The following is a 53100-nucleotide window of genomic DNA, read 5'->3' on the forward strand; positions in this document are numbered from 1 at the left end:
AAGTTAAGTTAGCCGAACCGCACACGAATCAATTTCTTGTAATATTATGATGCCATAATACTTATTTGTATAAATTTTAATTTGTAATACTATTTACGTATACAGGTGGAGGCACTAAAGACGTCCCATGGTACCAATTCTTCAAACTGTGATCCTGAATAATTTTTAAATGTCTATAAGAAATATAACAAAAATTGTAGATTTTAACATGCGAGGTCTAGGATCACTGATTTTAGAATCAGTACTCTGAGCACTGACGTAAAACAAACGTTTATCTCTGTAATTATAATAGATATACATTTTTTTTTACCTTTTGGAAACTTCCTTGTGTTTGCATTTAATGAGTTCTTATAATAAAAATTGATATTTTTCATAGTTACAGAAACGAACGAATTTTTGTTCTAACTTTGGAACGTCTTACCGGGAAGATGCATACCAGCATTACAAAACAGTTCCATCTGAAATCTTGGTATTTGAAAACAATGTTATTTGAAAATTTCTTTATTTTATCCAAAAGGTACTTCTCTAAGGATTAGAAAGCCGTTACCAAAATTAAAATCCGTCTTCAAATAACGTTGATTTTTGAAAACTAAAATTTATAATGCAGTCGCTTTGTAATATCGGAGCAAACATGGCTCGGTATGTCGGCCCGTAAACACCTTTAGTCCAGTAAAATTAGGCAAAAAAAGTGAAAAATATCTACAAAAAATGCTTAATTGGATATTATTTGAGGGTTCTAAAGGATATGCTCTTGACTTTAGCTCTAGAGAATTAAAATCCGTAAATTTCGAACACCTAAGAGCCCTAAGGGGTGTGTTACGACGGTCATCTGAAAAGCGAGGGTAACTTAAAGAAATGGAAACATCTGAACTAATATTGACCGCAGAACATTCTTATTTTTTGGTTTTGTATGAAAAAGTATGCACTACAATTATATTGTTTGAAGCATTTTTTTGTAACTTTCTTATACTAAAAAATAATTAAACAAGAAAATAAAGTTGGTAGTAGTTTTGTTTTCTCCTTGTATCTTTTCCCTTGTTAGTTCGAATGTAAATAAATCCAAATAAGTTTCGTAGGGTACTAAATTCTTTACAATTTTTGCAATTCAAATATTTACATATGTCAACTATTGTTCACAGATAGACACATCAATAATATACTCTAAATCATAATAATATCGCTAATTATTAAGATGTCTATCTTTTAATAATAATTAATATACGTAAAATCTTCAATTATGAATACATTGTAGAGAATTTAATACTCTACAATACTATTGAAACTTTTTTTTATTCAAACCAACAAGGGAAAAGGTAATCAAAAAAACAAAGCTACCTCCAAATTTATTTAACTTTCTCTTTAATAACTTTGTATTATACAAAAGTTACAAAGAAATGCTTCAAGCAAAAATTGTAGTGCACAATTTTCTCTACAAAACTGATAAAAAATAGAATGCTTTACAGTCAATATTAGCAGAGGTATTTCCATTCTTTAAATTTAACCCTTTTTTTAGATGAGGGGCATAGTACACAGAGTTCAAACTTTACGGATTACAATTCTCTAGGACATATCTTTTAGAACTCAAAAATAAAATTCATTAAGGTATTTTATATAGGAATTTCTTCTAATTTGACTGGATTACCTGAATTTCATTGATTTTGCTTCTATATAAAATCAGAAATAGAGAGACCCTATTGACTAAAATACCTCGATTGTCAATTATTCGGAAACAGAATCAATGAAAATACACAATAGGAAGTTAATTTTATGTATGGTTTAGCTAATTTCACTCTGTACTGTAAAATGAAAATTGTTATACTACATTATACCTTAGCCACACACGAATTAATTTCCCACTGTGTACTACTATAATAGTATAGCCATATACAAATATACAATACGCAAAAGAATTTCTCATTATTTACGTTTGGGCTATTTAGGCGCAGAATGCTTGTTAATAAGGGAATGGCAGAGAACCGTTCGTAAGTGTTTCACAATTTCTGTAACAACGCGATCCAAGGCAGAGAAAATGTAATCCATACGGAACATAGCGATCCCTATCGCTTTACGGATTACATTTTATTTGCGTTGGATTACGCTCGTTACGGAAATCGTATGCGCTTACGGAGATTTCTCTGCCATCTCCTTTATCATTATTCGCTCCGTATATTTGAACACAAATATAATGAACTGAGAATATGTAAATGTATACGTATATATACGAAAAAAATCTAGCCGAAATAATAAGGGTGAGATTCACCAAGCCCGGCTTGGGGCTAGCCGGGCTAAACTCATACAGCTCATGTAACGGAAACTATACTACTTTAGCCCGAAAGTATTCCATATTAGCCCGGCTAGCCCTCAAGCCGGACTTGGTGAACCTCACCCTAAAAGATGGCTTCAGATTACGCTGATAGTATGCATATGCACTATACTATACATTCTTACTTCTGGTTTGTATTTAAACGCACGGAGCGAATACTGTACAGTGTGACTTATTTTAAATTTGCGTTCAATATCTCAAAAACTAATCACTTTATAAATAAATGCTTTAAAGAACAAGTTGATGGTTTATTACTACCATTTTAAGAAAAGCTTTACTTAAATCATGATAATTGATCATTCACGGATATAAATCGGTTTAAAAATTGGGACGGCCAAACTTGCTGTGTAAGTTACACGGTAGTGCTCGGCGGTATAGACATGTCATTATCTACTTTTATATATACTTGCGGTCGAGACACTACCCTGTCTCATGATATTAGGTAGAGGGGATATTAGTTCAATATGTACTATTCACTTCACTTTAGTTTTTCAATTAAAGTTCATAAAGATCATATACATTTTTTTTACGCGTCTATGTTTTATTGTATATTCTTTAAGTGACTTTAAAAATTTTCCAAAGTACCATATTGATATAACATCGAAATAAGAAATGAGCAGTCTCGGTAAAAACACTTACATAATCTTAATGTGACCTTTAATTTACTGCTCAAGGTCAAACTGATAGGACCAACCTATATCCTCTTCTAAGTCTGGATATCTCATCTCTAGTTCAAACCGCAGTTAAATTCAAAGTTGTTATAATTCGCGTAACATGAGCTATAGTACATTGATCCAAATTGCGCTTGAACCAGAGATGAGACACTGGGCTTAAGTTTTTATACTTACTCCAAACATTTTTTTATACATAATTATTTTTTAAGATATTTAATTGCAATAGTTAATATGAGACACTTCATGTAAGAAATTTATACAAGTAAAACGCTCACATTACTATACTGTACAAAAATTATACTAAAAAATTGAAGTATCATTAGCTAATAATTTTTTGATCTCCCAGTAAATTAGCTCCATAGGAGCGATACTAATTCCTTATGAGTATAATCACGTAGATTCTGTTGGGCTAATGAAAAGTGATGTCAAGGCAAAAACTAAAAATACTAATCCTCCAATGATAGTCACTATAAACAGAAAAAGAATAATAATTAAATATCTAAAATACTTAATATAAATTATATGATATAAATGCTGACTTGTACCAGTTCGAACAGAAATCCTCTGAGCAATAATTCTTCCACCTAATACAGCTAAGCCTGTACAAAATGAATGCCCTAAAATTCCTCCTATTATTACTCCATAAACATCCTAAAAAAGAATTTGCTTAGATATAATAAGCACTCAATAGAATCTACATGGAATTATCTAATTTACCTCACGAGCAGCAAGAATAATTGTGGTGAGCTGAGAGCGGTCCCCCCATTCAGCAAGAAAGGTGAGAGTAAAAGCTTGAAGATATATTCTCGACAGTAACCAGAATACACTTGTTTTTGTTGATTTTCTGATGACTCCAGTTTCAGGATCCTGGACAAGAGTGCTTACAACCTCCTTTTCATACTAAAAATGATATTGTTTATGTAATAATTGTCTCTAAAATTTCAAGAATAATTCAAAATAAATAATTTTAAGATATACTTAAAGTGTTTCATATTTAGGAAATCTATAAAAGAAAAGTATTAGCATACACATGCTGCTTATTAAATACCTCATCATCACGTTTTCTCAAATCTGTTTGTACCTCCTCCAGTTCTTCCTGAGCTTCTGCATTTGACATATAATAGCCATCCCTTAACATTTTTAATCCGAATAAAGCAAATAAAGCTGTTGATATGTAATACGTATAAGCTCGTGGTATAATGGTAGCTGCATAGCCAAATATTACTAAAATATGACAGTAAATTTTATTTAAAAAATTAATATGTGTGAATATTAAAACAAATTATTTTTATCACGTACCTGAAAGTATGGTCATGAGTGCTAATGCGCTAATAGCTCCAGTAAATACTGTAAGACGAGAATGTTTCATTGCCATAATTGCTGCAATGAAGAATGTTTTATCTCCTATTTCTGACACAACAATCACAGATAAAGAGGCAACAAAGGCATGCACAAAACCTAAATCATCTTTGGGTTGTTGCGAAGTTAACTCCATACTTCTCTGAAAGTATTAAAATCACAAGCTTTGAATTTACTTATCAATCCTTTAACGTTTGAAGTAACTAAGGTACTTACTATTGAGGTAACAGATAATTGAATTCTCTCATTTTCTTGTGGTTCATTTTCAGCGTTCACCAGCGATAAAAGGAAACAAAACCATGTTATCAATAATATGAAATTTTTAGATATAACGCTAAAGTAATTATTTTGCTCCATTGTGAATTTTATTCGTTGTGTACATATCACAACCTCGAAATTTCGGCACGTTTTACTCTTATCATTTATATTTTACCAGCTTTGTTTAAGTTTCTATCATACAAGATTACTAGGCCAATGACTGAACAATGCTTAAACGAAGTGTTGTTGATCAATCATAATTAATAATTATTGTAAGCAACCTTTCCGGAGTCTGATATATTAACCTTAAATATTTATACGAAATACTTAAATAATTTTTAATATTCAGAGAGCGAGTCTGAGCGAAATCGGTTTATTAAGTGTATTACAAGATTAATTTAGGCGCTCATATTTATGACGTTATAATCTCAGTTAAGATAATGGAATGCGATTAAAACAATTTTCTATGAGATGACGTTAGCATTCAGAGATTTTATATCTCCTTAAATCCATCAGCTAATTCCATTGATCCCAATTCCAACCCAATCCTATTGACTTGACTACAGGCGGTTGGCTGAGTTGGCTCACTTGGACTTTATGGTTGACTTGACTTGAATCACGGGTACGGCTCACGTGGCTCACCGCGCTTACTGCGCGCGGGTTGGGGTTGCGTTGCGCCCATTTGCACTGTTGGCAGTGATGTTAGTGATATCATAATTAACGCTTTTGTAGCTAAAACGCAATTATGTATCCTATGTAGATGACGTATGTGTATGTATGTACCTACAGGCTACAGTTAATATACCCTCCCTCTCCCCCCCCCCCCCCACTCTATTCAGCTTTTTTACTGTAAAAGCGCGAATTCTGGCATCACTGGTCACAGTCGTCACAGATGGATAAGTAGCCCCCACCTTATTCAACAATAGTCCCTTTAACCTATTTATTTTTCACCGATCTCTCCTTTACCAACTCATTTCCTTGCTTAAAAAGTAAGATGAAAAAGTTGCTTTTCAATTGAAAGGATATCTAGGCTAGAGAATAATAGTAAATACAACATAAAAACAAATTCGAATTAATCGGGCAAGGTTATAGAGTGAATATGTAAAGTTTAAATTTCACATGTAGTATATTAGGTTTTAATATACAGTATTTATTTTTTACAATTTATATGAAATGTATTTAAGAGGAAACGTAGGAGCTCGATATAATTTTTTTAAAAAGCTGTCATTTACGTCAATCGTTACACGAAACAGAAAAAATGGTATTAATTTATAATAATTAAACGAAATATGCGGCGAGTTGAGCCATCTTATCCTTAGGGGGACGAGGTTTTCCACGGCTTCGACCTTTCGTATTTCCTCGTCCTCGAGCTGCTACTGGTTTTGAGGCTACTGCCCGATGTTTTTCTACAAGAGGTACAAAAGCTGGTGTACAGAATACACAACCAGTCATGTCAGTTGCTTCATTAGGCAGCTTGCTTTTATCCTAAAAGTGGAAATTTTTTTGATACAATACTATTAAAGAATTATCTACAGATAAAAAATAAACTGTAATTATTTTTGCAATTCTCACAGAAGATAAAAGGATAAAAATTACCTGCTTATATTCTACAGCGACTAACTGAGCACCGCATTCGCAGACCTCGGTATCGACAGTTACCTTATGAGCATTTTCAAAGAAATGAATAATAACATCGCATCGGTTACATCCTAGTTTCCATTTTGGTGCTGCGGACGCATCGAGTACAAGAATTCCCGTATCACACTCCAAACAGCTACAAACTCCATTTGAATTCAATCCATGGGGACAAGTTGGATGTGTACAAGAGTTACAACCATTTATTCCTCTCTTCATATCCCTGAAAGGGGGATTGTTAAAACAATAAGGGCAAAAGGTATAGCTTTTTCCTTTGGCTCCCGTTGACCAGGATAATAGTTCAAAGTCATCTAATGGACACTTCAATTCCTTATATATTCGAATATTTCCATTTTGGGGCAGATTATAAGTTTCATTACAATGGGCACAGTGCAGCCTTGAAGGTTTCGTTTGAATGTACTTCATATATCTACGGCATTTGCCACACCTACATTATAAATAAATATTTTATTTTACATAATTTAATACTTAACCATATATTATGCAAACTTTTACCTAGAATGTGCTTTTCCAGAAGCTGACAGTAATGAGAAAGAAACTTCGAACAACTGATCCATAGCCTCTATATTTTGTACAAAATAATGAAATTTTTGTTTAAAAATTTCTACAGTATGTTTTAAAACAGCATGGAAATCTGCTTGTCCGAGAGCGATTAAATTCAATTGCTCTTCTACAGCTGATCTCATAGTTGGCAAAACTAGTTCAGGGTCTATCTGAAATAATTTTTATAGTCTAGTTAAAATATTTGTTAGATAATTTAAAAATAAACGTTATCTATACTTACTTTCTGATACCCGTGTACTAAAACAATACCGAGCGAAGTTGGTACAAGTTTTCTTCCTGAAGCAACAATTACATAATTTCTTAAACAAATATTATTTATGTGTACTGGAATCGAAGCATCTGTTCCAATTCCATGTTTTTCCATAAGTGAGATTAATTCAGCTTCCGTTAAATAATCTGGCGGTTGAGTGTAACATTCAATCAGTTTTGCCTAAAATTATTAAAATATAATTAAAATCAAAACATATAATAGATTAATGCAAATAATCATTCGATTAAACGTTTTACATGATTATTACTTCTTGTATATTAACTTTTTCCCCTATTGTAAATTTAGGAAGATTATCATTAGCTCCAAGTGCTTGCCAAGTAAGAATACTGGTATATCCAGGATCTAACAATGAGTGACCAACTGTGGTAAAAGTTTCCATTCCTACTTCAAATTTAATAGTGGTACTTAAATACCTGCAGTCACGCGCCAGCTATAATTAAATGCTTTTTAAATCTACTATTTTCCTTAAATTTATACATATAGGAGATTTAACGCAAAATCGGACACTATTTACGTTTGTCTCTTAGATTTTTTACTTTTTTTTTCTAAAAATTGATATCTCTTGAATGATGTAGAGAAAATATTTTAGAAGCAAATCTTCACCAGTACAAAAAAGAAACAAACGTTTTAAAAAATCCGAGATGCAAAAGCTACATACTGTTCGATCTAGCGTGGAATGCCCCATATATATATATATTATGTAACTGGTAAAAAATCTTTTTCTCACTGTAGCAATAAAATGCCTTGTAATATAATCATATATTTTCCATGAATCTCCATCTAACGAATTTCTCGAAGCAGTCTTCATAGGAGTAATGGGAGGATGATCCCCTGCATCATGGCCCTTTTTTGGTCGATTAATGCCATTACTTAAAATTTTACAAACTTCATCACCCCAATCACAACTACTTTTTTGCTGTTGTAACGTTGCTCTAAATAGGAAATTACAGGACAATTTAAAAGAAAATATTATGATATAGAAATATAATATGAAAAATATAGCTTACAGCAAATCAAAATTTTCAGGGTAAGAAGTAGTTTCAGTTCTAGGATAACTTATATATCCTTGAGTATAAAGTCGTTCAGCAATTTGCATTGCATGATGTGGACTAATTCCTAAACCAGAACTGGCAACCCTCATTAATTCTACTGTATTTAAAGCAATTGGTCTAGATTTAGTTTTTTCTGTGCTTTGAATAGTTGAAACACTGGATATTAAGAAAAAAATATTCAGAAAATAAGTTTTGAGCATTACAGCTTAATATAACTAGTCTTAGATTTACTTACAATGCATGATCATGCTCCTTAACATTATTTAGGAAAATGTTGGCAATTTCTTTATCAAAAGATCTGACTCGATTCCAATTTAAAGATAGATCCTGACCCTCAGGGTTTTTAACTGTGAGCTAAAAATAGTTTAATGCTACGATTAAATAATGATTTAACTTAATTAAAAATTAGATGTAAGATTAATAAAAAACAATACTTGTAAGACCCAATAAGGATCAGGTTTGAAAGTTTGAATTTCATCATGTCTTTGTACACAAAAGCCTAAAGTTGGAGTTTGGCAAGGTCCATATGATATAAGAGATACATCTAAATCACCATATTTACCCTGTAATATAAGTTTTTTGAAAAAATAAAAATATAAACTATATTTAAGACTTGGATATTTTCCAAATTTACCTGGAAGAATTTTGTTTGAAATCTTGTAAAAGCACACCCAATTCTTAAATCAAGTTCTTGACGAGCATCAACACTTTTAGCTTCATTTTCATTTGGTCTTGCGAGATTTAACATAGCATATTTTATGTCCTTTTCTGTAATAGCAGAAAATCGTGCCCTCCAAATATCCTAAAAAAAAATTTATCAGCAAGTCTAAATAATATGAAATATATGTCAATAGAAAAATATTACATTTGGATGTAGTAATTTGTTATAATTCATCCCTTGCTGCACACATTGTATAACTTCAAAACAAATGTTTTCACCTTCTTTATCGCAATCAAGCCATAAAACTAATGCATCGCAATGAGCTCCTTCCTTAGCAAGAAAGTATGGTATTTTGAGCTTGGGTGCAGCTTCTTTTTTTTCTGTCTGGCATGAAAACAGTTCTGCCTAAAATAAAAATTTTCCAAATGCATAAAATTAGAATGGAAAATTTCTATTGCACACATTAATTATTCCAATCTTACAGGATCCACTTTATCCCAATTATTGTATTTCCCTATGAAATCTAGAGTCATTACATGTCCACAAACGGATGTCATAGCAAAATTTACACTCTCAGACCTAAATTGCCCAGTCCACTCATGCACAGAGCAAGAACCATTTAATCCTTAAAAATTATAAATATTATTTATCAACATCCATAGAATAATACATAGGAAAGTTTTTCAAATTAAAATAGATATATCAAAATTTGACAATCAAAGCCAGGTTTACCTTTTCTAGAGGAGCATCTACCATTACTTAAAATATTAGCAAGAGACGCAGCCAAAGAGGGCTTCTCTGCTACCATTAATACTTTTTTCATTTTTGTACGATTTATTATTAAATATTTTAAATCTTCAATAGAAATCTACATATTATTCAAAATTCTTTTTCGTTCGATCAAGATAATCGGAGTAATCGGCGGCGATTGTTGGCACACACGGCTTATCCCGCTTATCCTGCTTCCTGCTGATTTTAACATTTCGACAAACGGTGATAAAGTGGTCGGTCCGGTCGGTCACTGTGATCAGAAGAACCTGTGTTCCTGTTGTACAACTTCCTGTTGCTGTTCTAGTAAGGCAAGTGCGGCACAACTACCGATAGGGGTCGGTAGTATGTATATACGCAGATTGCAGACAATGGGTTTGTGTTTTCACTGCACTATCGAACTGGTGCAATTAGTTGAAAAGACAAAAACATATACATATGTTTTTCTCCGCTCTAACTTATTGCACTAGTGCAGTAATACAGCGAAAAAGAACAGACCTAATTTCTGCGGTTTGATTTATCCGACCTGAAGTTATCGTTTTTCTGCGAAAATAGTTTTCTGCGATCTGCGTACCGACCCCGATAGGGCGACATTGCCGACAGTCGACATTGGTGCACAGTGCTGCTACTTGGTGGCAGTGCTGGCGCCTGGCGGACTGCAGTATCGGACTTTTCCTACTTTAACGTTCAATATGTATAACCTACTTTAAAAGGGAGTTTGTTTTTCGTCTAATTAGGACAGTTTCCTATTTTTGGCAAAGGTAAATTGTATGTATTACAGCAATATAATAATTGCAAAAATAACAAAGATAATTAGAAATTCTTCTATCGGTAAGTTTGAATCAGGTATTTTATTAAAAAAAATTAATAGATTGATACAGTTTCTAAAAGTTACCCTTTTAGGAGAGTATGTATAGAGGCATGTTTTCTGAAAATCCCGCCAAAATTAATCATTACATGATTAGTAGCGGTCTGTGAAAATTTGTATTAATATATTAGAAAGAAAAAGACATAACATCCGAAATCTTAATAGAAGAAAAATATTACACGTTTTTTCGTTTTACATATAATAAGAGATGGTCCTGTATCGATCGCTCTGACGTATTTCGCAAATTGACGCAATATGCTGTCATCTCCCCTTCCTCCGTAATGAATAGTAGTATGTACGTATGTACTAGTAGTGTCTCAGGTGTCCCTAGTAATGAGAGTCAAGAATAACAATCTAAAAACAAAATCCTATTAAAAAAAAGAATAGATTTTTTTTCAGGCAAGTTTGAGCCTGTTGCAAAAGCTTCTAGAACATTTGGGTTTATCTAGAACACAGCTGATCTATACAACGCCGCCAAAATTCGGTTTAACGCATTGAAACGGATTAAAATTTTTTTTTTTTTAACGACAATCGTCAGTGTGCCATTATTGGCATTTAATATGGCTTCATTTGGCAGAATTCATGGCAGAACCAATCATGATCTTGTACAACATTTAAAAAGTAAATAATAATTTATCATTACTAATAAAATAAATAGTTTTATATTGATCATTTCGGTTAAGCCTTTTTTTAATTATTAACTTGTTTCAGATGCACATATTATTAAGTCTGACAGAGTTTATCAAGCAATGATATCGGTAGACAGAGGAAAATATACTCATCCCAATCATGCGTACATAGACACACCTCAGGGCATTGGCTATGGAGCTACAATCAGTGCACCACACATGGTAATCATTTTTTCATTAGTAATAAACTAAATATTAATATTATTTTTAAATTTATTTTTTTTGGCAAATATGGATTAGACTAGGGGTTGGAAATTTGTATACATTTCAATTGTTTACTATAATCACTAATAAAGCTTTCCTGTTAGTGACTATAATACATAGCTGATAAGTGCAAGTATTTCTGAGCCTTAGATTAAACAATAAGGTTTATATTTTTTATTTAAAAAAAGTGGCATTTATAAATAAATTGATTAAAATACTAAAAGATTAAAAAATTAATTAAATGAGAAATACAAATGGAAAACGCATAGAAATTATTTAGCACGCCCATGCCTTGGAATTACTGGAGGATAAGCTGCATAGTGGAGCTAAGGCGCTAGATGTTGGTTCTGGATCTGGTTATTTAACAGCTTGCATGGCAAAGATGCTTGGACAAGATGGACTAGTAGTTGGCATTGAGCATATTCCTGAATTACAAGCTATAGCAACAGAAAATATCCAGCATGATAATCCTGAACTTCTTCGAAGTGGCAGAATTGAATTAATTGGTAATTATTAACTTTAGTTACACAAAATAATTGAATTATAATTTAGTACTCATTAATTTATTGTTACTTGTTAATTTTCAGTAGGGGATGGCAGATTAGGCTATCCAAAAAGAGCCCCTTATGATGCTATTCATGTTGGAGCAGCTGCTAAGGAAATACCTCAAGAAGTAACGTTTCCCCTTAATCTAATATAACTAACATATTTTTGTGAATTAATATTTATAATTTATTTTACAGCTAATACAGCAACTTGCTCCTGGAGGGCGTTTAATTATTCCAGTAGGTCGAGAATGTGCCGACCAAACGTTGATTCAGTTGGACAAGACAATGAATGGACAGGTGCAACAGAAGTCTTTAATGGGAGTGGTTTTTGTACCTCTAACAGATAAAGAGCGACAATATCGATCATGAGATTCATGCAGGCTCCAATAGGCGAGCCTTTCTTTTACTGAAAATTTGTTTCAGTGGTCAATATTTAATTAGCTATTTAATTCAAATATATTTATACTTGGCTTTATTTAAATCTTAGATGACTATTGATAAATTAATTATGATGTATGTGTAAAATTAATTAACTGTATTTTTGCGTTAAAATCAAACGTTTTTCATAACTGCTGTGTAACTTGTTTTGGAAAAATAAAATTATTATCAAGAGTTTCAGAGATTTAATATACATGCTCATAAAATTAATTAAGTCGTCAATATTTCAATCTTTGGCATACAACAAATGCAAAATGTGTATGTATGTGTATGCTTTAAGATGTATGTAGTTTAATATACAAATTCATTTTAGCATTTCTTCAAACATTGTTTAAATTAGTGAACTAATTGGAATTATATTTTTAATTTCACCTTTTATTTTCTATATCTTATGCAATTCAAATTGAAATTATGTATTTAATTTATCAATATATAAAATAAAAAATCTATTACAATAAATAAAAAAAAAGCTTTAAAAATTATGTCATTACTAAAATAGTAGTGCCATTTACAAGTTAAATAGCTTTAACCATAAACAGACTACATGTAGCACCAGCAATCAATCCCATTCCTAAGAATGCTCCCATCATTGATGAAGCAATTTCTTTTTCTTGAGGGTCAACAACCCTAAAAAACAATAATTATAAAGCCAATTATAAGCCAGCCATAAACGCTAGAACGGTGAGTGCAATGGATATTGGGCTAATAGATATAAATTAAAACAAAACAAAAATCGTGACCGTCGCCAATGCTGTGTAGTGGAAAAGCATACTATTTAAAATATACTTCTTAATTTTAAGTATTTTAACGACTTATAAGTGCACCGACACCCATAGCCTCCACAGTTCAGACGCCTATGAAGTTAATATAAAGCGTTACTTACATTGGAGCTAAAATGAAAGTAATATTGCACAAATAGCCGTTAGATACTGCAAATGCAATTGTAATCAAGATATAATATATATCATGATATATGTAAACTGGCAGGTGATGTCTTGGTTGTGCATTGCAGAATAGAAGAGCTGGTATAAAAAGTACTCTTAATGCACTTAAAAATATTACTAACCATGGTTTTCCTTTTGGCTATAAAAAATTTATTAATTGTATTGTTAAAATAATGTATTGTCTCACTAAGTTAGCTAATATAACTAACTTACTTTTTGAAAAATTCCACATAATACACGTCCAGCATAATCTCCTATACTGAATATTAAATATGTGACAACAGGTACAAAATAAATATCTGAAAACAAAATTTTCCTAAATATTTCTTACTATATAATATTTTTGCTTTATCAATAATACTAACCATTCCACGCATGACCTTTGCCTTTATTTTCGCTTTCAACCAAAACAGTAATAGCAGGATATACAGTAAGTGTTATAAAAAATACTAAAAAGATGCTAAATCCATAGTGCCAAATTCTTTGGACTATACGCGTATAAGACAACGCGTGCGGTTGAGCAAAATTCACATCATCGTAGCTGGACAAATCAGTTTCTAATCTTACTGGCTCCTTCTCTAACATATGATGTTTGAAAAATTCCTAAAAAATAATATTACATGCAGCATCTCAAATTGTAATTATTGTACCGTTCGATACAAGAGTCTATGTATTAGTATAATCCTTATTATCATTAGCATAAGTGACTTATCATATATCACAAGCCATATGGTGGCTATTTTTATTAATTCTAAAGAACATTTGTTTGACATGAATTAAAACTATGGAAAATTTGTATAAATACTTTCTTTAAATTTACCGATTTTTCTAACAGAATGTATGCTATTAGAGAAATTATAAGAACAAAATCTCCCACAATAAAATAGATTAAGCCGGAAAGCACAGGACTGGCACCTATCCAAAGAGAACAAATTTCTGTTAGAGCTGTAAAAATGCCACCTAAAGCTTGTCCACTTGACATTCCAGTAATATACTTTGGAGCAAAACATCCCATGATGCCCATTAGGCTACCTCCAAACATTGCACTAGCAGCTAAAAAAAACAATTTTTTATTTTCCATTAAATGTAATAATTTGTTGTATTTGGTCTTACCATTTACAATAGCTACAGTTGATAATGTAAAAATTAAAAACTGACTTTGACCTATAAAAATAAATTAGTTATTTCTCAAGTATTAATAAAGGTTAAAACACAAACTTACATTTGTCAGTATCTATTTTTACAAAGGCAGTTGTTATAATAAAAAATATTAGTATGATACACTGTGATCCTACCATTCTGGTCCTTAAAGATACTCTAGAAATTTAAATTTTGATAAAAACTGTTACATTCGTTTTTGATTAAGACATTACTAATTGAAATCACTTACTTTTTACTAATAAACGCATTAATAATTAAGAACATTGTGTTTGGCAGTGCACTAGCAACATTTAAATAAGAGGTAAAACTAACTTGCAATTCTGTTTTTCTCTCTACATTATCAATATGAGTATAATTTGCAGGATTTGTTGTATTTTCATGAATTTCTCTAAATTTGTACATCCAGTACTAAAAGGGAAACTACATTAAAAATTGTTTAAAATAAAATTTCAAAAATTAATATATTTATAACACATACATCATCTGCAGTTATAAAGAAGCTCCATGGGATTAAAGTATTTATGCCCAACAAGTAAAAAACTATTAATGCAGCATTATATCTAAAATCATGAAAGTACAAAAGTAATAAAAATGAATAGAAAAATTACAGTTGAGCAAGATTACCTGTCTCTTGGTACTGGAGGCTTTAAAAAAGGCTTTTTATCTGGTACTGTTACATTTGTATTATCAAATTCTGTTTCTGTATCATCCTCGGATTCACTATCACTTGTTTTAGATAATAAAGGTCTTCTATTGATTGAGTAATCCATTGTGAAATTTTGCGACTTCTAAAATTAAAAAATTAAAATATAAATTATATGTTATTAAGGAGATTTTATATTCACATAATTATGACACCAAATAATTTAAACAACATGTTCTTAACATAGCTTACATAAACTGTTTAAAAGATGCAAAATAAAAAGTTTTCTTGAACACAAAGCTTATATTTTATCACACCTATATGTATAAGAAATAACATGTCTAACCATGTCAATAGCACTGTAGTTAAGACCAACAACAAAACTCTTATAATAAAAATGAGCATATCCAGTGAATCACTTCTTCTGCCAGACCAAAGCTGTATTTGAATTGCCATGTGATTCTTTAAATGCTGGATATAATAACTGAATAACAGATAATACCCAGCATGTGCTTTAACAAAGCCTTTTAGTTGTATTGGTTTGGTAATACATATAATACTGTATATACTTACCTAGCTAGCAACGCTGAAACAGCTGAAACATCATGTTTAATCACGACGTTATATCCATATTTTGTACTCGAATTATTACTTTTGGTGATCAGATCAATGATCAGATTATGTGGAAACATAAAATGAAGACATTCAAACACCATGTCAAAATGATCGAAAACTCATATCGTGACATTTGTATGTACTCATGAATAGCCGTGAAGTTGTGAAACAGTTGGGCTATATGTTCAAATAATGTTCAATAGTTCGATATTTGATGTTATATTGTACAAAAAATATGAGTTCATAAGTTTGTTCGTTTATAATTACATTTTATACTGTATATGTAAGTATAGCTAGAGTATATACATATGAATACATACTCATATATACTCTACAATCTAAAGGTCTACATTACTCTACATTGTCTACAATGTGTATAATATATAATAGACAACATTTTCAAAACTTTTTGTCTGTCATTTGTTTCTTCTCTTCAAAGGAAGTGTGAAAATGCAAAAATTATAGAAAAGCAGATAAGAAATAAACAAAAAGCATATGAAAATGGCATACAGCTTGAATTGATTTAAACACTATATAGTTTACGTGACACGTATTATACCACGTTGAGTGTAAAAAAAATAAATGAATGGACCACGTGTTATATGACAGGAGGTTATGATGATAACAAAACATATATGTATGTATGTACGTATTTATGTAAGCTAGTTTATCTGTCTCTCTCACCAACTAACTACTGTCACTGTAGTGCATTGTAGTATTCACACGGTCTACACTAGTCCACACTGTCCACTGACATGATCGATGATTCGCTATTAAGTGTTAAATCGCTCCATAGAGTACAGACTATAGCTGAGCATATACATATGTAGATGTAATGAAAACATGTAACTCCATAAAAATTAGAGTTATCGATATTTTACATAGAGCCTTTCTGCGAACACAAATAATAGTAGAATGATTCGGAAGGTTCCTACTTAAAATTTTAAGCCTATTTTTTGGAAAGTTTATCTGCCGGACCCTATATTTATTATTCTAAGCTCCCAAATTCACCTGAAAAAAATGTATATAAATTAAACCTTAAATTATTCTTATAAAAGATTTGCTTCTTAAAAAATAATTAAAATACATAACTGTCAGAAATTGCCGTCAATATGACCATGTCATACATACGTTAATTTATTTGAAAGTTCTTTCCTATTATATTATTATCGATCATGCACATAGCATAATTTTTTCTTTCAATGTCTATATTTTATAGAGAATATATACAGTGTAAGTTAATAGCAAGCCATCTATAAATTTAAATTCAATTGTATTATATGTAATGAATTAAATAAATTTATGTAAGAAAGTACCTAGATTTTTGTTTTTATAGAGATGTTTTTTAAATTTTTGAAATATCCCGGTGAGGGACGGTGGGCACGGTTACGGTATAGGTAGTAAGATTAGTAAGTGAACAGTTGCGCTATCTGCAATATCTGCATGCTGCTAATGCGTGCAAATTGCAATATGTATGAATTTATTGCTGTTGCTAAAGAATTGGATCGGATCGGACTGAGTTGAGTGTGTAAAGCACTTTAATTTAAATTTAACACTTTTAAGCTAAATGAAAAACCACAGTTTGTTAGCTTAATATTTTCATAGAAAAATGTCTGTTTATGCAAATTGTTTTGTTCCAATTGAATATGCTTTACAAATGACCGATGATGTGTCAATGTTATATAATGACATTAAATTACTACAGATGCTACGCGCAAAGAATAAATTATTTGTTGACGATAAGGATATTATCAGTGCTTGAAGCCCAGGAGAAGCTCAGTTTATCTCAGATTCTCATAAAAAGGTTTGTAATATTTCTGACGTTCTTTCTTCTTTATTTCTTAACCTTAAATTATAGTAGTTTAGTCTTCTATTCCATAATTTGGTGTATGAAAGCAACGTAAAACCTTAATTATCATAGTTTTTACATAATAATCTTAGTAAAGGTAAAAATAATCGTATGTACATATATCAATAAAATTGAGTTTCCTTAAATTTACAATTGTACTGTAGAGTTATTTGTGGTAACGTCAAAGGAAAAAAATTATGGAGAACAAACATTGGAAGGTTTTGGTAACAGGGGGTGCTGGTTATATTGGCTCTCATACTGTATTGGAACTTATGCAGACAGGGTTTAAGGTGGTGGTTATAGACAACAATGTTAATGCTTATAAAGGTGAGAGTACTACTAAAATATATGATAACATTTTTTAAAGAAATTTTATATATTTTATATTGTAAATAATTTTACTTTACAGTTTTTAAAGCCGATAAACCAGAATCGCTTTTAAGAGTAGAGAAATTGGTCAACCAATCTGTTACGTTTAAAGAATGTGATATTACTCAAATAGATGAATTAAGAATTTTATTTAAAGAGGTAATTAACTGCTTAATATATATAACATTTCTCTTTAAAAGCTGATGTTTATAATTAATTTTATGGAGTCTTTGTAATCTTTTTTACAGCATATTTTTGATTGTGTTGTTCATTTTGCTGCTCTAAAAGCAGTTGGGGAATCATGCAAGATACCTTTAGAATATTACAAAATAAATGTTGGTGGTACAGTGAATTTATTAGAAGTAATGAAAGAAAATGGGATAAAGAGATTTATTTATTCTAGTAGTGCTACTGTATATGGAGTTCCAGAAAAATTGCCATTTATTGAAAGTATGAAAACAGGCAACTGTACTAATCCTTATGGAAAAACCAAATATATGGTTGAAGAAATTTTGAAAGACCTATGTCTTTCTGATAAGGTTTGTGATAGTTTCTTGATGTCATTTACTACAAAGAGATGCAATAATTAAATATTGTTCCACCATAGACATGGTCTGTCATTTCACTAAGATACTTTAATCCTGTTGGAGCACATCCTTCTGGACAAATTGGAGAAGATCCCAATGACATTCCAAATAATTTAATGCCATTTATTGCTCAAGTGTGCGTTGGAAAAAGAGAACTATTGTATGTTTATGGTAATGACTATGATACACCAGATGGTACAGGTATGAAAGATGTTGCAACTTTTTCTTTAAACTGTATTAGCTTGTAAAAAAAAAACAAAAATATTTCAGGGATAAGAGACTATATTCATATCATGGATTTAGCATGTGGCCACTCAAAAGCTATTACATATCAACAAACTAAACATTTAAGTGGATTTCAAGCAATAAATTTGGGAACAGGGAAAGGCTATTCAGTCTTAGATGTAATTCAAGCATTTGAAAAAGCTTCGAAAAAAAAAATACAGTACAACATTGTCGCACGTAGAGAAGGGGATATAGCGTCTAGCTACGCGGATCCTAGCTTTGCTAATAAAGAATTAAATTGGTTTGCTACAAAAACTTTAGATGATATGTGTATGTTTTATTGCTATAATAGACTATTTATCAAATTCAATAAATGAAGTACAATAAATTTTAATGATATTTATAGGTACTGATTCCTGGAGATGGCAACAAAATAATCCTAATGGTTATAAGCCTGTTAATTAATTTTAATGCTATACAAAAATTGCGTATTGCAGTAAATCAAGCCAAGGTGGTGTATAGTTACCAAAGTTATAACCAAAGCGCAAATAAACTTATGTGCATACCCTGAAAATATCTATGTATTAACAAAGTTTTATATGTTCCTTAATCCATTAAAAATGGATCATAATATTAAATGAATTTTTTATGGTACTGCATCATAAGCTAGATGATATGTTGTAATAAAAAAATATAATTAAATGTATTTTATAATATATATGTAAATTGTAGTCTATATAGCAGGGATACTTATAAATACATACTGTGCTATATGTACAATAAGTATTGTGCCATATACTTCAACCTGAAAATTTTATTATCTCATGATTTAATTAAAATAAAATATTATTATAATGTGAAGAAACTATTTTTAAACTCTTATTTCGCACATTACATGCATTGATCAATCAGAAGATTATACCTATTGTGCTCTTGCGGCTGATTTATGGCATTTCAAATTAGTATAACAATTTTTTTTAAACTTAATAAATCAATAATCGTTTATATTGCAAATGGAAGAAGCAATAAAAAGAAAATTGTTCAACGGTACAAAATTGGAGCGCATTACGCTTATATCGTCGAGTCAATGAACCACCTTGACTAATCTCCTAACTAGTTTTTAACGGTAAAAATTAGGTCGACTACGATGATTCCTCTATAGTCTTGAGAAAACTGATCCAGATTTTGTTTTAAACATGACTAGATAAAAAGAAAAACAATGATCAAAGAATATTTAGTTTAGGGCCCATTGTTAGGTAAAAATTGCAGTTCTTCCAGGCTCATTTCGCAGAGTCATTCAACGACCTTGACTGATTTCCTGACTGATCTTGAGTGGGAAAATGTAATATTAGGTGTTTATTGGTAGGTGGTTCGATCTGTATTTTTTCAATGGTAAAAAATGGGATTTGTCGAGCAATTGTGGGAAAAAGTATGCTGGTATCGGGGATGCGAGGAACATCGGTCGCCGGACTCTCGATTGGGCTCTGGGAGTCGTCAGTGAAAGGAAAGAGCCGGTCTAGAAACTCGCTTATTCCAACAAGCCCGAAGCAACAAGAGCCAGCAACCGAGCAGTCCCACTACGGACACCCGGTGTTCGGGACATTCTCCTCGCCCGTAGGTGGTGCTGCTGGCTTGTTAGTAGTGGTAACTGCCAGCTCCCATGCTCCACAACTTCTTGGAATCCCCGTTATGTCGGGTCCCTGGAGAAGGGCACGGTACACACCTCTACGGACATTTCTCTCTTCTAACCATACACACTCCATCCATCGGACGTTTTAAACCTCTCGCGTCTTCTCCTTCAAAATCCCATCCAAAACAAACTAATCCTTTTCCCCCTTTTATTCCCTTTGTCTTTGTCATTCATCCATATTGTTTTAACATCTTCGGTGCATTCATAAAAATACTTCATGCACGATAATATAACTGACAAATTAAGCACTACCGGTTTTTCGTCCCGCATTCCTTGCTTAGAAACTCATCGTGTGATTTCGTCAAGAAGTTTTTTCATCAGTTGCAACATCATCGAAATCTTGCAATTTTGAAGAGCAGTCGTGTGCAGGAATTTTGTATCTGTTTTTACTATCTATTATCTCGAGAAACCAGTTGGAATATAAATTGTTTGCATTGAAAGAAAAGAAAGTGTAGATAGTTGTGACATTTTTAATTGGTAATTCTACACGGGTTTGTTGTAGCCTGATTTTTGTGATTGAAAGAAGAAGACAAACAAGTTTTGTGAAAGAAAGTGAGGATGAACAGAAGTGGTTGTTAGTGAGATAGCACCTGGCTGTTTTGCTTCGTTCATCTCGTAGCAATGCTGACCTCGAGCGGATGCTGAACTCACGACCCATCTCACGACACTGGACGGCTTGGATGGTCACCTTCACGCATTGAACACGTGGAACACCTATTATACCATGATGTGAGACTTCCAAACTTTTGTTCTTCCTCTTTCCTTAATTTATTCTCATTCGTTCGTTTCACCAAATATCAAAATCGTATTCTCAAATCTCAACTTGGCATACACATCTCTTTTATTTCTACATTTCAGTCTTTAATGTCTCTGACATTATTACAAGCATATATATCTTTCGTAGGTATTAATCATTGCCTCTTTTCGCAAGTCCTGCAATTACTTTTCAGATCTTTCAGAAGCCATATAATTTTTTGCTCCTTTCTATCTCGCCAAATGAATAGCTATATTCGTGTCTAAAAGAAATAAAAGTTTTTTGTACCCTGAATAATCGCTTCAGAATAGGATATTACTTATTCTTATAATGTTTTCACCTGCGTTTTAAAAAAAACATCCATCACCTTCTGCTCTATAATTACTTTCCTTTATGTTTTACTGTTTGAAATCGCGTGATAAAATTGTTGCCTAAATTCGTTTTTGTCAAGCGTTGTTTTGGTAATAGCGAGCGTTCAAGCGAGCTTCGTGTAGATGAATTACAGGAATTGATGACCGACAATTTCAAGGAAAAATCTCGAGTATAAAAGAAACAGGATCTAAACAAGTTTTTCCTTGATTCTCTAACAATTTCTCTGCGAATCGCAAGGCTAGCGTAGACTTGGAAGTGAAAGCAAAGATAGAGATTATTTGTTCATAAGAAGGAATGTTTCGCATACAAAAATTATTATTCTACGTGAGAACGACGAATACGATCTTTCTCTCTCTCTCTCCTCTCGCTTTTACTCTAGGTATATCTCAGGTACAATATGAGTTTGAGTGCATTCCAAGAGCTATGCAGTTCGCAATTTATTCGAGCATCCGGTGTCGGAAGGGGAAATCACCGTTCAGTCATTACAAGGGCAGAAATAGGAATGAAAAGTATTGAAATGCCGTGGCAATGATACCTGGGATATATTTATCTCCGCAATAAAAGTACAACAGCGAATTATACGATTGCGAAGATTTAATCAACGATTTATACGGCTATGCCAGAGCTGTATATGATGTTCGAATTGCGAAAAGCGTATAAAATTAAAGCGTGTAAAAATATTGAAAAACGAAGGAGAGTTATTTTTCATTGATTTTTGCAGTTTAAGCGTTTACATACTAGCGGGTCTTTTGCTGGCCTCCACGGTATCTTGCTACGAGAGCCAATGGCGACCATGCGTGGAATTGAAGGGTGATTTGCGGCTTCCTTGCAAATGTTCCATTACACCGAGGACTCAGAGAACCGCTTTGGATATGAACTGTGACAATGCGGTTTTAACGGCCGAACATAGAGGGAGCCTCGGTCTCTACATCCGATCTTTCAGTCACAGGAATGGCGGTCACGTTAAACTTCCGGAGTCGCTGCTCCTCAGCGTCCCCAACATCCGGAAGCTCGATCTCTCGGCCAATTCTATGTACAAATTATCCAGCAAGGTGCTCGCTTCCTTGAACCACCTGATCGAATTAAGACTAGCCAATAATTTTCTTGGCGACAGTTTGAATCCCATCTTTTCCGGTAACGAGTTTCACGAAGCCCATACCCTAAAGCTGCTCGATTTAAGGGGAAACCGCCTCAGAAGCCTGGAGGAGGGAATATTCAAAGGCTGCTGGAGTTTGGAAGAACTTTTAATGGATAGAAATGAATTTAGCGAGGTCCCTGCGGCGTCCTTGAAAGGACCTAAATCACTCAGACTGCTGTCTCTCTCTGGGAATAAAATAGGTAATAATTTCAATTGGAAATTGATAAAATTAAATATTGAAATGAAATTGCAGAAGAGGGGATAAAAATGTAACGTGAACAATTTTGCTATTACAGTTTCTCTGACACGCGCGGCTCTCTCCACTTTGGGCGAAACCTTGCTTCATTTGGATCTCAGCAACAATGAGTTGTCTCACATGGAAGACGAGGCTCTTTCCGGTCTCGATCATCTCCTCTTCCTCAATATATCTCACAATGATCTCAACCGATTCAATAGCGACGTTTTTAAAGGTAGCAGTCAATCCGCAAAAAAAGCTTATTGCTATATACATAATAATTAAATAACGTAATTTTCTCTCTCTGGTCTATTTGAAAATTGGAGTAGATATTAACGAAAAGTTTTCACAAAATAACGAGAGCTGATTAACTCTTTAACTTTATAGCTCTCTGTTCGATTAAACCGTTTAATTAACTAATTTGTGTACTTGCGTAGCTAGACGAGTAATTCACGTGTGAATTAACGTGTGATTTAGCAAGAAGTAGAGGATGTAGTTTCTCCTGCTTGCTGGGAAATGAAAACTCGAGCTTCTATAGTAAAATCGCTAGATTTATTATCTCGTGGGAAACTTTATTGTTCGCTACTGCTTGATTTTACGTTGCTACGCTCTAAACGAATTTCGCTGGTTTCGAAATATCGGTCACTGACCTGTTCAAACTCTTAATTATCCAACTAGTGTAAACATTCTTTTTTCTTTTTTTTTTAGCAAAAATTATTGTTTATTTTTATAACTTTCTCTTTATAACAATTTAATAATTACAGATAAATTACCAATTAGTATTAATTATAAATGATAATAGCTGATTATATGGGTGGGTAAAAGTTGACTAATATTGCTGGGATATCTTTTGTGCACCTAAGAGAGAATGGTGATAATTTTCACACGCATCAGATGCTCTCACGAAATAAAGGTCCGGTCATGGTCAATGGCCCGGTTCTCCAGAGGTGAAAGTTACAGTTAAGCCAGCACAACGATTAAAGAGTTGCAGTTATGCTAATAATGGCACCGTTTTCAACGAATCGCTAATTTTAATATTTAACTATTATTAACATTATTCCAGACTTTTTAACATTTTTATTTCAGGAGCCAACAGCCTTCTACAGTTAGATCTCTCTGCAAACCTCCTTCAAGACTTTCCCACTTACGCTCTGAGACATTTGGTTGATTTAAAATTCCTTAACATCTCCAATAATTTAATCACGGTAAACTTTTTTCTGCTCGTTAATTATTTAATTGAACTAAAGATTTTATCCACTGAATATATATAAAATTGCAGGAAATAGAACAGTCTCATCTGTCAGGCTTAGGGGAGCTTCAAGTTTTGGATCTTAGCAGGAATAATATAGGAAGACTTGGAATTAACGCATTCTCCAATCTTGGTGCTCTGACTAGACTGGATTTGAGTTTGAATGCTTTGCGAACAGTAAGTGTATATATATATATATATATATATAGAAGAAGAGGCTTTATCACAATTATAAAATATTTAGCGAATTACTATGAATCACGATAATTGCAGATCGAAGAATCAGCCTTCGAGGGTCTATCAAAATTAAGATGGCTGTCCTTACAAGACAACAATATCCTTCTGGTACCAGGAAGTGCCTTGACTCGTTTGCCATCCTTGACTTATCTCCACCTGGAATTCAATCGTATAGCAGCTTTATCAACGGAATTAGTGAGATCAGCAGCAGCAACAATGGCGAAACTGGTTCTTACGAGAAACTTGATTCGCGAGATCCCATCAGGTTTATTCCTGAACTTTGACTTGTTGAACGACATTCAATTATCTGGCAACATGTTGACTTCGATCACTCGTGATACTTTCATGGGATTGGAGGACTCCTTGTTGAGTCTCGACGTTTCATACAACCGTTTGTCAAGTATAGTAGATCTATCCTTGAGACAACTGGTCTCCCTCAATCTCGCTGGTAACCAACTAAAAAAAATCTCACCTGAGAGCTTCAAATATTTACCAAGGTTGCAGTATCTGAATTTGAGCTCGAATCCATTGTACGGAGGCTTCCCTCCAGTTTTCCCCTCCACCCTCATCTCTCTCGATATTTCCCACACGAGCCTCAGGATTCTCCCAACCATTCTCTTCCTAAACCTAGAGTCCTTGGAAAGGATCTATATGGGCGGGAATCATCTGGAGGAAATCGACGAAGGAACCTTCCAACATCTGACCAACTTGACCAGCATCGACCTGTCTGGCAACTTCATCGAGTACATAGAGAACGGAGCCTTTGTTGGCTTAATCAATTTATATGAGTTAAATTTGAGCGGCAACAAGCTCACTTCCTTCGTTGGAGAACATTTCAATACAGGAACTGGACTGGAAATCTTAGATCTGTCCAATAACATGATCGATCGTCTCTCTCCAACAGCCTTTGTCATTCATCCAAGATTGAGAGAGATCAATTTGTCTGGAAATCAATTTGTAAGATTCCCCAGTGATTTCCTCAAGCCCTTGCAGTTCCTCGAACAACTGGACCTCTCTCACAATTATTTGAAAAGCATCAACGAGTTTGCTTATTCACAGATCAGTCGACTAAGAATCTTGAATCTAGCAGAAAATCAAATCGAGTCGGTGGATGACTTGTCTTTCCACAACTCCACTCAATTGCAATTTCTCGACTTGTCCAATAACGCATTGAGTGTCTTGAGCGAGCGCTCGATGGAGGGTCTGCTGAGATTACAACTTTTGAATCTCAAGAGCAACAAGATTTCCACCTTACCAGAGATGATTTTCGACCAATCGAGAATTCGCGAAGTGGAAAAGATAGATTTGTCAAGTAACAGTCTGAACGGGGTACCAGCGTACTCTTTGCAGAAGCAATCATCATCGTTGATAAGTTTGAATCTCGCGAGGAATAAAATAGTGGAGGTTGACACACAGGGAATAGTCAGCAACTTGAAGGAGCTTGATCTTTCGCAAAATCCACTGAGCGAAAAGTCGATACAGAGTGTACTAAGCGAGACCAGGATACTTCGTACGCTAAACTTGGCAAAAACCGGAATAAAGTACATCTCTAGGCTTGAAATGCCATTCTTGAAGAGTCTGAACGTATCGATAAATGAAATAATGGATATAAGACCATCGTCCTTAGAGCGAGTAAGCATGCTGGAGGATTTGGATGTGTCAAGGAACAAACTGATGGATTTGACCAACCTCATAAGTGGTCTAAAGTCTTTGTCATCATTCAAGAGTCTAGACATATCCGGAAATCAATTAAAAACGATAAACGAGAGTAGCTTGGAGGGGCTGGTCTCTCTGCGTTCGTTGAAAATGTCAGATCTTTTGAACTGCACGAGAATAGAACGTTCGGCGTTCAAATCATTGAGTAAATTACGTTTGCTTCATGCTTACGATTACCCAAAATTAGGCTACTTCGATGTTCAAGGAATCCTCAAGGGCATGGATAACCTGGAGTCTGTTGACGTTGAAATTAAGGACTCTAGCATAGGTAACGAACAACTCTCGGTTCACAGTCATCCTCGACTTCGACAGCTTACATTGCGAGGTGAGAGGTTGCGATCGATCTCCTCCAGCTCCCTCGTAGGCGTTAGAGCGCCAAAATTGTCTCTGGGTCTGAAGAATACGTCGATAGACGCGATACCAGCTGGGATGTTCTTCCCCATTCCACGTTCGACCAACGTTGAGCTCGACGTAGCTGGTAGCAAGTTCAAGAGTCTTCCTGTGCAGCTGTTGGCTGCCTTGGACGAGAGGAGTGGTGCTATCAGTCTCAATGGACTGGACAGTAATCCCATATCCTGCGGCTGTGAGGTCAAGCACCTCTGGAGGTGGCTGAAGGTCACCAGTCGTGGACCACCAGAGGTGATCTGCAGAAGCCCCGATTATCTATCTGGACAGCTTCTAGCGAATCTCACCGAAGAGTACCTATCCTGCGACAGAATACCCACTCGCGAGACGACCAGGAGCCACAGCACATTCGCATCCACCCCGAGATCAACGACCCTCTTCGTGTCATCGAGCTCCGAGCCAGAGATCATCTGGACAGTCGCCCCAACCACTCAAAACAATCGGAACAAGTACAACGACCACAGTTCTCCAGTTGGTAGCATTTCCGGTACCGACGACACTCTCATAATCGGCATCGTGGGAGGCGTCGTGGCATTTATCGCCATTATTGTTATCGTCATTTGCATTTGCCGGCTACGCTGGAGCAATTTGCAGGCTAACGAGGCGCAAATGGCAGCGGTCACCTCGAGTATCCACGACGCATCGATGATGAGGCCAGCCAGCGCCTATTCCGGCAAGATCAACCATGACATTTACGTAGGATCTTACAACGGCTCAACTTTGGACAGAGGAAACGCCATGATGGCTCCTTCCCATCCTGCCACACCTATACAGATGATGCCCTACGTACATCCCATGCACCTTGTCCACTCCCTCACACCCCCACCTCAGGGAGCTCCTCCACCAACCCAACCCATCTATGGATACTTTGAGAATTCTTCACTTCCGGTTTACGTCACCTGTCCCTCTGAGAACAAGTTTGATAGATAATCCAATTACAAAACCGATGACGAAGCCAGGAATCTTTGCTAGCCTCGTTCATTGCGTTTGCGAGGCATTCTTGGAACTCCGAATGATCCACGATAGCCTTGCAAATTTATTCTCTCTGAATTATTTATGCAGTATGGGATTTTAAAGTGTGCTCATAAACGCGATTCTCGTCGCACGTACAAAGATTGTATAAGAATTTTTTTACAGATATTCTTTTATTTATCTATAATTAACGTTTTTTTTCTCTTTTTTTAAGATAATTTTAATGATATATTATGATTGCTCTTAATAATTAATTATTGAGTTTAAGATGCGACGACAAGTGGTACTAATCTTGTTTCACTTCCGTTAAGCTAGATAGACGTCTATCATATTTTAAATGATATTGCTATTAGAAGTTGCGCGTAAGGCTCTTATCAAGCTATCGAACCGATTTGATAGTGCGTTAATGATAGCTAAGTATAGTTTTCTTTTTGTAAATAAGATCACCAATCGCACAGTTGAGGAAACTCTGCGACCTTACGCCAAATAAATTTGTACACCTACACAGGGTGATTTCGTAACAAATTAATATTTCATTTACTTCATATATTTTATCTATACTATATTTTTTTAATGTATATAATATTATACATAGTTTATATGACATAGTAAAATTTGAAGACTAATGAAACTCAGCTTATAAAATAAATTAGTCCAAATTTATCAATAAACTAGTCTTGAACTGAAATTCTATACGACGTTGAATATTAAATCTTATATGAAATATGTATGTTAATGTAATGCTTCAATAAAATAAGCCTTTTATTTTAAAGAGCCATCTTAATATCTTTGATTTTTCTTATTGTTATATTGGAAATATCAAAATTTGCTCAATATCAAGATATTAAATATTATAAATTGTTATTTATTTAGTAGTAAATAAAATAGATTTAAATTATTAAATAATCACCATCAGGAAGTAGTTAATTACATAAAAACATTTAAGATTTGCAGTGAGTTAAATTTCTCATAAATATTATTATAATTTTAAACTATCTGCTTCTATAGTTATGTACAGCAAATAATTTTGTTAATTATAAAAACACTCGAAGCTCATTGCAAATATAAGTTCATATTACAATTTGTCCTTTATTATTTCTTTCAAGTATTTTTCCTTAATCAAAGAATTGCCATGTTACTAAAAATTCCATTGTTAAACTCAATTAGACTACAACGCTCCAATATTTTCAACAGATTAAATAAACCGTTCATTATAGACGATTGTTTATAGACAACAATATATTAGTGTCATTTGAAGTATCTTTAATATACTCAAAGCGATTTTAAAAAAAAGCGCATGTGGCTAGATGTATATGACGCATACTATAACACAAATGATTACTTTTTATAATGCCACGCCCAAACGTTACCAGTACAATTATTAATTAAAGCATTTTTCACAAAGCAAATATAATTAGAACTCAATAACGTAGTATCCACACCATAGCTATAAGTTTTTTGAATTACTCATGCATTTTATTAAGGATAAATTTTAGTATTATGCACATACTTAAATATTAGATAAATATTATGATTAATATGTTGAAAAAGCAAAGAGCTTTTTTTGCTATTACCGAGATTGTAGCTTTATTATTGAATTCTGAATTTTATAAATGGGCTACAGTTATAGGCTATTGCCCTTATCACCAAGTCCTACGCCCTAGTGCCCTACCCAGCTTAGATAGCATCATACGCATGCGTATTTCAAGTCTCACCAATTTCTTCATCATACTAAACACCGTCTACCACTTTATATGGAATAAAATCGTCAGAATCTAAAAAATTTTTAAATATCGAATTGAAAATAATTGAAAAATGAAAAAATACTTTATTTTATTATAATCTTTTGCAACATGTATAAGATTCTTAAATAATACTTGTTCTTAATCTATTTTTATTTCCAATAAATTAATATTATGCTATCAAGAAAACAAGATATTTTAGCGTTACAGGCTTTAATTCTTGGTTTATAAATAATGAAATATGATCAATAGTTGTAATTAAATTTCGCTCTCTATACTTAATATTATTCTATAAAACACGCAAGAAACGAAGATTGCGTATTGTAACAAACACGCACACATATGTATATGCGTATACTCCAGTGTACTTGTTTGTATGAATGTGTCATTAAACTAACCTACGCCCGCTTCGTGTCGCTGCAATCGCTAACCAGTTGCTACGGCTGCATTTGCTACTGAATTTTAAAGAATCTTCAATGATGTCCAGCACATCAGTTAAATTGCAGGCAGCAAAGATTACTTCTTTTTCTTACATTTTATCAATGATTGGCAGATCTATAATTGTTATACCACTTTTTACACCGATCGTGTCAAACCTCTGATGCTAGCCCAATTGCAAAAGTGAAAGTTTGTGAAAAAGAATACAGCGCGATAGTGCATTTAACACTTTAACGTGATAAGGCATATATATATATATATATACAACACATTACATATATAGACTGCATAGACACATACTTTTAAGTGTTCAAAGCTCAATTGAAATTAACTAGCCAAAGTTATGCTTGTTGTATTTCCGACACTTTTCAAGTTATCTGTTTTTTTATAAAACGATGCTACTAGAATTTGCTGGCTATAGTGAAGATCATTTTCACCATAATGCTGTAGATGTATAGATAATAGAACGAGTCTTTTTATGGTGAGTGCTTTTTTTTATCAACTGTTCGCTTCGTTAGTAAGATTACGAGAGAGGAGGATAATCATTAAAAAAATAGTGTAAATATAGTGAGAGCTGAATTGGTGATACTTAGAAAAGATTAGTGAATAAAGCAAAATAAATATTATATATTCTTTTGTAGGATTGGGTATAAATATCATTAATATATACATGTTAAACTCAGGGAAGGTTTAAATTATTTGATAATTTAAATATAGGATCAAGAGTCAAGATTCACTGAGGAAATCTGCTATATAATGACAAACAGTCTTTTTGGAGAAGATGCCTGGTGTTACTGGGTTGTTTCTATTGGCGCATTGCTATCATTTGTTGCATTTCTTATTTGTTGCATTTGCAGCTGTCGACGTAATGAAAATAAGTAAGTTCTTCTAATTTTTTATTGTCATTTCACTACCTGGTGTAATCGAAGGACAAGTTTATAATTTAAGATTTGATCTTTTAGGAGTGAATTTCAAGGATTAACAGGTATGGTCACCATCAATAAATCTGAAACAGAAGGATTTAACAGACTACCCAGTGCAGACATTTCTCAAGTAATAACGCAAGACGCTATGGATAATGGGAAAAGGTATAAGAGTATTTTAAAAATTGTGTGTTCAGAACCTAAATTGTAAAAAAACTATTTTTATATGCATTCTTACAAATTAATAATAACATTTATCACTTGTAAACAGAACAACCAGTGCTAACAGGAGCCTTCCTGACATTCCAAGAGATAAAAATGGTGGTAGCGAGTCTACAACTGAAACAGTCCTGCAGGATATTTATGAGACAACTGAGACTATTAGTGATATGCATTCTGAATTATATGCTACAGTTTGTGACAAAGGTATATTTCTATTATATGTTAAAGTCTGTTTTAGTAATGCAAATAAATCTATAATATTTATAAATTAAAAAATGTAGAAGATCAGAAACTGGACAGAAAATCTCAAGATGGAGCACAAAAGAATTCCCTGACTGAAAATAGTTCTTCTGGATATCAATATGCTAGATGTAAATCTCCCAACAGCTCTAATTCCAATACTGGTAACTTCTTTTAAATTACATTCTTTATCTTATTCTAAAATTACACAATTTCCTTATAAATCTTCATTAATTTTAGAAGAGCATTCTTATGCTCAAGTACAAAATGTACAGAAGATTGAAGCTAATCAAGTAAAAGCCAGGTAGTAAATGGAATTTTCTTTTTACTCAATTTTTTACAAAAACTTTATTAATATTCATATGTTCTTCAGAAATTTGTCAAACCCAGCTGCAAATACTGAAAGCCCATCAACATCTACTAGCCCTGCTTTAAATCCTATTGCACCTCCAAGAACAAGAAAATCGTCATCGCATAATTCTCTTCTGATAACGGAACCACATGGAAATATTCAAGCGGCAAATGCTATTTCTGGTGGTGTCCAAGCTAACCAGGATTTACCTTACATGACACCGCCTCTTCTAATGCCTCTTCCACATCCACCTCAATCACTACATAATAATTCTCAACAACATTTTAGCGGCGATTCACAGGACTCGAGTAATTATGCTCGCTTTGTGTTTTTTTGAATCTTGTAAAACGTGATCCTTAGAACTTCGTTATATTTGTAATTACACCATAAATTTTACAGAGGGATATACGAGTATAAGTGTACGAGAACCATTAGCCAATATCAGAGCACAGACAAAAGCAGCTTATCAAAGACATCAAGCAACTCGACCATCTGCCGACTCTCATTATGCGACAGTGTCAGATGATTCAGGTAATCTTCCAACAATGACGGAAATATGATCATCGGTTAATAGATTTTAATAGTTTTATTTGGACTTTCAATATTTACTTTTCAAGACGAGATGTATGCAGCTATCGACGAGCAAGAAAAAGTTTATACCAGTGGTAGTGAAACGTATGCCCAAATCCAACCAACAGCGATAGAATTAACCAGAACGCAGGAAGAGCCTGGGCCAGTCCTACAGCAGCCGTTGCGCCTGGAAGATACACATGCACCCCAACCGCCAAGTGTTGATAGTTTAAGACACGTGGCTCACGCTCATTCGCGACAAGGTATAAAAATGAATATAAAGATATAATAAATTAATTTAAATACATCAATCAAGTTTGATAACTTTTCATATTATTTTATACGGTCAGCTTCATCTTCAAGCGCCAATAGTTCAATTATCAATACTGGTTCGCCAAAGCCAGAAAAGCGCCAAGCAAATTCGCCCCTACCCCCACCACCCGAGATTTTTAGTGAAATGTATGCATCCGTGGACAAAAGGCCAAAAAGTGAAGATCGTTCAAGATCAAGTCTTTCAACGGGAAAATCCTTAGAGGATATGTATGCAAAAGTTATGAAGAAAAAAAAGGATATTGATGAGCAAGAAACAACCAGTTTTAGCAATATTTGTCCCGAAACGTCAAGAAAATTAAGTTTGATAGAAATTAGTCGGGCTTCCTGGTCTAGTCATGATTCGGTGGAAATACAAAAGAAAGAATTGGACTCTCATCATAGCGGAAACAACTCGCTGCATTACAGTAGTAATAATTCGGCGCATTACAATGCCAATAGCTCCTCACTTTACAGCGGAAGTAATTCAACGTTTCACATCGAAGAAAAGTTAAGAGCCGAAGAGGAATTTTCTGGTTTGAAGGATTATGGATATGAAGCAGTGATGACGACAAGGAAAAGTTTGCCTGCAAATTATGGTACAAAAGCTGAGAGCCCGGATCCAAATTACGAAGTTTTACATCCTCAATCCACGAAAAATAGCAATTATGCTAATAACGCTTCCGCCAGAAATGGAACTGACTCATTGGCGACTTACTCAGTTCCCTTCAAGCACAGACAAATCAGTAACGCTAGTAGCGAGGATCCTGGATACGAGAGGGTAAGGCTGAGAAAGCCTGTAGACCTTGAAGATACGGACTCGGAGCCTAATTACGAAAGTATGCCTCACGATTCTGGTGAACCGAATTATGCATCGGTCTGTCGTCCATGTGATAGTGATACGGATCCGAATTACGAATCTGTTAGCCAAGGCGATCCGAATTATGAAAGTGTAAAATACATGAGCGTTAATCATCGGACAGATGAGCCGCCTTACGAACAGCTAAATAGCTATAAATCTCGAACCAATGCTGATAATTACGCGAAAGTCAGAGTCCGAAAAGTTGCTGATGATTATGAGAGAATAAGCAAGAATCAACAGTCAAATAACGGGGATACTGATGACGAGCAATATATTCAAGTGTAAAGCTTTAAGCTTATAATACTGAAAACGTTCAAATACGTAACGTTGAAATTCATAGATTCAAACCCTCTATACAAAAATATACATGTAAATATAAATAAATAATAACTTGTTAAATTTAATATAATAATGAGGATAAGACTGACGAAGACAAAAAGTGAGAGTACTCTAACAAATGAGAAAAATTGGATGATTTAAAACGGATAAAAATTTGTCTTTCTATTCAAAACAGGCACTTCTTCATATATGAAAGGTACTACTTAATCACTTATTTAACTCCATTTTTTATAATAATTATAGTAGATTTCACTTTTAACGAACGTCAAGCGAATGAAGTATTTTGTTTATTATAACCAGTTATAATAAACAAGTGATCCGTTGCCTGACGTTCGTTATAGACTATATCTACTGTACAGGGTAAGGTATTCCATTTAAGTTTTTGTCACTTAATTATTTCGAAAACAAGTAGATTTTGAAAAAAATGTTTCAAGCGAAAGTTTATGGCTTTGAAGTGGGCATAAAATAATAAATTTTTTTTATCTTAAAACATAATTTGAAGGTGACACGAGTAGAACCATCTTTTTTGTATTATATGTTCTTGCAGTATACCTGAAACTTTTCAAAACTATCTTTTCACTTTTTCATTTCATCCAGTCGTTTACAAGATATTTCGATTGGAAATTGTAAATAGGAGTAGGTTTTGCTGAAGTAATGTGCGTGACCGTGACACATACACTATCCTGTATTAATTTTGTGTTTGAAAAATTGACGGTCGAAGTGATTTAATGTAATATGATCTTTCTCTTAATAATCTTGGGAGAAAAATCTATGCATATCAATTTGCACCAATGATGCCAGAATTAAATATTTTGCCGTAAAAAGATGAGTAGAGGGGGAGACATACAAGTATAAAAAATTACACACACAATTCAACATAAGATATGTGATTGCATTTTTGCTGCATAAAAATTTAATTTTAGCATCACTGGTTTACACACGTTTAATCGCTCATCTACGCATACTTTCAAATCGAAATATCTTGTTAAGAAATGGAGGAGATATAAACAAGGTTTTAAAAAATTTTTGAGATAAATTACAATAAAACGGAATGAAAGCAGATAACTGTTTAAACAAAAGTCAAGGTGGCCTTTATTTTAACTCAAAAATGGTTTCAGGTTCAAGCTGTTTCAAAATAATAATACTGTTTTATGTCCCTCTCCATACCATACAACATTTGCACAAAACTATTTTTTTAACCTCTTTATCTTTTAAATGATTATATGACAAAATTAAAATATAACACCCTGTGTATACATATATATGTATATATTAAATTTTTTACTCAGCAATTTTATAAGTATTTTAACTTGAAATGGATTAAGCTGTGCCTTGTTATATTTACGAAATTCAAGCAAAATCAATTGTAAATAAACGTAAAATTTCAAAAAGTTGATTTGATATCTTGAATTTCCTTAAGGAAGTTTTTTTTAAGTGCTTGTATAAATATTCTCTATAATGCATTTAAAGAATAATAATATATAGTAGTACATAGAGCTATTTATATTTGTACATGTGCAATGATAATTAAACAACATTATTTCACATTTTCATGTATAAATGTATAAAAATATGTAATCCTTAAATTACATTATACTTATACATGAATAGAAATAAAGTATATTCAGTCTTTGAAAGAATTTGTTTTCAGCTGGTCTGTAATTCATTAAAAATATGCATAAAAAATCGTTTTTTATGCATGGTGCTACAAGTAATATCTTTTTTCTTTGTATAATAATTATTAATTTATTACGACCATTTTTAATTTGTTTGTAAGCAAGAAAACATCATGGTTTCATTTTTTTAACAATGTAAAGGTTCTAATAATCCACTGCAAACGTGTTTTGACTTTAAATATGTACCCACAGTATTCTATATGCTTAAAAGGAATATCTGTATGGATATTTTGTTTATACTATTTATAACACATCTTCAAATGTAAATGTAATACTAACAATGTAGGAAAAAAAATCAGATTTGGAGAAAGGATTAAAATAGTTATCTACTCTATGCTCACAGAAGTTTCATTCAAGACTTAATACTGTCCAAAACATCAATTTGTTAATAATATTTGGAAGATTCATAATATTTTGTGACATTAAACTTTTAAAAATTTATAATAATTCTTAAAACTTTCATTTACTTCATAAAATCCAGTGAATCCAGATAAGATTTTATTACTCATACTCTAATACTAATTATATATACTATAGTAATCTTTTGTACTTTGGTCTATAAGTAGGTAGATAGTAGACTGCTGTTTCACAGGAAAGTAATATATGTAAAAAGTATATTTTTTATATTTATAAACCTCTGCAGCTTCCCATGTTTTAATATGCCATTACTTTTTAATGATAATTTGCTACAAAATAACATTTGTATTTAAAAAGTAAATAAAAATAATGTATACTATAAAAAGAAAAAATTCTTATCCTTACTTTTTGCTAAAACTGGCATATTTTGTATCAATGAAGAAATAAATATGAATCAATAAATATCATTAAAAATAATTATAATTTTAAAGATATTAATAAAACAAATTATTTACAAAGTTTGTACACTCTACATGTCATTACTTTTTACTGTTTAAATGTTTATTTTTATTATTGTTTTCAATAATTAAAGGCCTAGTTTTATATAAATTTCCCACTATCACTTGTCTTTTTATAAGTTGTAATGCTTCCATTCCTTCTTCGTATTTCAGTTTGATATCTCCTTGATCCATTAAATCTTTATTCTGCTGAAATTCATGTTTCACTTTTCGAAGAGCGTACATTCTAAAAATATTAATTTTATTTACAAAAACAATTACTGGCCTACTTATAGTAAAGAAGAATGTTTACTTTGCTTTTCTCAAACCAGTCTCGTTTTTAAAATGAACGATTAGAGATTATTTTAATACAATTAGGATATATTTAGTTGCTAAGACTGGTTACATCTAAAATTACGTGATATCAATTAATTTATTTATTTAAAAATATTTTGAAAAGATAGGTTATATTCCCGGTTTTTCACGATGATAGTTTGAGAATATAATTCAAACGATTCCTTAGATTGTCTATTTAAAAAATTCTAATTACCTGTAATTATAAGATTCCCATTGTTTACTTTCTCGTATTAAATTTCGGTAAAGACTTAAAACCGCTCTTTTACTGCAAGCCATACTTTTGGCTTCTTCAGTCCGCTTCTTGTGTTTATGTTCCAAACGAAGAATTTCAGCATCGATATCACTATTAGCTATTAGTGCTATTACAGATCGAAAACGTGTTCTGAAAGCATGTATGTATGTATGTAACATACGGCGGTTATTCGAAAAAGGCAGATTTAGAATTTTAAGGCAGTATTTCTTGTAAACAATGCCTTTATTTTAAGTCGTAATGATAGCTTTGTTCTTTTTCGCTGCATTTATGCAACAATAAGCTAGAGTGAGAAAACACATAGGTCCGAACTTTTTATGTACATTATTCACGCGCTAAAAAGACTTATATTAAATTATCTTGTTTAAAAAACGTAACAAATACTATATGTATGCACTGGCTCTACGCAGTACTACTCGGAGCCACTCGGAGCTGTAGTCGGTATAGGCCATAGGCCTTCTCGTAGTTTTCGTTAAAATTAATCAGTTCATTATGTCTGATGAGAAACCTTCAAAAGAATTTAAATTAGATCCAGATAGTGAACTTCGTTTTGAGGTTGAATCTAGAAATGAAAAAGTTATATTAGAGGTAGGTGCCAAAATCTTTAAATACTTTTAATATAAAAATAGTATATTGGAACTTTCTTCTCATTTTAGTTAAAAGCTGGCCTGGCTGAAGTTTTTGGTACTGAACTTGTAAAGGGTAAAAAATATGAATTTACTGCTGGTGCAAAGATTGCAGTTTTTACTTGGCAAGGTTGTACTGTAGAGCTTATTGGGAAAACTGATGTCAGTTACATAGCTAAAGAAACACCTATGGGATTGTATCTGAATTGTCACGCAGCAATGGAAAGAATGAGGGAGGCTGCTGAAAAGCATGATACTAAAGGACCGATAATAATGATTGTAGGACCATGTGATGTAGGCAAATCTACTCTTTGCAGGTTGTTATTAAATTATGCAGTTAGAATGGGGAGAAGACCAATCTTTGTAGATCTTGATGTGGGTCAAGGGCATATTGCTATACCAGGCACCATAGGTGCCTTACTTGTTGAAAGACCGTCAAATATAGTAGAAGGATTCAGTCAACAGGCACCATTAGTCTTTCATTTTGGTCATAAAACTCCTAGTACTAATGTAATTTTATACAATCTTCTTGTTTCTCGGTTGTCAGAAGTTTGTTCTGACAGATTACAAGCTAATAGGAAAGCAAGAGTATCAGGAATTGTTATTAATACATGTGGATGGGTGAAAGGAGATGGTTATAAATTGTTGAATCATGCAGCCCGAGCATTTGAAGTTGATGCTATTTTAGTGTTAGACCAAGAAAGGCTTTATAATGAATTAGTTAGAGATTTGCCACAGTTTGTTAAAGTGGTTTTTCTACCAAAAAGTGGAGGTGTTGTTGAAAGAAGTCAAGCCCAAAGAATTGAAGCCAGAGATCAAGGGGTGCGTGAATATTTTTATGGTTGCAAAACATCTCTTTATCCACATAGTTTTGAAGTAAAGTGGAGTGAAGCAAGACTGTACAAAATTGGAGCACCAGTTCTACCTGCATCTTGTATGCCTTTAGGTATGAAGGCTGAAGATAATTTAACTAAACTAGTTGCTGTTACACCTGGATCAAATTTATTACACCATCTGCTGTCAGTTTCTTTTGCTGATTCTCCAGAAGATGATGTGGTACAGACTAATGTGGCTGGCTTTGTTTGTGTGTAAGTAAAGTTAATTTACGTACAATATTGGCATTTAATTATTGCTAGATGAAAATTTCAGATTGCTTTGGTTAGTCTTAAGAAAAATTTTTGTTTGAATAGCTTTTTAATTTGTTGTTTAATTAAGTTCATTGGCATTGTTACACAATGTGTCTATTTTTCTTTCATGGGTTGTAATTCTAAAGACAGAACTCTGTAAAAGAAAATGTTCCAGACAAATATTGTATGTAACAATGATATTCCCTTCTTTTCAGTATCACAAAGTCTTAGGTATTTTTTTAATTACATTTTAAACATTAAGTACACCATTTTAACTGCCTTTTCCCTATATCTTATATTTTCAAGCTTGCAATAATGGAATGCTAATGCAGTATTGGTTTTAAAAAAATATTTTAATTATTCATGAAATATTTTTCAATTTCATTTATAAATTTTATTTCAGCACAAATGTGGATGTAGATAGACAAACTTTTACTGTACTTAGTCCCCAACCAAGGCCTCTACCAAATACAGTTTTATTACTTTCTGATATTCAATTCATGGACAGTCATTAATTTTAATTATTATTGTAAGCAATTTTTAAGAAAAATTATAAAATGCAGGGTACCTATTCAAAAACCGGATGTTAAATAACTTGTAAAAAAGTAATTTTATTAAACTTCATATGAAACTATAGTGTCTAGGCCTATCTAGTATGTCATGTAAAATATAGGTTTTCAGTACTGGCAGCACATAAAAATGAACGTAGCCGCTATAAGCTATTGCATGTATGTATACAATATTCCAGACATTCCATTCCAGTCCTCATTAATGCCAGTGCCACTACAAATTCAAGAGGTAATGTCTTATCATGTCATGTATATCAAATTGAGGACTATTTTAAATGCCCATGATTGTCCTCCTTTGCTCTTTCTTTTATAAACTAATTCTAATCCGGTTGCCTTTTGTGTTTTCGCGAAAAGCGCCCAAATAAAAAAGAATTAAAAAAAGCAAAACTGTACTTAATTTTATTCTTCAATCTCATCCTTCCTCTGAATTTTCCAGCTCCAAAGAAATTATTCTACTTTTTTGGAAATACAACTTTCTTTTATTTTTACCAATATGAAAATTAAGAAAAGTAATTTATATATACGATACATAGAATTAGCTAAGCTATTTAAATTAAAAAACTTATAAGAAATAAATTCCTTATCTGATATTTACATATCATATGTATTGTTACAGAATTTAATGATAGAAGTCTTCCACTAATATAAATTAAATGATTACTGTTAGAAATATATAGTACACTAAGTACAGTACAAATATACTTTATAGATTGTTTATGAACTGTCAGTAGTTTTAAAGTAAAGTATTACAGAATTTTTCTGTTAAATGTTATCAACAGATACATTTATTTTAAGAACTGCAGATGAATCAGCTAAAACCATTCTGATGCTATTTTCGAATTTTTCTTGTATACAAGAGAATTCCATCATATTGCGAGGCTTTGATTCTATCCAAAACCCATCGAATTCATAAAAAAGGTAACAATACAATTGATGAAAAGTTCGGATAGTAGGCAAAGTCTTAGAGGAATTATATATATGTGATTTAGCCGAACCATCTTTTAATAGTTTTAATGCCATACTTGTTAAGTTAATACCAACAATAGCAAATGCATAACCATAATGAGGATGAACTGAATGTGACAGTACATGTGCTGCTACACTAGGATATTCTTTAGCAAAATAAACTAGATTTTCCAGGCCAAGAATTCCCATTCCACGGAAATCAGTTTTAGGATCTTCGCCTTGAAAACCAATGGACTGCCATTGCTTTGATATTCTTGAACTTAATGATTCATAAGGCATCAAAAGATTCCATAAGCTTAATAAAAGTAGCTCATGATTGGGATTTTCAGCATTGTACGGAACCTTTCTGAGTTCTTCACATTCAGCACATAATTGTTTGTATCCCCAAATCAGTTCAACACTCTTACCAAAAGATTTAGCAAAGTTAGGATGAACAGTTGGATTAATTTTTTTAACAATAAGCACAGTTTTTATTGCACCTTCCAAAATTTGACGCTCACTTTTCATGGTTATCATTTGCTTATTAGCAATGTTATCTAAATATGATATAAGAAGTTTAATATTAACATTTCTAGATAATTTTAAAGACTTTTCAATAGCTAAAGTACGAGATGCGCCTGATGGCTGTCCATAACAAATTCGTTGCAATTCGCACATTTGCGTAGTTTTATGTAAAAACCATTTTATAAATTGACGAAAATACGAGTAAAGTAAAGGCCAAATGAAATGCAGCATAGTAAATATTAATTACGAATTCAAAAACAATAATAGACTATTCAATACGTATAAATATATTGACGCACATTATCAAAAATAAGAATCTTATCCATTTCTCTTTGAGCGTTTATGATCAGCAATCGAATTTTTATTTCGGAATGATCCCTATCGGCCCCAATCGGCCCTACCTAGCCACAATGATGCAACTGTCACAGATATACAAGACAGAAATTCCCTAAGCTACTTGAATCAAAATTATTGCTGCGTGTAGATGGAGACCGTTTTAAATATTATTCTTTTTCTTTATAATAGTGATATTAGTTAATAGCTGTGTTTTATTTAGCTACACTTTTAACATTTTTCTACCCTTTCCGTATTTCTGTCTTTGTCCATTGTATAAGTTGATACCTTAAAAAGTGCACAAAGTGTAAAAAGTGTAGCAGGTTTTTGCTAAATAAAACACAGCTAATGATAGCAAAAGATAATTTAGCGGTCTAATTCTACGATTTGACTAAATATGGGGTTTGTTCTTTTTCACTGCACTATCGAACTGGTGCAATTAGTTGAAATAAGACAAACATATGTTTTCTCACTCTAACTTATTGCACTAGTGCAGTAATACAGCGAAAAAGAACAGACCTATGAATACCGCCTTGAACGAGAACATATTTCGTGTCGCAGTTACAGAAGAATGAACTGCGATGAACCAATCAAAACGCGAGTTATTTTCTAGTACTATAACTGTATAATATGTGCTGGTAGCGGTGTCGCGCATGCACGTTGTCTGATGTCTTCTTTTTAAGGGATACGGCATTAGAGCAAAATGGTATGTGGTTTGTATCCAAATGTTAAATTGCAATCGGTCGATAGAAATTAAAATATATTATAAAAATGATAAATTTTACATACCTATTTTTATGTAATATAAGTATAACTATTTGATGATTGGTGATATTTAAATTTAATTGTATTTGCAGAGAAGCATTTCACTTGACAATAATACAATGTTTATAAGTGTAAAATGTTAATTTTAGTCGTTTTTGAAGATAATTTTGTTTCTATGTTATTTATGATAAAGTGTTAGAGATCTAATAGTAGTTGAATAAAACCATCAGAATTTTGAGCTATGGATTATCAACATAACCTAAATAATTCATTTTTCAGACGGAAGGTACAGCAACAATTAGAACTAGGAAGTTCATGAAGAACCCTCTACTGTCTAGAAAACAGATGGTGAGTGCCCATTTTTTATTATGCTTTAACTGTTTGAATTTCATTTAAATAATGCTACTAATATTTTAGGTAGTGGATGTTTTACACCCTGGTCAACCATCAGTTAGGAAAACTGAGATTCGTGAGAAGTTAGCAAAGATGTACAAAGTAACACCTGATGTTGTTTTTGTCTTTGGATTTCAAACAAATTTTGGTGGTGGAAAATCTACTGGTTTTGCTTTAATCTATGACACCTTGGATCTTGCAAAGAAATTTGAACCCAAATACAGGTTGGCCAGGCATGGTTTGTTTGAAAAACAAAAGCAGACAAGGAAACAGCGTAAGGAACGTAAGAACAGAATGAAGAAAGTAAGGGGTACAAAGAAAAGTAAAGTAGGAGCTGCATCTAAAAAGGTAAAACAATCTTAAAATAATATTCTTCTACATTATAATATTATATAGACAAAGGAGGAACTATCTCTTAACTAAATGTTTATTCCATTTTAAATACTTAAATAGTGCATGCTACTTTCAACATACTCTGGTGAAGGGCTTTCACTTTTCTAAAATGAAACCTTATTTAAATGTATATAAAATTTTCTCTCTCCATATCTCTGAATACAATTAATCTGGTTTAATTGCTTTTTTTATTTTATTATATACTGATAATTATTTAAATAAATAACAAGAAATTATTCATTTAACACTTAAGGGGCAATTTTAACCCATTGGTTTCTACATAATTATATCATAACAATCACATGAATGTTCATTAAAAATACAGGATCATCATTATTATGTATCAAATTATTCTTGCATGAATGGTGGTACAGGCTTTTATCTATATTCCAGGGGAGGAAGTAGACAAATGCTCATTATTTGCACTACAACTCTCAAGGAAGAAGCAGTTTCTTATTTATGATGCTTCTAAATGGTTAGCATGTAAATTTAAGAGATTTTTTGTGTGGTTTATGATGGTTTTTGTTTGTTTTGCTTAAGCTTGAAATCAAATAGCATTAAGTTAATCCTCTTCCTAGGAGTTATGCTGTAGACTTCATCTATGGCAAATTATTGCTTCTTATAATTATAATTCTGTATTATTTTAATTGTGGCCATTTTCATAGTCATAATAATAAATTCAACAAGTATAATCATTATACTGTTCTACTAAGACTGAAAGCTGTAACTGTAAAAATTGTTCTTTTTGGTTTGTCTATGATTATGGCATAGTTTGACTCATCTTATGTACAAGAATTATAAGCAATATTAGCATTAGAGATGTAAATTTAAAATAATATGTTTTTATATAATCTTATAGACTACACTAATTAAAGATTGTTTGTTTTTCTCAAAACTTGATATTTTCAGATATAGATTTTCTGTCTTAGCATGATGGCATAGTTTTTTGTGTCCAAATGTCTTAGAAGTACTAATAATAATTTTAATAATTAAGTGAATAACATTCTGTAATGTAATCGAGATAGATGTTGATTAGGCAAAGTCTTTTTGATTTAGTAACTAATATATGATTTTTTTATCTTACAGTAAAACTGCAATGCGCTGTGATGACCACCCTCTGTACAACGTTCCTGTTAATATCTTTATAATGTTGTACCTTCCTCCTCCTCTGACCACAAAACATTGTAAATTTTACAAAATAAATATGTACTCTTATTTATAAGAGGATATCCAGTGGTTTTTAATTTTTTTCATACACAAAATATAAATACTAATTTGTTACATTAACATCATAGAGTATGTAATAAACTGGTTTAGATTTGATCCTGTTTATCAAAAGTTACATGCTCATTGTTGGAGTATTCTTTTGTTTCATTTTGTATCATTAATCTATCCTCTATTTCTGGTATTGTGCTGACTTCCACATTAGGTGTTTTTGCTGGAAGTATCTCAGGCACCATTGTCGTCAACAAATTTTCACTCATTGTGGTTGTCTGCACAGTTATCAACGAATCTCCTGGTAAAACATTTTCAAATGTCGTAAGTGTATTTTCTGCTGTAGTAGGTATCTGTGTGGTTATCGAGATGAAACTCGCTGTGGTCAAAATCGGGAGTTTTGTACTCACAGTGGATATATTCTTATCGGAGTCTATAAGCTCCGTTTCATCTTCTGCGTTCCAATCATCGTGAAAATTTGGATTTATTGAGTTGAAATTGATGTCACTCTTTCTAATAAAATACCACCTTCCAATACGGAAACCCCAATCTTTATTTAGGTCAAACGATACATTAGCTGTTAACAGTGAAAATAAATTGTACAATTATTGTGTAGCTTATATATTAGCAACAAAAATTAAGTAATAGACGTTCTAAATTATTACCCAAATCTAACTTGAGTCCACCGATGTTCGCTAGTTTATTTTGTACCTGGGTTTTTGTAAGTGAGAAGAAATCATTTATTCGCTCCAAAGGATTTTGCAATCGCTCCAAAATCGATTCTTTTACCCTTGCATACCAATCTCTTATTCTCTCGCCAAATTGAGCTTGAGCGTGAAAGTTGCTGTGGAATTTTTCATGAGCTATAACAACAAAATTAGTATATATTATATATCAAGGTAAGGAAGAAGCACGGTAGGATCTTCAGCATTTAATTTGAGAGAAAAAAATGCCGTGTTAAATATTCTCCTTTACACCAAGCTTACACGACCGCGCATTTTTGGAAAAGTGGTAGCGGAATGATACCTTCGTTAAGTGGCAAAAAAGTTGTTGTACTTTGAGATACATGAAAGGTGATAATATATAAAAACAGAATCGGTTGTAACATTTTGCTTTTCCTCAAGTTTAGCAAGACTTTGCGTGCAAATGCAACCTGTGCATGCCTTTTTATACATTAGCGGAAGTTCAATCTCATTAGAGAGACAATTTTATCAAGAATCAACCGCCGGATCTATATTATTCTTTAAACCACGCTTCTGACCTTGTCTTGATTTCGATTCTTGCGGAATCCCTGTGTATAGAATAAATGATACAAATTTATCGAGTAATCTTTTTGTTCTTTTTTCACGTTACAAATAAATACATTTTATTGTTCACTGTCCAGTAGAAGCTTCAAGTCAAACCTACATGTATTATTTAAAAGACTTAGCAAGAAATAAAGTTTATAATATGCAATTACATAAAGTAAATGTTACCTAGTAACTTAAAAAGTTAATAATTCCAAGGAAATAATGCTAATCGTATATTATATTTATTGTTTTCATAATTAAAATATTTTAGAATTATTTTTTCTATATTCCAGTAAGAGCAGTAGATAATCGAAATAAAAAAATGTAAATCCTTCAAAACTTAAATCCTATTTATAAAAAAATCATATCGTGTGTATATTTTATATTTTTCCCATAACGATAAGTACTTATAAAAATTTCAAATATTTTTCTATAATCAGTGTGTATTATTAACAGTTCTGCTGAGTTATATATATAATAATACCAGAATTAGTATACTATATATTTTGATAATATTTTCCAGAGCTAAAAATTTATAAAGTTATGTTAAAATTAATTTGATATATCTGATGAATAGTCATTATAATAAGAAAATTAGTTTAAAACGCGTAAACTATTTATAGCTGCAATAAATATATATACCACTCTTTTTATTAAAAAAAAATGTTTTGTTACATTTATTAAATATTAACAATATTTATAATTTCTATACTTCTACATTTAAAATATGATATTAGTCTCTGTAAATATTTTAATAATCAAGAGAATAAGACATAATGTGGAGGTAATTAACTCCAAAGTTGTATGCGTTAGTTTGTGCTGTGAAAGAAAATTTGATATTGAAAATTGAAGGAGAGAGAGAGAGAGTGGAAATAAGAGATGACTAGCTAAGCAGAGCACGGACAAAGAGTGAGTAGTGGTGACTGGTGAGTATATGTATAGTGACTACACGCTACACACTACAGGACCACGAATCTATGGTTAACTCTTTAGTCTTTTATCTCTTTCTTACTTATACATAGTATACATAGGTTACTATAGGGAGAACTGGAGAGAAAGAGGGGGAAACAAAATGTCGTCTTACGTCTGTTCGGTTATGGGTACGCATGGATATGATTTCTTTATTTTATCGTTACCATTGAATCTCTTGTCTTAAAATAATTATAAGTGATATTTAAAGAAAGATTATTAAGGAATACTTTGATTTGATTATAACCAACAAGAAGACTGACAATAATAATCTAAAAATGACAGAAGTTCAACTGGGAACATCAAAAACTTCTAAGAAGAAGAAAAATATCTATAAGGCAGGCTTTGATAATTTTGTGAGTTTTTTTTTCATTCTCTTTAAGAATTATAAGTCTTTCACTTTATACATAAAGTTATCACGAGTTTTTTCGTTTGTTTTAATTATTATTTTAAATAATGTCTTCAAGCTCGTATGTTAATATTTATTTATAATTTTTACCAGTCAAATGATGTTTCATCTTACTTTTTGGAAGACTGTTATTCGATATATTATTACTATTAACAGTATCTCTTTTTAAAACTAGTAATAAATAATAAATCTTTGCTTACCTTTTCAATGTAGGAATTTTCTAAAAAATGACCTGAATTATTTAATGGAGAAAAGAAAACAGATACCGACGTTTTGGCGCCAAATTTATTTTCTTACAATTTAAGGTGAGCTCTATCAAGCTCTATTAAATTAATAACTGCTTAAAATGGTATAATTTTCGTTACATGAACTATACCAATTGAATTAGCTAATAAATTAACTTAATAGAGCTTGGTAGAACTCACCCTTAAGGTTAAATTAAAAGATTTTTAATTTATTAAGATGTTTGTAGTACATCATAACCACTTTTTACAGGATATTACATTGAATGTTCCAGTACCTGTAGTTACAAAAGAGAAGATGAAGGAAACTATTGTACTGGTAGAAAAATGTGACAAAATCTGGGAAACATTACAATTGATCAAAAACTTACAAAGTCAAAATAATGACACAAATAATGATGTGGAAAGTAATATAGAGCAGATCAACGATAGTGAAAGAAATGCTATACAAGCTCCATATATTAAATATCAACCAGTTTTAGATAATGGCAACGAATTTCTACCCAAATTTGGTCTTTCAGTTATGGCTAAAAAAAAATTATATGAATGTAATATTTGTGATAAACAATATACTGAAAACCGTTCTTTAAAGCATCATATGTATAAAATACATGGGATAGGTCAATCACACAAAAAAAAATTTAAACGTTCTTTGCCTGAAAGAAAAGAAATTAAAAGTTCAACTTCAAATGAAGATATGCCAAAAGAGACACCTGATCTTGAAAAAGTTGACACAAATAATTTAGATGTTTCAGAAGAAACGATTAAAAATTTATCTACTTTATATTATTCCAAAATTGGATCAAAAAGAAAGAAATCAAATAATGGTATTTTTGTTCATGAACAAAATAAAATGATGGAAAGTGAAAATAACAATTGTACTGAAATAGAAGAGGCACAGGTAGAAGGAAAGATTTCTGAAATAAATATGAAGCATACTGATGATGCGGTAAATCAACTTCAAAAATGTTTCTTATGTTCAAATTCTTACAAATGCATAATTATGCATCTTGAACGTTATCATAAAATTGAAAATCCAAAACAGATGATAAAAAAATTTGAAAAATCACTAATGTATAGTAGCATAATGCCAGTTAATTTGGACGAAGAAATTAAAAGCAACAATGGTGATAATAATGATCTATTGAAAAAAAATCAGGATCCAATTGAGAAAAACGAATTAAATACAATTGGATTTAAAAGGATAAAAGAAAGAGAACACCATCTTTTAGCTCTGGAGCCTAGTGCAAAGAAGATAAAGCTTGATACAAATTTATTAACTTCGAAAGCATTATCTGATGATAACTTCAAATTGCAGCAGCAAAGTGATATTGATTATGATACACTGCATCAAAAATCTATTCATAAGGAGCATGATGAAATAAGAGGTACATCTAAGCTATTAAATAATAAGAATTCTGAAAATGCTGTTAAATCTTTGTCAACTGAAGAAAAAAGTGTGTTGACAGAGAATGTAGATAGTGAGAGCACTTTAAATAAAAAAAGTATAGATAAAATAGTTTTAAAGGATGAAAATAAAAATGACAAAAATGATTTAAGAAGCATTTGCTTGTGTGGAAGAGAATTTCGTAATCCACATACTCTGTTTTTACATAAAAGTAAATGTAATTTTAAGATTAATGACAAAGTATCAAATATAAATAATTTAGAAATGAATGATAATGGAGACAATGGAAGTGGTATTCATATAACAATAAAGAAAAAGAATAATTCATACGAAATAGTTAATAAAGATAATGTAATTGGAGATGACACTGTTAGTTCTGAAAATTCACAAGAAAATGTTATTTCATCAAATGTCACTGAATTATCATCTGTTGGTTGCTCTGGTGTAATATTAAATGATAAATATAATGAAATTCTTGAAATACCAACATATAGCAAGGACCACAGCATAATAAAGTTAGTACCAGTGGAAGAGGACATTGAAGTTGACATTGAAGATTTTGCACAAAATACTAATAGCATTGGAAGCGTGTCTTTTCAAGATTCTCAAGTGTCATCATCAACTACATTATGTGCAGAAACTGTAGATAAAAATGATAAAAAGGAAGATTTTGTGAATAATGATACATTGACTGTGTCAAGGTCTAAGAATAACAAGTCCTCTAGGATTTCTGAAGAATTCTCAGTGATACACACACGAAGTAAAACAGTTAAAGAGCATCCAAAAGCATTATGTTTGATTTGCCATTCAGAATTTTACAGTCAAAAAGGATATAATATGCACCTTGCAAAGGCAAGGAATGTACATCATATAGAATGTGGATATTGTAAGACAAAGCTTGTAGCTCAATGTTTTGTAAATCATAAATGCTCTATTAAAATAGGGCATAGTTTTAATGGTAAAAACGTCAATTATATATGTTTTTACTGCTTAAGTACATTTAATACTATAAAAGAATTTGATGAACACACGATATCAAAACACAATGATGAGCTTTTGCCATATCAATGTCATAAGTGTTTGAAACGTTTTTCCAATGAATATTCGCGCAATCAACATATACGTGAGCATAATGACGACAAAGTTTGTGGTATTTGTAATTATAAATTAAATAAAAACGATAGAGTATCTCATGAACAATATCATTGTGGTCTCGGTGTTCCATGTCATTTATGCAAATTAACGTATTTAAATCAACATAATTATAAAATTCATAAAGAGAAAGAGCATAATGTGTAAAGTTTTGACTAATACCGGTAAAACGGAATGTCTGATTTTTAAATATATGTTATTTTTAATGGACGTGAAGCAGTTTTTTTTCTTCCCTAAGGTATCAAATAAAATTGTATGAGATCATTAAGTACTTATTTGAAAGCAGAAATTGTATTAAATAAAGTTAAACAAATATCGAAACTCTAGTTTACTGAAGTTAAAAGTCAGTATTCTTTCATAACGAGGATTATAACATTATCTCAAAGCTTAGACATAAAAGTTTGTTTATCTCTATAGTTATAAGAGACATTCGCTTTCTATTAGAATGCAGAAATTTTACACAAAGAATTTATATCTCTTATAATTACGAAAATACATGATTACTTACGTCCATGTTTATGCCGTATATTGCATATACGCGTATATGTATTTTTATATTAAATTATTTTCTAAATAAATTAATTTGTATTAATTTATTTAAAAGTAATAACGGAACCATATATTTCTAAGCAGATTAGATACATATTATTTACACATAAAATTGTAGAAAATAATTGGTTTTATGAGAAATGTTTAAAGGAGTAGTTATTAATTAGTGAGATTTTTGTATTGCATTATAATGCTGTACTTTGTGTAGAAGCTGGCGACAAATCTAATGAATCAATTGCAGTGATCTGATACTTAAATAAAAAATTGCTGGTTATTTAATTATTGTCGAAATTTAAACTTTGTATTTTCTACTGGGTCTTTAATTAATCTAAAAGGTATTAATTTCAGCTTTAAAATGAAATGTAATTTTTTGCTCTAAACATAATAACGAGTGTTATAGTTTACGTAGTACTCCTCTATGATAGCGGCAAAATGGTGGGAAAAATGTTTAATTAATAAATGTTTCTTTAACATCTTTTCATGATTTTTTTTTTAATTTAGATATAACAACTTGTGGCTAAATTGCTCATAAATATGTAGTTTATTATTGCCTTTAAATAAATTGATAAAATTAGGTTATTTTTTTGGTCTTCTAAAGGAGGTCCGCTTCTTAAAGATCCGTATAATAACTGCATTATTATTAACAATTAATTTTTAAATTAGTTGATAATAATTGTATATAAAATATTATGATAATTTTTAAACGATTTTATTGTTATATGCGTTATATCCTAGCTTAATCTTGTAAATGTTTCTTAATTACATTATATTTATTTGTAAACTTACAGTTAGTCTTTTTAGTCGATGCTTTTTTATTGCAAAAATTTGTGATGAATATCGTCTTATAGTATTATGTTATCGTATTAAATAAAAAATAAAGAAACTTTTTTTATAAAATATGTATGTTTTTCTTGTTATTTGTTAATATCTGGAAGAAATATATCACATATAATAATAATTAAAGATAACACACATGACCATTGTTAGTATTTATCGGATATCAATATTTTTACTGTTATGAAGTTGAAATGATAGGAGTTGTATTTATTAGGTAATATAAATTTGAGTAAATTTCATTCAAATCTGACTTTTGTTAAGCGATTTACCATTAGCAGGCGAAGCAATTTGTTCCCACTAGAAATGATGTTTTGAAAATTTGGGGTTTCTTGGAAAGGGAGAGAGCTCGGAGGAACTGGCGGCAGATGTCGCTTCGTACGTTTATACAGCGGCATCGTCATCAAGGATGGTTGTATGCAGTGTAAAAGTAGTAGGCTAGGCAGGCAGCATTCGGCAGCAAACCGTAAGAGAAGCGTATAAGAAGAACCTGTTCAAAGCTATACAGGAACTCTAGGAGTGCGGTCGCGTTACGCTCGGGGACATTGCTGATCGCTCTAAGAATCCCATCTCGCGCCAGGAGAAAGAAAGAGAGGGAGAGTAGATAGAGAGAGAGAGAGAAACAATACGATCCCCTTTGTATTAATACGGGAATGTATTGGACAAAGATAACATGTGTGATTTGACAGTGAAGGATCATTTCATAAGAATAGTGCCTCGGTATTAAAGAACGCTAAAGTCTATAGAATATCAACATCATCCCTTCATTTTCCCGGTTAGTGTTCCTTTTCTCAGGTTATACCAGCCATTGAACTCCAATTATTTCCATTGTCGACCCGTTTGACTTTCGTGCGAGAGATACCGATAAAATCTTTGCAAAAGAGGAAAAAGAACGGTAGAAAGACACCAGTGCGGTCATCGATCGTTTTACTTGCCTGTTTTATGAGGAATTCAAGCCGGTACGGTCGGTAATAGGTACTACTATTTCAGTTTGCCCGGGGTGTCCAGATATCATAGAGAAAAGGCGAATTCTTCGATTATCTTATAAAAAGGAGTAACCTGTGTGCTTCTCTCTTTTTTTCCCGCTTTAACTTTGTCGTAGAGCTTTCGTTCTATTTACCGAGAGTGTGTAAAACGGAGCTTCTTGCTACCGTTCAGTGGCAGGATTTCTGTTTTTTAGAAGGATGGAATCTATGGGACTCAGTTGAATACGTGCAACGTTTTGCCTGTTTTGTTAAATAAGAGCAGTGCTATAAATGTTTCGTTCTAAAATTGAGTGCAGAGTTATGTTGTTCGTCCGTTGAAAGTGACTAAAAAGCAAGCATAGTGCGTGTCGGTCTGGTAGACTGGTAAGAATACCATTCGCCACCGCATATCTATTTTCACTACGAAATTCACATTGAATTGATCGAAATTTTTGAAAACCTTTTCAATTCATTACTTCTAATATCAAATTGATGGGTTTGTTACTCGGCGCCGATCGGGTTAGAAAAGTTGTAAGTGAAGTTTTTAAATAGCTATGGAGCAGCTTCTGTCATCTAAAAGGGGAGGGATGGTAGTGGTAAAAACGCCGCACTGACCCTTCAATTCGCATTTACGGATCTCTACCTGTGAATGGAATATATTTATTTTATTGATGAAAAAGATAATTTCAATAATCTCCATAATATTTATAACGTATATAGCGAGTAGTATTTCAGTAATATTCGGAGGCAGCTGGAAACTTTTTTCGCCACTTTTTCTGACTGTCAGATACTCTGGCGATGACGTCATATAATTCGCACGGCTAGAACTATCGTTTTACGCCAGTGAACCTGGTTTTTTTGATATTGTCGTTGCTCGTGCACACAGAGAGGGACTCGCAGCGCTCTGTTGGATACACTCGAATCGATTTTCTGGGATACTCCTGCTGCACTGCACAGAAGCATGCTGTAGAATTAATATTTTTTCTAGCACTAAATGGATATATGCGTTATTAGAAGATACTAATACGAGTCATATTAATTCTCAGCACTCTCCCTAAGTTTTATTCAAACAAAAAATCTAGCAAGAATATTTTCCATCGACTTTTATATATTTCAATTCTTTTGCATATCTGCAGATCTGAAATAACTGTTCATCCGTAATAACTGAAGATTTCTAATGAGTCACGGTCAAAGTGTCATTTTTCATAATAAAGCCTCAGTGAAGATCACTTTTAGAGCCACGGCTTCAGCTGTCATGTCTTATATATAGACCGAAACAAAAAAGGCGTCGAAGATGAAATAAATAGCATTTAAATAGTTTATTACTACTTTACTAAATGTGCATAGAACACTTTAAAATCGTGTTTTTCTTATTCACGTGTGCAGACGTTTATTTATTAGGAGTCTTCAATATCGATCTTCGTTTTATTAACGGAGGGATTCTGTTCATTTATCACATTCACGAAAAAAGTAATTTGAGTTCTCAGTATTTCTAAATATGGGAAATGTTTGGTTTTCATTTCAAAGATTTTACCAAAATTTCCAATTATTATCTTCTATAATCTATCTCGCAAATCTCTTAATCGGCAAAGGCGATAAGTGGTGGTTCGGTGGTAAATTCTTGCTCGCTCTTCAAAATAAAACGGCATCCGGAAGTGTTTAAAATTGCACTGTGTATTATGGAGTGGTCGGAGAGCACGTAAAATCATTCGAACAGTTAGCGTTCCGCGAATATGAATGAGAATATCTTTGAAGAGAGACCTT

At 32.3% G+C, this 53100-nt stretch overlaps 12 protein-coding genes across 16 annotated transcripts; 7 read left to right on the forward strand and 5 right to left on the reverse strand.

Moving 5' to 3' along the window:
* Positions 1-1322: 1322 nt before the first annotated feature.
* On the reverse strand, positions 1323-5377 carry LOC136782545 (putative divalent cation/proton antiporter TMEM165). Of its 3 annotated transcripts, none has more exons than XM_066742048.1 (7): positions 4573-5377; positions 4456-4498; positions 4297-4377; positions 4046-4221; positions 3715-3897; positions 3543-3648; positions 1323-3464 (listed from the first exon to the last, which is right to left on the reverse strand). In XM_066742048.1, exons 1-7 carry the CDS (start codon positions 4711-4713, stop codon positions 3388-3390), a joined length of 807 nt encoding a protein of 268 aa, XP_066598145.1. In that variant the 5' UTR covers positions 4714-5377; the 3' UTR covers positions 1323-3387. The 3 variants fall into 3 exon arrangements, with proteins under 3 accessions (XP_066598145.1, XP_066598144.1, XP_066598143.1); XM_066742047.1 differs by having other exon boundaries at positions 1331-3464; positions 4297-4498; positions 4573-4919; positions 5004-5374; XM_066742046.1 differs by having other exon boundaries at positions 1331-3464; positions 4297-4498; positions 4573-5374.
* A 357-nt stretch (positions 5378-5734) lies between these two features.
* Positions 5735-10099, reverse strand: Top3beta (topoisomerase 3-beta). Its single transcript, XM_066741844.1, has 13 exons — positions 9551-10099; positions 9301-9443; positions 9023-9223; positions 8792-8959; positions 8592-8720; positions 8393-8511; positions 8113-8313; positions 7833-8037; positions 7353-7535; positions 7055-7264; positions 6766-6983; positions 6211-6697; positions 5735-6099 (listed from the first exon to the last, which is right to left on the reverse strand). The coding sequence occupies exons 1-13, from the start codon at positions 9639-9641 to the stop codon at positions 5893-5895; spliced, it is 2562 nt and encodes an 853-aa protein (XP_066597941.1). The 5' UTR covers positions 9642-10099; the 3' UTR covers positions 5735-5892.
* Positions 10100-10286: 187 nt separating this feature from the next.
* Pcmt (Protein-L-isoaspartate (D-aspartate) O-methyltransferase) lies at positions 10287-12507 on the forward strand. The gene is made up of 6 exons (XM_066741847.1): positions 10287-10417; positions 10490-11075; positions 11166-11305; positions 11628-11853; positions 11935-12020; positions 12091-12507. The coding sequence occupies exons 2-6, from the start codon at positions 11015-11017 to the stop codon at positions 12262-12264; spliced, it is 687 nt and encodes a 228-aa protein (XP_066597944.1). The 5' UTR covers positions 10287-10417; positions 10490-11014; the 3' UTR covers positions 12265-12507.
* A 152-nt stretch (positions 12508-12659) lies between these two features.
* Positions 12660-17151, reverse strand: Ent1 (Equilibrative nucleoside transporter 1). Its single transcript, XM_066741845.1, has 13 exons — positions 17013-17151; positions 15655-16949; positions 15428-15565; positions 15063-15226; positions 14917-14998; positions 14668-14846; positions 14500-14594; positions 14391-14441; positions 14098-14330; positions 13643-13880; positions 13491-13576; positions 13217-13416; positions 12660-12960 (listed from the first exon to the last, which is right to left on the reverse strand). The coding sequence occupies exons 3-13, from the start codon at positions 15428-15430 to the stop codon at positions 12849-12851; spliced, it is 1443 nt and encodes a 480-aa protein (XP_066597942.1). The 5' UTR covers positions 15431-15565; positions 15655-16949; positions 17013-17151; the 3' UTR covers positions 12660-12848.
* Positions 17152-17359: 208 nt separating this feature from the next.
* On the forward strand, positions 17360-19611 carry Gale (UDP-galactose 4'-epimerase). The gene is made up of 7 exons (XM_066741846.1): positions 17360-17500; positions 17710-17872; positions 17955-18073; positions 18163-18453; positions 18522-18702; positions 18772-19056; positions 19133-19611. The coding sequence occupies exons 2-7, from the start codon at positions 17743-17745 to the stop codon at positions 19189-19191; spliced, it is 1065 nt and encodes a 354-aa protein (XP_066597943.1). The 5' UTR covers positions 17360-17500; positions 17710-17742; the 3' UTR covers positions 19192-19611.
* A 2547-nt stretch (positions 19612-22158) lies between these two features.
* LOC136782658 (protein artichoke-like) lies at positions 22159-28242 on the forward strand. Its single transcript, XM_066742253.1, has 6 exons — positions 22159-22196; positions 22264-22880; positions 22977-23150; positions 24002-24120; positions 24195-24341; positions 24438-28242. The coding sequence occupies exons 1-6, from the start codon at positions 22159-22161 to the stop codon at positions 27450-27452; spliced, it is 4110 nt and encodes a 1369-aa protein (XP_066598350.1). The 3' UTR covers positions 27453-28242.
* A 1281-nt stretch (positions 28243-29523) lies between these two features.
* On the forward strand, positions 29524-35962 carry LOC136782492 (uncharacterized). Its single transcript, XM_066741948.1, has 10 exons — positions 29524-30155; positions 30392-30552; positions 30637-30762; positions 30869-31023; positions 31101-31223; positions 31300-31363; positions 31433-31719; positions 31811-31942; positions 32029-32244; positions 32332-35962. Exons 1-10 carry the CDS (start codon positions 30153-30155, stop codon positions 33435-33437), a joined length of 2373 nt encoding a protein of 790 aa, XP_066598045.1. The 5' UTR covers positions 29524-30152; the 3' UTR covers positions 33438-35962.
* A 1120-nt stretch (positions 35963-37082) lies between these two features.
* cbc (crowded by cid) lies at positions 37083-39332 on the forward strand. Its single transcript, XM_066741949.1, has 3 exons — positions 37083-37216; positions 37285-38342; positions 38785-39332. The coding sequence occupies exons 1-3, from the start codon at positions 37121-37123 to the stop codon at positions 38894-38896; spliced, it is 1266 nt and encodes a 421-aa protein (XP_066598046.1). The 5' UTR covers positions 37083-37120; the 3' UTR covers positions 38897-39332.
* A 160-nt stretch (positions 39333-39492) lies between these two features.
* LOC136782494 (ELMO domain-containing protein 2) lies at positions 39493-40803 on the reverse strand. Its single transcript, XM_066741950.1, has one exon. It carries the CDS (start codon positions 40649-40651, stop codon positions 39713-39715), a length of 939 nt encoding a protein of 312 aa, XP_066598047.1. The 5' UTR covers positions 40652-40803; the 3' UTR covers positions 39493-39712.
* A 572-nt stretch (positions 40804-41375) lies between these two features.
* On the forward strand, positions 41376-43531 carry RpS24 (ribosomal protein S24). Of its 2 annotated transcripts, none has more exons than XM_066741884.1 (4): positions 41376-41459; positions 41798-41866; positions 41936-42259; positions 42698-43316. In XM_066741884.1, the coding sequence occupies exons 1-4, from the start codon at positions 41457-41459 to the stop codon at positions 42707-42709; spliced, it is 408 nt and encodes a 135-aa protein (XP_066597981.1). In that variant the 5' UTR covers positions 41376-41456; the 3' UTR covers positions 42710-43316. The 2 variants fall into 2 exon arrangements, with proteins under 2 accessions (XP_066597981.1, XP_066597982.1); XM_066741885.1 differs by lacking the exon at positions 42698-43316 and adding an exon at positions 43391-43531 and having other exon boundaries at positions 41377-41459.
* Positions 43532-43683: 152 nt separating this feature from the next.
* On the reverse strand, positions 43684-44642 carry LOC136782447 (uncharacterized). Its single transcript, XM_066741883.1, has 4 exons — positions 44546-44642; positions 44185-44382; positions 43930-44096; positions 43684-43820 (listed from the first exon to the last, which is right to left on the reverse strand). Exons 1-4 carry the CDS (start codon positions 44625-44627, stop codon positions 43809-43811), a joined length of 459 nt encoding a protein of 152 aa, XP_066597980.1. The 5' UTR covers positions 44628-44642; the 3' UTR covers positions 43684-43808.
* Positions 44643-45883: 1241 nt separating this feature from the next.
* Positions 45884-49198, forward strand: LOC136782612 (GRIP and coiled-coil domain-containing protein-like). Of its 2 annotated transcripts, XM_066742156.1 has the most exons (3): positions 45884-46133; positions 46400-46491; positions 46682-49198. In XM_066742156.1, the coding sequence occupies exon 3, from the start codon at positions 46727-46729 to the stop codon at positions 49133-49135; it is 2409 nt and encodes an 802-aa protein (XP_066598253.1). In that variant the 5' UTR covers positions 45884-46133; positions 46400-46491; positions 46682-46726; the 3' UTR covers positions 49136-49198. The 2 variants fall into 2 exon arrangements, with proteins under 2 accessions (XP_066598253.1, XP_066598252.1); XM_066742155.1 differs by lacking the exon at positions 46400-46491.
* The last annotated feature ends 3902 nt before the right edge of the window (positions 49199-53100 follow it).

Source organism: Prorops nasuta, unplaced genomic scaffold (assembly GCF_024137725.1).
Source record: "Prorops nasuta isolate Cenicafe-Biocafe unplaced genomic scaffold, Cenicafe_Pnas_1.2 PNAS00027, whole genome shotgun sequence".
NCBI lineage: Eukaryota > Metazoa > Arthropoda > Insecta > Hymenoptera > Bethylidae > Prorops > Prorops nasuta.

Bases quoted from the DNA above. Each gene is read 5' to 3' on its own strand.
- LOC136782545 (XM_066742047.1), bottom strand. From the start codon at position 4,713: ATGGAGCAAAATAATTACTTTAGCGTTATATCTAAAAATTTCATATTA. The intron at 3,898-4,045 runs GTATTTAATAAG...TATCATTTTTAG, and splicing joins TGAGAAAACGTGATGATGAG to TATGAAAAGGAGGTTGTAAG. The intron at 3,649-3,714 runs GTAAATTAGATA...ATTCTTTTTTAG, and splicing joins TTATTCTTGCTGCTCGTGAG to GATGTTTATGGAGTAATAAT.
- Top3beta (XM_066741844.1), bottom strand. From the start codon at position 9,641: ATGAAAAAAGTATTAATGGTAGCAGAGAAGCCCTCTTTGGCTGCGTCT. The intron at 8,721-8,791 runs GTAAATTTGGAA...CTTATATTACAG, and splicing joins TTCAAACAAAATTCTTCCAG to GGTAAATATGGTGATTTAGA. The intron at 8,512-8,591 runs GTATTGTTTTTT...AACTATTTTTAG, and splicing joins ATCCTTATTGGGTCTTACAA to CTCACAGTTAAAAACCCTGA.
- Pcmt (XM_066741847.1), top strand. From the start codon at position 11,015: ATGGCTTCATTTGGCAGAATTCATGGCAGAACCAATCATGATCTTGTA. The intron at 11,306-11,627 runs GTAATCATTTTT...GAAATTATTTAG, and splicing joins CAATCAGTGCACCACACATG to CACGCCCATGCCTTGGAATT. The intron at 12,021-12,090 runs GTAACGTTTCCC...TTTATTTTACAG, and splicing joins CTAAGGAAATACCTCAAGAA to CTAATACAGCAACTTGCTCC.
- Ent1 (XM_066741845.1), bottom strand. The intron at 14,999-15,062 runs GTAATCTTGCTC...TCATGATTTTAG, and splicing joins CCTCCAGTACCAAGAGACAG to ATATAATGCTGCATTAATAG. The intron at 14,442-14,499 runs GTAAGTTTGTGT...TTATTTTTATAG, and splicing joins AAAAATAGATACTGACAAAT to GTCAAAGTCAGTTTTTAATT.
- Gale (XM_066741846.1), top strand. From the start codon at position 17,743: ATGGAGAACAAACATTGGAAGGTTTTGGTAACAGGGGGTGCTGGTTAT. The intron at 17,873-17,954 runs GTGAGAGTACTA...TTTACTTTACAG, and splicing joins CAATGTTAATGCTTATAAAG to TTTTTAAAGCCGATAAACCA. The intron at 18,703-18,771 runs GTATGAAAGATG...AAAATATTTCAG, and splicing joins TGATACACCAGATGGTACAG to GGATAAGAGACTATATTCAT.
- LOC136782658 (XM_066742253.1), top strand. From the start codon at position 22,159: ATGCCAGAGCTGTATATGATGTTCGAATTGCGAAAAGC. The intron at 22,197-22,263 runs GTATAAAATTAA...TGATTTTTGCAG, and splicing joins ATGTTCGAATTGCGAAAAGC to TTTAAGCGTTTACATACTAG. The intron at 24,121-24,194 runs GTAAACTTTTTT...ATAAAATTGCAG, and splicing joins TCTCCAATAATTTAATCACG to GAAATAGAACAGTCTCATCT.
- LOC136782492 (XM_066741948.1), top strand. The intron at 30,553-30,636 runs GTAAGTTCTTCT...TTGATCTTTTAG, and splicing joins TGTCGACGTAATGAAAATAA to GAGTGAATTTCAAGGATTAA. The intron at 31,364-31,432 runs GTAGTAAATGGA...TATGTTCTTCAG, and splicing joins GCTAATCAAGTAAAAGCCAG to AAATTTGTCAAACCCAGCTG.
- cbc (XM_066741949.1), top strand. From the start codon at position 37,121: ATGTCTGATGAGAAACCTTCAAAAGAATTTAAATTAGATCCAGATAGT. The intron at 37,217-37,284 runs GTAGGTGCCAAA...TTCTCATTTTAG, and splicing joins ATGAAAAAGTTATATTAGAG to TTAAAAGCTGGCCTGGCTGA. The intron at 38,343-38,784 runs GTAAGTAAAGTT...ATTTTATTTCAG, and splicing joins GTGGCTGGCTTTGTTTGTGT to CACAAATGTGGATGTAGATA.
- LOC136782494 (XM_066741950.1), bottom strand. From the start codon at position 40,651: ATGCTGCATTTCATTTGGCCTTTACTTTACTCGTATTTTCGTCAATTT.
- RpS24 (XM_066741884.1), top strand. The intron at 41,867-41,935 runs GTGAGTGCCCAT...CTAATATTTTAG, and splicing joins TACTGTCTAGAAAACAGATG to GTAGTGGATGTTTTACACCC.
- LOC136782447 (XM_066741883.1), bottom strand. From the start codon at position 44,627: ATGTTACAACCGATTCTGTTTTTATATATTATCACCTTTCATGTATCT. The intron at 44,383-44,545 runs GTATCATTCCGC...TTGTTGTTATAG, and splicing joins TTTTTTGCCACTTAACGAAG to CTCATGAAAAATTCCACAGC. The intron at 44,097-44,184 runs GTAATAATTTAG...CACTGTTAACAG, and splicing joins TGGACTCAAGTTAGATTTGG to CTAATGTATCGTTTGACCTA.
- LOC136782612 (XM_066742155.1), top strand. From the start codon at position 46,056: ATGACAGAAGTTCAACTGGGAACATCAAAAACTTCTAAGAAGAAGAAA. The intron at 46,134-46,681 runs GTGAGTTTTTTT...CACTTTTTACAG, and splicing joins AGGCAGGCTTTGATAATTTT to GATATTACATTGAATGTTCC.